Source organism: Triticum urartu, chromosome 2A, assembly GCF_056163025.1.
Source record: "Triticum urartu cultivar PI428250 chromosome 2A, HENAU_Tu73, whole genome shotgun sequence".
NCBI classification, from domain to species: Eukaryota; Viridiplantae; Streptophyta; class Magnoliopsida; order Poales; family Poaceae; genus Triticum; species Triticum urartu.
Window position 1 is genome coordinate 114,847,556 of NC_141874.1, and position 71,535 is coordinate 114,919,090.

At 45.1% G+C, this 71,535-nt stretch overlaps 3 protein-coding genes across 6 annotated transcripts; 2 read left to right on the plus strand and 1 right to left on the minus strand.

Annotated features, from left to right (window-relative positions):
* The first annotated feature begins 14,607 nt into the window (after positions 1-14,607).
* Positions 14,608-19,504, plus strand: LOC125536150 (uncharacterized). Of its 3 annotated transcripts, XM_048699298.2 has the most exons (13): positions 14,609-14,956; positions 15,337-15,383; positions 15,463-15,519; positions 15,631-15,703; positions 16,277-16,332; positions 16,635-16,814; positions 16,895-17,088; positions 17,176-17,315; positions 17,398-17,540; positions 17,622-17,749; positions 17,835-17,993; positions 18,072-18,886; positions 19,000-19,504. In XM_048699298.2, the coding sequence occupies exons 1-13, from the start codon at positions 14,849-14,851 to the stop codon at positions 19,102-19,104; spliced, it is 2,205 nt and encodes a 734-aa protein (XP_048555255.2). In that variant the 5' UTR covers positions 14,609-14,848; the 3' UTR covers positions 19,105-19,504. The 3 variants fall into 3 exon arrangements, with proteins under 3 accessions (XP_048555253.2, XP_048555255.2, XP_048555252.2); XM_048699296.2 differs by having other exon boundaries at positions 14,608-14,956; positions 17,841-18,886; XM_048699295.2 differs by having other exon boundaries at positions 17,835-18,886.
* Positions 19,505-21,247: 1,743 nt separating this feature from the next.
* On the plus strand, positions 21,248-25,261 carry LOC125536151 (uncharacterized). Of its 2 annotated transcripts, none has more exons than XM_048699299.2 (3): positions 21,248-21,389; positions 21,969-22,450; positions 24,689-25,261. In XM_048699299.2, the coding sequence occupies exons 2-3, from the start codon at positions 22,070-22,072 to the stop codon at positions 24,950-24,952; spliced, it is 645 nt and encodes a 214-aa protein (XP_048555256.2). In that variant the 5' UTR covers positions 21,248-21,389; positions 21,969-22,069; the 3' UTR covers positions 24,953-25,261. The 2 variants fall into 2 exon arrangements, with proteins under 2 accessions (XP_048555256.2, XP_048555250.2); XM_048699293.2 differs by having other exon boundaries at positions 21,982-22,450.
* A 173-nt stretch (positions 25,262-25,434) lies between these two features.
* On the minus strand, positions 25,435-26,250 carry LOC125536152 (uncharacterized). Its single transcript, XM_048699301.2, has 2 exons — positions 25,876-26,250; positions 25,435-25,769 (listed from the first exon to the last, which is right to left on the minus strand). Exons 1-2 carry the CDS (start codon positions 26,136-26,138, stop codon positions 25,568-25,570), a joined length of 465 nt encoding a protein of 154 aa, XP_048555258.1. The 5' UTR covers positions 26,139-26,250; the 3' UTR covers positions 25,435-25,567.
* Between the last annotated feature and the right edge of the window lie 45,285 nt (positions 26,251-71,535).

Genomic DNA, 71,535 nt, shown 5'->3' on the forward strand with positions numbered 1-71,535 from the left:
GTAGACGGTTGTCATCCAAAAGAAATCGCTGATGCCGATGAATTGGACCCTAACCGTGATGGAGAAACTAGCAATCATGTGCGATACTATGTCGACTACTTGCTTATCCCAGAAAATGGCTGCACCGCCTCTAGTGCCTGTTGCGGGTAAAACCACACAGCCCTGAAGCGAAGGACCCCCTACTTCTACTGCTACTTGTGTGGACCAGGATTCGATCTTTGTTTCCTGTAAATTTAGGATTGAGATTTTGTTGGCGTGAGCCACGTAATGTCGAGCATTGGTTGTCTTACTATCACGATAGAAGAAATATGCACATATGTGGATACTTAAAAGTTATGAAGTTAGAACAACCATCCATTTTTGTAAGAAATTGACCAAGAGTCAACCAATAATGAGCAGAAAAATTAGAATGTTATTATTTGCACAAATTCAATCAATCAAAGTTATCTGTAGAGTCAAGATTGCCATGCATACGAGAAAGTATAAAATACATGAGGTACAGAAGGAGAAGAACCTCGACAACTTTTCCATATGATAAAATTAACAAATAAAGCAACGGAAACACAAACAATACTCTGAAAAGTTGGTGGGCAATTTGGAAACATATATGCTTTAAAAGAAGGTTCCTCGCAGGTTTGATGGCGGCTTATTTGTTCTCGTCAAAATAGCAAGACAGAAGAGCGTGACTAAAGCTTATTTGTTCCCATCTATCCAGTAGTAACTTCCAAAAAAATATGCGAACATATCCTTGATGTAAACAAATTAATTTCCATCGGTAGTCACATCACATCATAGGCGATTTTGAAGTAAAGGTTTACCTCATACGAAGAACTAGACCCTCTTTTTTCTTAATTGGTGGATGAATGGAATCATTTCTTCCAATCAACCTCTATGCTACAAAAATCAAGTAAAACCTAGTGCAAATTCATGCGTTGGAACTGATTTTGCCTCGTCAACAGGTGGGTTCATTGGACCGTCGGTGGGCACCAATACATTCAAATCGGAGACTCGCAATATTAAGCAGCAACAACTTCACTAATTCTTTCGACGCCTAAGCAAAAGAAATACATTTTGAGTAGGCAATAACTCTTATGATTGATTATATTGGACATGTAAGCTAAAAAGTTTTTGGGTCTCCTGAATCAGAGAGTATCATTTACTAGAAGCTATGAATCTCACTATCATGATGCAAGCTAAAACATTTTTAATATCCCAAATCCGAGACTCTCCATTATATGGTTTCTCAGTTACATGTTTGGTTTCCAATTGTAATTATGGTTTTCCAGGCCAGATAAAATATAAGTAAATGTACAATATAATTGTCCAACTCATAAAGACACAATCATGGCGCCCTTCGAATAGATAGGGATGATCCAATATAGGACCGATGACAACAATTGTCAGGGTAAATACATAGAAATAGTACTCCCTCCGATCCATATTAGTTAACTTGATTTAGTACAAAGTTCTAAATCAAGCCTGACGCACCAGGTCATCGTCTGTTGCATATAGGCCCACAAGCGACCCCCGAAGGCCTGACGCACCAGGAGTCAACGGTCCTAGAGATCTTAGAATCTTAGAAGAAGCGAGCCCACATGTCGGTGTCAAAACCGGCGGATCTCGGGTAGGGGGTCCCGAACTGTGCGTCTAGGCCGGATGGTAACAGGAGGCAAGGGACACAAAGTTTTACCCAGGTTCGGGCCCTCCCGATGGAGGTAAAACCCTACGTCTTGCTTGATTAATATTGATGATATGGGTAGTACAAGAGTAGATCTACCACGAGATCAGAGAGGCTAAACCCTAGAAGCTAGCCTATGGTATGATTGTTGTTGTCTATGTTGTCCTACGGACTAAAACCCTCCGGTTTATATAGACACCGGAGAGGGTTAGGGTTACACAAAGTCGGTTACAATGGTAGGAGATCTGAATATCCGTATCGCCAAGCTTGCCTTCCACGCCAAGGAAAGTCCCTTCCGAACACGGGACAATCTTGTATCTTCATAGTCCAGGAGTCCAGCTGAAGGTATAGTCCGGCCATCCGGACACCCCCTAATCCAGGACTCCCTCAGTAGCACCTGAACCAGGCTTCAATGACGACGAGTCCGACGCGCAGATTGTCTTCGGCATTGCAAGGCGGGTTCCTCCTCCAAGTACTTCATAGAAGATTTTGAACACAAAGATAGTGTCCGGCTCTGCAAAATAAGTTTCCACATATTGCCATAGAGAGAATAATATTTACACAAATCCAATCTGCTGACGTATGCCGTAGCGTGACACACCACAGCCAAGCCTTTATCCGAGTCGTTTCATTATCCCACCTCGGCGTGTTATGCGAGGCGGTTTCCTTGGCACGTCTTTGTCAAAGCAGAGATCGTGTCCCCTTATTCCGGGATTCTCATCAATACGGGCATGGGTAACCCAACTGCTTCTAGGACTCCTAAATCATAGGCAAGTCCAAACGGACACGGAGAGGACGCTTGATATTCACCCTCTTTATAAAGGGACAAGGCTTTTATTTTTCCCTCCCGTGCTCAATCGAATCCTTCCCCCGCCTCAAGCTCAAACGCCCAAAACTCGGGTCAGGTGCTCCGAACCTTTAGTCATGTCCGGATCTAGCCTTCAAGGCCGATGGGTGCCTTCCTCCGTCACGGAAGAAGATATCAAAAAGTTGAGGGAGGCCAGATATCTGACCGCCGAGATTTTGCATCGGCTGCCTCCCCGGGGGCAGGCCGTCCCCTCCCCCGAACCCAACGAGAGCGTCGTGTTTGTCTCCCACTTCCTCCGAGGTCTAGGCCTTGCTTTGGATCCTTTCGTCAGGGGCTTGATGTTTTACTACGGGCTAGATTTCCATGATCTGGCTCCGGACTCCTTTCTTCATATCACGACATTTATTGTCGTGTGCGAGGCCTTCCTCCAGGTTACCCCTTACTTTGGCCTATGGCTCAAGACCTTTGAAGTAAAGCCGAAGATGATCGAGGGGCAACATGCGGCATGTGGAGGTGCCTCAATACGCAAGATGACGGGAGCTTCATGGCCCAAAGGTTCCATTCCAGAGGTGTCTGAATTGTGGCAACATGAGTGGTTCTACATCACGGCCCCTAGAAGTGCCAAGTGGGCGACCGCCCCTGTTTTCCGCCTGGGCCCTCCACCACAACTGATGTCATGGATTAGCAGAGGATTGAGCTGGGGTCCAGCCAAGGACGTACCTATACTGCAAAGCCGCATTCAAGATCTCTTCAATGGAGATTTCAGTTTGGTTGCGGTAACACAAGTTATGCTGGTTCGTCAAGTCCAGCCTTGCAAACGCCGACCCCTTCGCTTGTGGGAGTTCAATCCCGAGGGACCGCGTGCCATTCAAAATTTCCTCGGCCTGATGCATGAGGAGATGTACAAGTCATTCTTCGGACCTCAGGTAGAGTGTCCGAAAATCACCGAGGACGTGGGCCTAAGCAGTAACCGTGCCACCGAACAGGTAAGAAATCTTCCGGCCGAACATATTGTCTCTCATTTGTCACGAAGTTATTTCTGAGAGTTCGCTTTTTGATTAGGACTGGCTAGCAAAGGCGAAGTTGATTCGGTGTTCGGCCCCCCTCCCCGAGGGTTTGGAAAATCTGGTACTGGAAAAGATGCTCCAGATTGCACCTTGCCCGGAGCCCTTGAAGGAAGATACTGCGGAGGACAATAAGGGCGGACGCGGGCCCCCAACGCTGCCCATTCTAACCGAGGGAGCGGGCGTCTCCATGAAGGAAGATGACCGGAAGAGGAAAAGGACCGTGCCCGGGGATTCGGAAGCCGAAGCTTCCAAACGAGAGAAGAAGTCTCCCACCGAGGGTCCTACCTTGTGGGGTGCTGTTGCCGCACAAAGTTCGTGGGGGGGTCAATTCTCCCACGAGTCGTAAGTGACCCGAAATACTTTATCAGTACAGATATGCCATCTTTTTCTTCTGAGAAAATAACCACCACATATATCTTTGCAGTTCGGGCCTTAGCCCCTCTCAAATGAGCTCGTCTTCGGGGATCTTCTTCCATAGATGATGGAGAGCGAAACGCCTCCTCTGGACTCCTCCGCTCCGGAAGCGGGTGACCCTGAAGTGTCGTCGCGGAGGGCCTCTCCGAGTCCGGCGAGGCCAGAAGGTAATCCCGTCGACCCCCAAAGCTCCCAGTGTCCGGCTCCCGAAGAGAGCAGACAAAAGAGTCCGGCACCGTCTAGTGTGTGATCGGATGTTCTGAGGGAGTTGGTGGGGCGAGCGGCCATCTCAGATGAACACCGTATGTTGATGGATACGGTGGTGGAGAGAATCGCGTCCGCCGAAAGCGGATTGCATGAAGCTTTTATGAGTCTACTGACAGGCTTTGAGGTACGTAAAAATAATGTATGATAGTCCTGCACATCTAGGTGTGCCCTGTGTAGATAGTATCCCTTGAGACTCTGGTTGTTGTCGGAAACGATGACGAACAGAGGATCGTATTCTCAGGTAATAATCGAACTGCCTTTATGTGCAGGTGATGGAAACTTCGATGGCTGGCCAGACTAGCGAGTTTGCCCATTTAAAATGGCAGTTGGATGCGGCACACACCGACATCGAGCTTGTTAACAAAAGGCTTGACGAGGCACAGGGTAAGCGTTATAATCTGGTAAACGCCACACAGGAAGAGCAGCATGATGCCAGTATCTTTAACATGTTGTGACTGCAGATGGAGCTGCCACTGTTGAAGCCTTGCGGGCAGAACTTGCCCGAGCCAAGGAACAAGCGAGGTTGGGTAATGCGGCTGCTTTGAAGGCAGCCGAAGAGTTGCGAGCCGAGAAGGCCGCGCATGGCGAGAGCCGAGATAAGATGGCCAAAATGGCTATAGAATTAAAAGCCACTGCCGACCATTGCCGGGTTCACGAAAAGGAAAACCAGGCGAAGGCATCGGACCTTGAGAAGGCTGCGGCGACGAGAAAAGACCTCCACTCTGCTATGAGGGCGAAGACGGAGGAGCTGCGGGAAGCCGGGGAAATTGTAGCTGGGAAATCCTTTATGTTGCGGAGGAAGTTTGGAGATCCACGGTATGCCCCTCTGGATCGGCTGTGGAGTTCGGAGGATGTGTATATGGATTTGGCAGCGAGCGCTGCCGATGCGGCCAAGTACTTCCGGGGTCAGACGGACCGTGAAGTAGACCAGCTGTTTTGGAGATAATTCCATTCTCCCGAGCGTCCGCTTTCATTGACTGATCAATTAGCCGAATGGACCGAACTAAATAGGTTGTCCGGACTCTCCATGAGGTCTGTTGTGGATCAGCTATGGCCGGAAGGGTCAAAACCGAACATCTATTTCAGCTTGGTGCAGCGATTCCTTAACGTGGTGCCGCGCATTGATGCGATGAAGAGGTCGGCGTGCATAGAGGGCGCACGGATGGCCTTTGCCCGTGTGAAAGCACACTGGGTGGAGATGGATGCTACCGCTGTTGTAGCGCGGGATTCGGCCATAGGTCGAAGGGCTGCTGAGCACTACTTTGAAGAAGTTCTTGAGGGTGCTCGTTTGATAGAGACCCAGTGCTCAAAAAATATTATGTTCGAGTGATATGTAATCTCATTGTAAGCGAAATGCTTTTATAAATTTTCATAAGGCTATTTTTATAATTTTGCCTGAAAGTAATATGATGTCTCCTGGACGGCCGTTTATATATACGTGTGTATAACCTAAAAGATTGCAGTCGTCGGCTTCAACCCACACGCATATAATGCGGAGGAGTTCGCAGAAACACGCGTTCACACTTAACCCAACGTCTTGGTCCTATTAAGGAGGTGATAGCGGAGCGAGCGAGGCAACCAGACTATAACGCTTTAACACTTTCACTTAGCCACAGGAGTTTGACAGTGGGGCTACTAGATAGCCCCTGGTGGCTCCGCACTCTCCCGATCCCGGGGTGCGTACATGCCTGGCCGGAAGACGGCCCATCGTTAAGGCGGAGGAATTCTAACATTCCCATAGGTCATCGAGTGGTTGACCAGTCTCACGCTATATCATGACAGTCAGTTTTCGGCTTTCTCTACTGAGGTCCTCATCCGGATGAACCAGGGCACAATCGCAGTAGTTCTCCTGGTGCTACCTTAGCCGGTAAAGCGGAACATAAGGCACCAAAGCACAGGAGCCGGGCAAACCCAACATTTGACCAAAGACAATGATTCGGAGCTGATGCATATAGGGTCAAACTCGCGACGCCGAACACTCCCTAAGGTATTCAGTCTTTGTGGTATAAACCGGGCCTAAATAATGGCCTTTGTAAGAAGCCCCTTGTGTCTAGGTACGTGCATTGTTCTGGCGTGGCCACATGCCAAGACGTCAGCATCCTTCTCAACGGTGGATATGTATCAACAAGAGACAGTAAAAAAGGTTTACGCAGGGTCTTAATATAAAAAGAATTCTTGGAGCGGGTCCCTGCTGCACGTCTGCGCCTGTGTCTTCGTTGTGCCGTATCCTGGACGGGTGTAGCACGATGATCGTCTGTAAAAGAGAGGAATTTAGGTGAAAAAGGTTGTCGTGCAAAAAGATAGTTTGTTAAAGAAACCATGCATAATTCAAGATGAGGAGAAATTGCCACATGTCTGCGTGCGTTGAGCCCCTTGTATTGACGAGTAGGGGTGTGACCATTTATTCGGTATAAGTGGCGGCGCCGGACTCGATTAGTTGTGTCTGAGGTCTTGACGACCTATTGGATGCTTTCGCTTGTCCGGGCGCTTTTAGTGTGCGATTGCCAAGGCCGCCTCACTCTCTTCGGCATGCAGAGATCGCTTGATATTTCCGTGCACTGTAATGATGCCACGTGGACCGGGCATCTTGAGTGTGAGGGAGGCGTAGTGTGGTATTGCATTAAAGCGAGCAAAAGCTTCGCGTCCGAGCAGTGCTTGATAGCCACTTTGAAACGGAGCAATGTGGAAAGTTAAATTCTCGCGACGGAAGTTATCGGGGGAGCCGAATATAACTTGTAGTAGGAAGGAGCCCGTACAACGAGCCCCTGGGCCTGGCGTTACTCCTTTAAAGGTAGTATTGCTATGGCGAATTTGTGTTGGGTCTAACCCCATCCCGCGGATTGTATCCTGATATATTAGGTTTAGGCTACTGCCGCCGTCCATCAAGACTCGTGTGAAGTGATATCCACCAATTACTGGGTCTAGTACCAGGGCAGCCCACCCTGCGTGTCGGATACTTGCAGAGTAATCGTGATGGTCGAAAGTGATCGGTTGAGACGACCAGTGGCAGGACTTCGCGGTGACAGGCACTTGGGTATGTTTTCCTCGGAGTGCCGCGTTGTTTTTCCCCTTGATTACGTGTAGCACATTTACTGTTTTGACTTCTGGTGGAAATTTTTTTTGTTCCCCCGTGTCTTGCTTGGGAGGCTCGTCCTCGTCTTCACTTGGCGTATCCTCCCCCTTGTGTACGGCGTTGAGCTTGCCGGACTGCTTGAAGACCCAACATTCTCTGTGGGTATGATTAGCAGGTTTACCAGGGGTACTATGGATCTGACATACTTGGTCCAGAATTTTGTTGAGGCTGGACAGTTCATCCCTGGTGCCTTTAGGGGGCGGCTTTTGACATGGCCGAGAGCTTTTGAATCCGGCATTTACTAGCGTGCCCTTCGTGCTATCTTCTTTATTCCGACGTTTGTTATTGCTGTTGCGCCGTGATTTCCCGTTTCCATTCCTAACTTCAGATGTACTGGGGTCGCTGGTGCTGCATCTGGCGAGCCAGCTGTCCTCACCCGCGCAAAAGCGGGTCATGAGGTTTGTTAGTGCGGCCGTCGTTCTCGGCTTATTTTGGCCGAGGTGTCTGGCGAGCCATTCGTCACGGACGCTATGCTTGAAAGCCGCTAAGGCTTCGGCGTCCGGACAGTCGACAATCTGGTTCTTTTTAGTAAGAAACCTGTTCCAAAGCTTTCGGGCTGACTCTCCGGGTTGTTGAGTTATATGACTCAAATCGTCCGCATCCGGAGGTCGAACATAAGTCCCTTGAAAATTTGCCCGAAAGGCGTCTTCGAGCTCTTCCCAACTTCCAATGGAGCTTTCGGGGAGGCCTTTGAGCCAGTGACGAGCTGGCCCTTTGAGCTTGAGGGGTAAGTATTTGATGGCGTGGAGATCATCTCCTCGAGCCATATGGATGTGAAGGATATAGTCCTCAATTCAAACCCTAGGGTATGTTGTTCCATCGCATGCCTCTATATTTACGGGCTTGAATCCCTCTGGAAATTCATGGTCTAGCACCTCATCGGTGAAACATAGGGGGTGTGCGACACCCCTGTAGCTGGGTGTACCGCGTTGTTCGGATGTTTGTTGTGTTGCATTGTATGCTGGGGCGCGCTTGCGTGGTCCATAGATGGATCTTGTTGCGCCGTCCTTTGGGTGCGAACCCTCGCCTGGGTCGCGTGTTGTATTGTGAGCGGCGTTGTATGCCGCTTTGTGTTGGTAGAGGGGTCGTCTATCCGACCAGGTGGCTGCTTTGATTGGTTGTGGGGGGTCTGAGGCTTCCTCATCGAATTCGGATAGCAGCTTTCACTTTGGGTAGCTCTTGGAGGGGCGATTGTCGCCGTACCTTGCTGTAGTGTTGAGTATTTTGCTCCATCTTAATTGGAGTGTGTCTTGCGCGGCTTTGAGCCTTCGCTTCTGCTTTTTAAGGCTCCTCGCGGTGGCAACAAGCCTTTTGCGGGCGTTCTGCTGCTCCGGGTGCCTGTCCGGCGTTATGTCGTCCGGACCATTATCCTTGATAGGATTTGTTTGTTCGGTTTGATTATTCGGATTGCCGTTGTCCGGCAGCGGTTCGCCCTGCTCCAGCGCTGGGTCTGTGTGATCGCTATTTCTGTCGAGGCGGGATTTGGGGCGGCGCTTGTGTCACCGTTTTGATTGCTTTTCGAGGGAACAAGCCTTCGGTGCGTCCTTCCGCTCCTCGTCGTCATCCTTTGGTATGACGAGGTGGCGTTCCAGGGCTTAGTAGGCGCTGGTTCTTCATCGTCTCCTTCATCGGCGTCCATACCGTCGATGTCGTCGGAGTCGAGGTCGAGCATGTCGGTTAAATCGTCGACAGTGGCTACAAAGTGGGTGGTGGGTGGGTTTTGAATTTCTTCATCGTCCGAACCCCAACCTTGCTGACCGTAGTCCGGCCAGGGCTCTCCTGATAAAGAGAGAGATTCCAGTGTCTTCAGAATATCACCGAAAGGCGAGTGCTGAAAGATGTCCGCGGCCGTGAACTCCATGATCGGCGCCCAATCGGATTCGATCGACGGGGGCGCGGAGGGTTCGGAGTCCGGAGAGGAGTCCGGCTCCTTGGAATCATGAGTCTCGCGGAGTGCGGGGCTGGTGTTCGGCTCAATCGCCGTTGGAATCGCAGCCCCCGAGGTGGCGTCCAATCGCCCATCCTCGATCGGCGCAGTTGGCTCCGAATTAAGGGTCGAAGCTGATGGGGTTGCGGCCTCCAGGGCACTGTTCGGCGGCAGAGCTAGATCATGCTCGTCGGGACAGTGCGGCGCGCTCGGCAGTGGCTCGAATCCGTCGAAGATCAAGTCCCCTCGGATGTCAGCCGTATAGTTTAAACTTCCGAATCTGACCTGACGGCCAGGGGCGTAGTTTTCGATCTGCTCCAGATGGCCAAGTGAATTGGCCCGCAGTGCGAAGCCGCCGAAGACGAGGATCTGTCCGGGGAGGAAGGTCTCACCCTGGACTGCATCGCTATCGATGATCGTAGGAGCCATCGAGCCTGACGGTGACGACACAGAGGAACTCTCAATGAAAGCACCAATGTCGATGTCAAAACCGGCGGATCTCGGGTAGGGGGTCCCGAACTGTGCGTTTAGGCCGGATGGTAACATGAGGCAAGGGACACGAAGTTTTACCCAGGTTCGGGCCCTCTCGATGGAGGTAAAACCCTACGTCCTGCTTGATTAATATTGATGATATGGGTAATACAAAAGTAGATCTACCAAGAGATCAGAGAGGCTAAACCCTAGAAGCTAGCCTATGATATGATTGTTGTTGTCTATGTTGTCCTACGGACTAAAACCCTCCGGTTTATATAGACACCGGAGAGGGTTAGGGTTACACAAAGTCGGTTACAATGGTAGGAGATCTGAATATCCGTATCGCCAAGCTTGCCTTCCACACCAAGGAAAGTCCCTTCCGGACACGAGACAATCTTGTATCTTCATAGTCCAGGAGTCCGGCTGAAGGTATAGTCCGGCCATCCGGACACCCCCTAATCCAGGACTCCCTCACCACACAACCAAGATCTAGATGTATTCAACCAGTGTCGGCCGACGGTATCAGAAATTCGTCAGCATGACACATGGCAAGCAAAACCCAAAGCACTGGAAAATGGATGAAGATACGCGATCACATGGAGGTGATGGTGAAGGGTAATGATCCACGGCCGACCGCTTGACCGTCTCGTTGGTTAATCTTATGGCTGACATGAAGAAGAAAGAAAGAACTACGATAGGGAACCTTCGGGATTAATAAAGTGGTGTTGATGGAGAACCTTTTGCAGAGAAATAATCTATTGGTGGGAGGAAAAAAAATGATGTCAGCAAATGACACGACATCACCAAAACATAGGGAAAATTTAAATTCTATAGTGGGAGGCACATATTTAGAATTTATAAGATGCAGAAATGTAGTTTGGTGCTCGAGCTCCATGGAGCTCATTTTAAAAAAATCAAAGAAAATGTTTCATTGTTTCACAAAAAAATCACTCTAGAAGATGGCTTTCTCCATGATATGTGATCTAAGGATTACGATGGTTGCTGATTTGTGAAACAAATTGCTACCTGCTTTGTGCGATGCCAGCCAGCTTTCTCGCGCAATTGCAATGCGCGCATGTAAAAATCTGCTAGTGACAGTGATGTATACCAGCAAACAGTGGTCGCACGAACTCAAGAAATATCCGTCAATTAGCCGTTGTATCACCTTTTGAAATCGCTCACTAGGAATTATAAAACAAATGGCTAGGCGGTCACGATCACACCACACCGCGGACAAACAAGACTTTCACGATCAGCATAGCTAGGTTGGTCGCCGAACCCCTGACCTTAGTGCTCGTTCAAATCCTACCGGTTACGTACTCCCACTGCTTATTTTTCACGAGCACCGCTCGCCTTGCGTATCCATTCAAATTCTCGAGCTCTTCTTCCTTTTGGAAGCGGCCGGCGGGGACGGCTGTTGTGTTGCGCGGCGTCGTCCAAGCGTCAATTTATGCCAACCTTTGAATTAACTTTCACGAACTCCTCTTTCCGTTGGGCAACGACTGGAGTACTCAACGCACGAACAACCATATCTGCCGTATAGTACGTTCGATCGGGTGACATGCACCGTAGATGTATGCATGCAACATGCACCGTAGATGTATGCATGCAACATGCATGCTTCATTTTTGGAATAGTGTCAGTCAACATGGTTACTGTATTTACCCGCAAATAAAAACATGGTTAGTGTATTGATTAGGATCGCACGTGTCCCGGTTAACCCTAAATTAACATGGATTCGTGTCGAGGCTAGGTTAGCTAAATTAAATGCAGTGCTCCAACAGCCCAAATTAAATGCAGTATCCCAGTTCAAATTCAGCTAGCTAGCGGTAGGAGTAACCTTTTTTGGTGTGTGTGTGTGTGTGTGAATAGATGAAACGATTTCACAAGATTCCTGTGCTTCTCGCCACCTTCCACGCACAAAAAAGTTGTTTCTTCAAAACAAAGGCACACGAATCTTCTAGCAAAACGTAGCCGGAGCGTGGCACCATAAACAGAGTCACACGAACTCACCGCTAGCTGCCTCCTACATGCATGCATGGCACGAAGCACGTACGCATTATGACGCCAAGTCATGAACACAACTCACAAGAGGAAACAGAAAAATAAATGGGAAAATAATATAGAAGTAGTAGTACGTAAAAGCTTGGCATACTGTCTGAAACACATCGCGATACAGTTTGTGTATGGAATGGGAATGCTATGTCGTTTTGAGCGCAATGTCATCAACATATATGTGCATACTCCCGGCTAAACCTAAAGGAGTATCTTACGGTCAGTTTCTCCTTCGTGGATTTGTATCGTGTTACTGATCCACATTAGGCAGCATCATTCTCTTGATTTAGATGAAATTAGTTAGGTCAGTCATTTCTTCTTTTATCTTCTAGGCAAGATGCATTGGCTATGTCATTTGGATTTAATGTTTCATCAATTGTGTTTGTATTTGTGTAGTCATGAAGATGAAAACAATATATACATCTTTTAAATAATTATAGGCACATTTGATCTTATTGGCAAAAAAACCAAATTTAAACTAATATAAAATGCAACCTTTTTGCATTGCTTCATTGATTGTGATATCTATCGAAAGCATTCAATATATCTACTATGTTATCTTTCTTTTTCTGGTCGTCGTCTCTTGCCCCATCACACCCTTAAGTTCAAATTCTGGCTCCGCCCCTGGACCCAAGTTGAAGCCAAACATGAAAACATTACATACACTTTCTAGTTGAAGAGTAGAAACAATGTGTTTTTGGAACAAAAAAAATGAGTTTACATTACATTATTTCTCCTTAATTATTTGTGGGAACTAAAGTGTTTCTTGTGAATGATATTCTTTTTGACATGGCATGCACAATTAAAGCCCCTGACACAATCCCGATAGATATTTGTGTTAGATAAGTAAGAACTCATTCAAACAAAAATTCCAACTTGATTTCCTAAAGGATTCTAAAACCCACACTTTAGAGTTAAAAGCAAAAGCCCAAATTATAGACTTTTATGTCAAAATCCAAAGCCGGATATTTTGGATAAAATCAAAAAGTCCAAATTATACACTTTATAGACTTTTATGTCTAATTCAACTTGAAGGCAAATCTCATTAGTAGAAGATATTTTAGATAAAAAAGTTTTAAATGCCTAGATCACCACAACCTTTTGGTTTGGAAACATTTTTCCAAGTGATAAGACACTAAGCTCCACTGCAAGTTTTGTTGGTCATCCAGAAAAAGGCCCTACGAATCGTGTCTAGCTCTTTCAAAACTTTTTTTAGGAAGATGGAAAACAGACATGGAGTAGATTGATAGGGAGTCTAAGACAAAAGAAAAAAGAGTTAACCTAGTACCTTTGGTAAGTAAGACAACTACCCATTGCAACGGAAATTTGTAAAGGTTTGCACGACGGGGGGGAAGACCGAGGAGGGGAGCTTAGTGTGAGAGGGCGGTAAACTAAGGTAGGTTTGAGGAAAGGAGGAAATAGGGGAACCGATGGCGTCGACAGCGGAAGGGTCTGTATGAAGAGCTAACCTGAGGGCCAGCTCTTTTGGGGCTTATGGGTTAGTGCCACAATAAGCTACCCCTACCCAGCTTATCCTGGTAGGCCAACATAAAAATTTATTCTAGAAGCCTACTAAGTAGGTTGCTTCTTGCTCTGAGTATGTAAGAGGCGGCTAAGATTTGAAATAGGTTGGTTCTTGTCACGTTGTTGCAAAGAAGAAGGGCATGTTGGCTTCATGTAGAAGGCAAGGATGTTTTTTACCCGGTGGAGGTGTTATCTCGGGACGGTAGATCCCAACACATTTTTCTCCTTTCTGCCAAGTGCCGGTGGAGGTCTTATCTCGGGATGATAGATCCCAATACGTTTTTCTCCTCTCCGCCACGTGTTTCTCACCCCCTTCGCATTTTCCCTCTTGCATCACGACTTCTTCCCTTTCCTTTTCCCCTCGGCATAGTAAAAAGGAACGGGTGGATCACCCCCTGGCTCGCCCCTTCTCTCATGCTTATTGGGTTTAATTACTGCCTTGTTATCACATTAGTATCTCAATGGTACCTATCATCCTTATCACACCAGCACCGCTTGGTTATCATATTCATCATTTCGATGATACCCTTATCTCATCGCCATACCGTTCAAAGTTCTTCAACTCTAACGCCCATTGGCACTACTCCATAATTTTGTGCTATTGGTGGCATCATCGGCCGAGCACTGTTAGACACAAGCCGATGCGGATCAAACCATGACATGACCAAACATTTTATTTGACAATCGTGGTTAAAAGAAAACCAGTGGTCTTCAAATGAATACTTGAGCCTAACCCGGCCAAACCTCGGGCCGGGCCTAGCCAAGCCCGAGCCAAAAAACCTGGGCCCGAGCCCGGCCCGGCCCGGCCATCGGGCCTAGTTTTTAGGCCCAAGCCCGGCCTGAACATGCAAAAGCCCGCCGGGCCCCTTCAGAAAACGGCAAAAATGACGGGCCCGGGCCCAGCCCGGCCAGGCCACCGGGCTCAAAATCTAGGCCCGAGCCCGGCCGGGGAGCAGCGTCGGGCCGAGCCGGGTCGGGCTTTTTTGGGCCGGGCCGGCCAGGCCGGGCTGCCCATGGCCAGGTCTACTTGAGCCTACTCTACCAACAGCAATGCAGTGTGATAATAGTAACCTTGTTCCCACTACTACTGGACGATGAGATCTACTGTATTGGTTCTCTTGTACCCTTTGCAATCTCTGCACGTGGCTTTTGGGACAAAGTTTTTGGCACTCACACGCTGTCACGCAGTAGGGGTGTAGGGGGGTCGTCGTCTCTCTCCCAAACAACACTTCCCTTTCACGCCATGGCCCCCCATCTTTAAAAAAAACCTCCACTCCACTCCCGAGAGAGGAAATTCCCTCACCCTCTTCCTACTCTACTCACCCACACCACCGCCCACCCCACTCTTCTTCCGGTCTTCCTCGCTGTCTTCTTCCCCAGCCCTCCAGTTCGAAAATTCCCACCCTCGCGCCCAAACTCCAAACCCTAGCCGGTCCGGTCCGGCCCAGCCCCCCCCTCCGCCCCGCCGGCCCCGCGCGCGGAACATGCGGGATCTGGGCCCATGGCGACCGGCCCCGATCTGACCTCCTCCTCCGCCGCCGACGCCGCCGCCGCCGCCGCCTCGTCGGCGGCCAAGAAGGACCGCCACATCGTCAGTTGGAGCGCCCAGGTGCGCAACTGCTGTGCTCTTCTCTCCGTCTCGCGGTTGCGGAATTTCTTTTGCGTTTGTTTGCGCTTCCCCACTGGATTTTGGGATTTCTCTGGCTTGCCTCGGATTTGGGACTTTGCTTCTGTTCCCCTTTTTGATTTGGCGAAAAAAGAGAGAAGCGATTTTGGGCGTGTTTGGGCTATAATCCGCTGTTGTCACAGTTCTATTGTTGATTCTTGGACTTCATAGCCCAATTCCCCCTTTCCCCATGCTAACCGTGACAAATTGTTCCTTCCAACATGCCACTCCTTGGATTGCCTTCGAGTTTATCCTTGGAGTACCTCTGCGGTTCTACTCGATGGTTAAATTGCTCTCTGATGCTTCCAACTTCTTCCCTGTAGGAGGATGACGTGCTTCGCGCTCAGATTGCGCACCATGGAACTGACAAGTATGGACTACTCCTGTTTGTTACCTATCCTCACTTGCAGTAAGGCTTCTCAAATTAATCACGGCGTTTTCTTTTGCAGTTGGACAGTCATAGCCACACAATTCAAGGATAAGACTGCCAGGCAGTGCAGGAGGAGGTGTGTACCTCCCTCTTCCGACGGGGATCTCTTGTTGTAACATTTCTGGTGTTATAACATTTGTTCAGTTCTATTGTTTAAAGCATTTGTTCCGCTTGATTTTTGCTGCAGATGGTACAATTATTTGAATACAGAGTGCAAGAAAGGCGGGTGGTCTCGTGAAGAGGATATGCTTTTATGTGAGGTGAGAACTTGGTGTGTTTCTAGCATTTTAATTACTATAGGCGGCTAGGCGTAGGCAGTGAGTCTGCTTGAAATTAAGCACTGCTGCATCAGATAGTTAATTTTTAAGGGCCAAATTTCATCTCTGGGAGTAGGACAGTATGCTTCGTGTCATGGTCCTCAACCTCATATGACATGAAGAAAGGGGTTGGAGATAGAAATCGAGTTCAGGACATTGGCTAGAAAGGAAAAATAGTTATCACCTTGTAGCTTAACTTGTGTGCAGATTGGATCCTATCCTTGATTGCGTTCCTTTGGGAAAATGATGGATTTGTTTTATGAACTGTAGGACGTATGATTGTTATGTTCTTTTGTAGATGAGTAACTGCGTGAAGGGACCATGCATTGCTTAACGTCTCATAATACCATTATCATTCCTTTGATTAGACTGCAATTTGTGTTATGATACATTTGCAATGTTGCAAAAAGAAATTAGAAACCACCTGATGTACATTGTGCTGGTGTCTTCATAACTATCAGTTATTGCCGTACAACTCCTGCAACACCAAATGATAATCTTGGACTTGTCATGCAGGCTCAAAAGCTTCTTGGTAACAAATGGACTGAAATAGCAAAGGTTGTCTCAGGCAGGTGAGTTTCTTGCATTTGGTTGCTGTTTGCTGTAAGGTGAAAAGGATATTAGATACTCCCTCTCTACCGGTTTATAAGGCCTGCGCGTATCACTAGATCATCCATTTTATCAATGAAATATGAGTTATATGCCACAAAGAGTATACCATTGAAGTCATATTCGATAGAAGTTTCTAACAGTATACCTTTTGTAATACGTTTGTCGAATTGGCGATCTAGGGATACACGCAGGCCTTACCGACCGTGAGGGAGTATGTGAAACAAGATATCTGACATGTGAATGTTTGGTTTGCCTACTACAGAACTGATAATGCAGTGAAGAATCGATTTTCTACGTTATGCAAAAGGCGGGCCAAGGATGATGAACTATTCGAGGAAAATGGCACAGTATGCTCCAATGCAAGTGCAAAGAGGGTACTGACACAGTCTGGTGGCGTCACATGTGCTGCACCTGGCTCCTCACCACCTATTAAGAACATGAGGTACACACAGTACCAGCAGAAGCTGTTGGTTAATTATGTGAATGAACTTACACACTTTAACTTGTTCTTTCTGCAACCAGCTCTTGCAAACCTGATTTCAAGGAGAACATAGCACCAAATATGAAGTCATTTGCACAGCAAAAGAGCATACAACAGGATTCTCGGCAACCCCTTGCTAGCATTTGTCCAGACAATCAGAGTGTGAATATTGTAAAAACCCAGAGTCTTGTCACTAAAACCTCAACAAAGCAATTACATGGCGAAGAACAGAGCTGTGAGCCTATTATCCCAGATTCTGAATGTTTAACTTGATTCATGTGTTGTGTCAATGTTTGAACCTGCTCCATTTGCATAATTTCAGGTGTGAAGCATGAGGGTAATTTTTTGAAAAGGAATGATCCAAAACTTGCTACTTTACTTCAGCAAGCTGACTTGCTTTCTTCCCTAGCAACAAAAGTAAATACTGAAAATACAAGCCAAAGCATGGATGAAGCCTGGCAGGTATGGCATCGCCAGTTTGATGGTCTGAAGTAGATTTGTAGTTTTACATTTTAAAATAACTGTTTTATGCTTGACCTTTCAGAAACTACAGCATCATTTGGTTAAGAAAGATGATAATGACATGTCAGAGAGCAGTATGTCTGGAACAGCTTCACTCCTAGACGATCTCGACGATTTAATTGTTGATCCCTATGAGAATGAAGAAGAAGATGAACAGAAGTCCAGGTATATAATGAATAATATCTCATCCTTTTGGTTACTATTCTATGGCCTCAGCTATTGATCCACCACCATTCTGATGAACAGAGAGCAGAACGGAGCAACATCACAAATGGCTCCTGATCAAATAATGGATAATTGCCCAGTAGATCAAATCGCAGAAGAAAGTAGCCTTTGTGGAAACACACTATCTAGTACTATGGAACCTTGCCCAGGTAACCTATGCTCTTAATCTGAATTTAGTTACATGCCTTTCCATCCACATCGAAGAAGATTAATTGAAATTTGAAGCTAAATCAGTTGCAGAAATTCTAGCTCATATAAACTTGGGTGAGGCTGCGGAAGATATGGGGATTCATTTCATGGAATACAGTTCTCCTACTCGTGCAGCTCAAGCTCAGCAAGCTAAAGCAGATGCAGAAATACCAGCGTCTGTAGACTTGAGTGAGTCTGCCGAAGGTAGCTGGTCTCAGTTTATGGAATACACATCTCCCGCTCATACAGTTTTGCATGCTAACAGTTCTCCTGCTCATACAGTTCAAGCTGAGCAGGCTAAAGCAGATGCAGAAATACCAGTGTCCGTAGACTTGAGTGAGGCTGCCGAAGGTAGCTGGTCTCAGTTTATGGAATACACGTCTCCTGCTCATACAGTTTTGCATGCTGAAGGAGATGCAGAAACACCAGCATCTGTAAAGTTGAGGGAGGCTGCTGAAGGTAGCCTGCCTCAGTGTATGGAACATATGTCTCCTGCTCATACACTTCTGCGAGCTAAAAGAGATTCTGAAATACCAGCATCCGCAAACTCGAATGAGGCTGCAGAAGGTAGCTGGTCTCAATTTATGGAATACATGTCTCCTGCTCATATAGTTTTACATGCTAAAGCAGATGCAGAAACACCAGCATCCGTAAATTTGGGTGAGGCTGCCGAAGGTAGCCTGCCTCAATGTATGGAACCCATGTCTCCTGCTCATACACTTCTGCGAGCTAAAACAGATTATGAAATACCAGCATCAGCAAACTTGAGTGAGGCTGCCAAATATGACAGTCTTCAGTGTACAGAATGCACCTCTCCTGCTCGTGCAGATTTGCAAGCTAAAGCAGATGCAGAAATATCGGAGAATTTCAGTGAGGTTGCCCAAGATAGCAGGCTTCAATGTGCTAAATTTACTTCCCTTGCTCACACTGCTAGCAAAGGTAAAGCAGTTGCGAAGAAAGGAACTTCAGAGAACTGCAGCGACGTTCCCGAAGATAGCAGCACCCAGCCATGCATGGAATTCACCTCTCCTGCTCACACAGTTCCAACTTTCCATCCATTCACAGATAACGTGCCAACTCCAAAAATTACTGCCAGTGTAAGCTTTTGACTTATGTAGCCTGTCATTGTTAGTCTTATTTCACACACAATAACATACCTGAATCAAACACTTGGTAGTTACACATGTATTGTATTTGTTGAACTTTTCAGGAGAGAAATTTTTTGCTGTCTGTGCTTGAGTTGGCCTCACCTGGATCGAAGCCAGAAACTTCTCAGCAGCCTTCTTGCAAAAGGGCTCTTCTTAATAGCCTTTGAAGGGTATATATATGTTCGATGCAAATACATTTTGCATTTTTCGGTTCTCACCGTATCCAGCTCCAAGCCCGCCATGCTCCTCAGCATGTATACCTTGGCTCCCCTAGATCTAATTTTAACTAGGGTAGTTCTCCCTACTCCTATTTGCATCAAAGTGTGCCTAGCTCGTGTCATAGTTCAGCTGTTTGTATGAGGTCTCAATAGCTTGGTTTGTTGTCGTTGGTTGTACATATCGCATTGGCGGTGTTGTAGTAGCATACAAAATTTGGAAAAAAGGGGGGTGATGTACCCTGAGAGTTACAGCTTGTATTCAAAATATAGAATAAGGTATTCTTTGTGTAATTAACCCTTTGTAACTTCTATCCGGGCGCGGAATATATTGGCTTGGTTTGTGGTGTGACGTGATGACTTTCTTGTTGTTGGACATATGTGGTTGAATGAAACAATATATTTCTTCATCAGGTTGGATACTTGATAGTACCATCAATGCCCAGTTTTTTGTCCATTTTACGTACTCGTCTTTGCATGAGTTGAAAGACTTGATGCTGTTATGAACTGTTGCCTATCTGTCCTGATTCTAGAAAGAGGAATTGGTCTTTCAGGGCCATTTGCAGTGCCTTGGATTTCACAGAAAACTTATAAGTGAAAATCCTCACTGTTTCGTAGGAGTGTTTAGTTTTTATAAACTGGAACTTGATGCTTTTTGGTATGACTGTGCAAGATTTCAAGAGGTTAATCCTGGTGGGGTGTGTGGTGTCACGTTAAAGTTTTTTTTAAACACCATACGTACGCAAACTCTTGTACACATGCACATATATCCACCCTTACGAAGGCACACTCATCGCCACACACGCTTTCATAGGAACACCTTCTCCTAGCGAACGTACATCATTGCTGAAATAAATTTAGAAAAATGCGACCACGAGTCTATAATTTGAACCCTAGTGGATTGGTTTCACCACAAGAAATCTAACTATATAAACTACACTCAATTCACATGTCATGTTAAAGTCATGAAGGTTAACACGAAGGATAGTGAGATCATGCTCAGGTCTTGTTAGCTAAGTCTTGCGTTTCAGTGCCGGCCTACTCCCTCCGTTCGGAATTACTTGTCGCAGAAATGGATGTATCTAGATGTATTTTAGTTCTAAATACATCCATATCCGAGTCAAGTAATTCCGAACGGAGGGAGTACATGTCCGGTGGAAGATTGTAGTATCTTTGTTGATTAATTAATACTTCCTGTAATCTGAATTAATTGATGCAACCTCTATATAATATAGCATTGAGATTTTTTTTTTTGCGGGTGAATATAGTATTGAGATTGTATAGAGGTTGCTCCAATTAATTTGGACCAAAGGAAGTATACAATTTCTTTTTAGAAGAGAGAAGATGAACGAATCAGTCTATGGTTGGATGCTTAGGAGAATAGTGATATCCGTAATCCATCATAATTCAAGTCTTAGATTTGACACAGGTGTTCGCATTTTCTTGAATTTATTCCAGATCTTCGGGCGATGCGTGTTCAGTACTTTTTTAATCTTAAGATAATGTGCTGGCTTAGTCTCTCGGAGGGGCTCATATGAGTATGGTGTGCATGCTTGCATTCATAGAGGCGAGCATATATGCGTATGTATGAGCGTATACATGGTATATTTTTTTAGGGAATATACATGGTACATGTTGGCAAATACACGTATAAGAAGTGATTTTGTTTTTTTGGAAACAGGGTCAAACATAAGGGAAGGTCAAACTCAAACCAGCCCAAGCCCACCCAGAGGCATCAACAATTGTAGTACTTCCTTTGATCCTTTTTACTTTGCATATTAAAATTCTCTGAAGTCAAACTTCATAAAATTTAACCGTATTTATATGAAAAAATATCAACATCTGCCATGCTAAAGTTATACAATATGAAACTTTAAGTCATGACACATCTATTGATATTGATTTCAGATTGTGAATGTTGGTATTTTTTTCTATAAAGTTGGTCAAACTTTACGAGGCTTGACTTCAGTCAAATCTTATATGAAAACTAAAAAGGACACATGAAATACTGCCAAGCCCAAACAAATGGAATTCTAGGAGAAGCATCATGGTCGGCCACGTGTACTTGACCTGGCCCGGCGGCCGCCCCCTCTCCTCCTATTCACGGTTCGTCTCCACTTCCCGCCCGCCCGCCCGCCCGAGCACCAATGGGAGGAGCGTGACCTGCCTCGCTTCGCTAGCGAGCGCGACGGGGACGAGGGTCTCTAGAAGGCTCCGCTCCACTCCACGGCCACAAGGTGAACCTGCTGCTCAACTTCTCATCATAGCCCAGCAAGCTTTTGAACTTTGCCGTGCGTTTCGGGGCTGATTTTCAGCCGGGTTTTCGGGATCTTTTTGGGCGCCAGTAACTCACAGCACTCGCCGTCCAATCAAGCTGCTGCTTTTCTTGAGGTTTCTTTTTGGGTTTTTTCTCCCGGGATCGACAGGGGAGATCGGGACAGAGCCCGCATGAGACTCGATCGATTTCTCAAACTTATTTTGCCTTGCCTCCTCTACTAGATCCGCCTGTTCGTCCGGCACGGCTGTAGATTTTGGAGATGGAGATCACTCCTATCCCGCTCAATAAACTACTGCAGATGCCATTCCTTGTCGATTTCTGCCGCATTTTTTTTTTGTTTTTTCGAATTTATTCCTTTTTTCTTCTCTTCGCGATTTTGAATTTCATCATCGGATTCCTCCCTCGTGCGCGCACGGCTAATCACGAGCTCGCAACCGCCGCCCGCTTGGCCGCATGCAGGCTTCCCGAGAAATTTAAGGCGATTCTTTTTCTCCCCCCTTTTCCCTGGTCTCGGTGGGAGCCCTAATTTCAGTTTCAGTTTTAAATTTCAGTTTTTGTTTTCCCCGGAACCGTCGCCGCCTCCCCCCAAATCTCGCCGCGGCTCCCGGCCGGTGCTCTGCGCGAGCGAGCGAGCGGGCGATGGACTTCGACTTCGACTGCGCCGCCGCCTCGCCCGGCGGCCAGTGGATGGGCGAGACGGCGTCGCGGCGCCGGCAGCGCCGCCTCTCGTCCTCGTCGCTCAGGGCGTACCTCACGCCGGCCTTCGACGCCGTCGCCGCCGCCGGCCAGGGGGGCATCTCCCCTTCCTCGTACTCGTCGGGCGGGCTGGAGCTCGGGTTCGACACGTCGCTCCTCCGCCTCCGCCGCACCTGCTTCTCCGCCAACGCCGAGCTGGACAGCCGCCGCCTCCTCTACTCGCCGCAGTCGCCGCCGCCGCCGCCGCAGCAGCAGGCGCGGCCACGGCCGATGTACGCGATGGCGGACCATGAGGCGGCCTACCTCTACGCGCCGAAACGCCAGGTGATTAAGCCGCTCTCCAGATCTAACCCTCAGTGTCGCTATGGTCTTGCATTGCTGTCCGATGAAGTATTGAACTGATGCCTGGAGTAGTGGTCAGTGTCTTTAGCCCTTGGTTCTACTACTAGCTTGGTTAATATTGTGCATATCTCAATGCTCTTGATCTCTATAATGCCATGGTTACATGATTTCAATACTTCATCTGGTTAATCACAGAGAGAAAGACCACGGGTGTGGTGATGCATTGCAATGCAGAACTCTGGATTGTGTTCTTAGGGGGAAATGTTTCCATATATTTACTCAATTAGTTATAGTTTCTTCTTTTAGATAAGGGAAAACTCCCTGGGCCTCTGCATCCCAAGATGCACACAGCCTAATTAGCTATTGTGCAGACTGTCATACCACATACACCCGCAATACGAGCGCATGACTTATTTCTGACTGTGAAGGTTGTCTGAGGATGTACAAAACTTGAAACTAGTTACACCAAGCCATCCATTTTTCATTTGGGATGATGTCATCTATGTTTCCTAATGTCCTAACGCCACATATCAGACTATCTGTGGACTATGGTCATAGTACAGTCCATTAATTTACTAGTATATGGCAGTTTATGTTGTGGTCTTTATTAATTTAATGCCATGTTATTTGATAATGCATATGATCTACTAAGTTACTACCTACCGCAAATCCTATGAACTCACAATACAAGTGCATGACTTAGTTCTGACAGTAAAGGTTGCCCGAGAATGTACAAACTAGGAAACAAATTAAACCGAGCCATCCAATTTTCATTTGGGGATAGTGTCATCTATGTTCCTATGCCCTAACGCAACTTATCAGACTGTATGTAGACTCTGGCCATAATACAGTCATTAGTTTACTGTGGTAGCTCAGTTGTGGTCTTTAGTAATTTGATGTCGTGGTATTTGATAATGCATTTGAGCTACTAGTTACTACCCCTTGCGTCCCACAAAATAAGAGCGTTTTTGACACCACTAGTGTCAAAAATGCTCTTATATTATGATACAGAGGGAGTACTTATTACAAATTCTACTTAGTTCTTTACTTTGTCATACTGCATGATAGTTCAAGTTCTCCTTCAGTAATTCAGTTACTTGTAGCTTCAGTGTACAATTGCTTGTTCCCTAGCTCTCTCTTGTTGCTAGGAAAGGACAATTTCTGATCGGTCAGATAGGCATGACTCGTTAGATCATGGACTTTTTGTTTGCTCTTCTATCTAGAATAGAAAGAAATTGTTACTATATTGATCTGGTACATTGCCAAATAATTTTCTCATTTCCTTAGCTAGTCACTCTTGCTAGCCAGAGAAGAAACAATTTCTCATGTTTCAGATAAACATAAATTGATTAGCCCTTAAATGTTGTTGAAATCAAGTCGGTCCACCAGACTGCAGCATATTGACATTGTTTTAGGCCCTGTTTGGTTCATAAGTCCTAGGACTTTTTTTAGTCCCAACTTATAAGTCTTAAGTCCCTAAAAAGTCCCTACCTGTTTGGTTCCTGGGACTTAACATGGACTAAAAGACCATATTACAACTATAAGTCCCTATAAGTCCCTCCTTGAGAGTCTTATTTCATAAGTCCCAAATGCCCACTTTAAGTCCCTATAAGTCCCTCCTGTTTGGTTTAGATGGGACTTATAGGGACTTTTTTAAGTCCCTAAACCAATAAGTCCCTGAAAACAAACACCCTCTTAGATCCAGTTCCTTTGTCAAGCTTTAGCACAAATTTTATATGCCTTTACCTTGAACACAACATATGTGCCTGATTTTGGATCTTGTTCCATCGTTAAGCTCCAGATAAGTGGATAATTGTGTTCCTGGTACAGTTGCAATTTTTAGATTGGAATATTTCTTTCTAGCTCAACAGCAGGATCTCCAGTGTCAGGATCTAAACGCATTCATATACGCAGAGACAATTTTATCTTTTTGCAGCACGAGGGGTATGCGAGCAATCGATTCTCATTACCTGCTATATATTATCTCCATTTACTCATTACTTGCTATTCTTCTCTTCATCCTATAGCTGAAATTGTTAGCATGTTCATGCAGCCTCCCTCTAAACCAACACAACCATAAGATGATTTACTAGAATCATTCTCTTAAGCTAGTTTGGTGACTAGCCTAATATATTTCCCTTTTTGACAGTCCTTTATCATCAAAATCTACAGTGTGCTATATGCAGTAACATCTGTTCTGTCTTGTTTCATGTTGCATAGGCTGGCGGGCTCACTGGCGCACCAGGTTTTCCCGAACTCAAGCAAACATTTTCCAACTTCCGATCACCAGATGGTGCTGTCATCCTAGGAAACAGGCCGGACCTTCTGTCGACACCGAAACCTGGTTCGACGACACCTTCAGGGCAGGCGGTGTCTGCAGCAGCACAGCCAACCGAGGAGGAAGACGGCCTGATAGCCGAGGCCCTCTACGGGCGCAGCGGCCGACGCAGGCTGCCCATCTTCAGGGAAATCTGCCCGGAATAGAGCGACGCGGCGATGCCGGTCCTCCGCGACATGGATGAAATGGATTGCATTGCCCTGTATATTCCGTGTACCCCTCCTGTGTCCATACCATAGGCCTGTGAGATCAGATGTTATGTTACTCCTGAAGGAAGAAGACTGTTTACTAGTTTCCCAGTGGAGAATCTCTCTCCACTCTAGTCTCTGAGAAAATCATGCTATGGTCGACTTGAGCCGGCAGCGGACCCATTCGCTTGCCGTTTGTTAAAGAGTATTGCAAGGATTGCAGCAACAAATGCCATTGTGCTGCTCCATTGATGCAACTGCTACTAATTCTGTTACCAACACCTGGGCTCTGACCTCTCATCGACATGGCTGCAGATTGGTGACAATGCAACTTTTCGCAGCCAAAATGCATTTCCTTTTTTTTTTTGCCGAGAAAACTTCCGATCTAGACCGTCTCATATTCACAAGCAGGGTACAGAGAAAAACAGAATCGCAGGATATTCATACGCATACATATCGCCGAGGGGGCCATCTTTTCTTCTCGCACTAGTAGAAAGCTACAGCTTACAGGTAACATAAAGTGGAGGGATACAGCTCGGAAAATTTTGGCGCTTGCGTCGACCTGCATGCAGATCACAGGTCTCCATCGGCGAGTGGCGCCGACGACGTCGACGGCGACGGGGAGACCTTCCTCCGCACCTTCTCGGTGGTCCTCCCGATGGTCTCCTCGGCGGCCCTCGCCGCCGACACCGCCGTCTGCTCCACGGCCTCCTTGCCCATCGCCAGGCTCTGCTTGGCCGCCTTCTTCATCGACCCCGAGCTCCTCAGATCACACCTTCATCAGCCGCCACGCAAAAACAAGTAACCAACACGCCATGAGATGAGGGCACGCGTGCTTGGACCCGTGCACGGAGAAAGAAAGAAGAGAGCACGATATGTACCTTGGCTCGAGCGGGCGGAGCTTGAGGCACGCCAGCTTGGCCCACGCCCGGAGCGCGTCCAGCCAGCCCTCGTGCCCGGCGACGCCGATGGCGAGCTCCACCGGCTCGGGGGGCTTCTCGTCCGCCGCCGGCGCCGGCGGCGACACGAGGAAGACGACGACCGAGGCCGCGAGGAGCAGCGACGCGAGGGCGACGATGGCGGTCGCCGTGCCGCTTGTCCCCGCCGGCGACGCGAGCCCGTTGTTCCGGCCCTTTCCGCACATTTTTTTTTGCGGCTGGTGGTGGTGGCGGAGAGAAATGATCGGGACGGGAGGGAGGAGGGCTCGGCGGCGCTCCTGGATTGGCTCGGACGGTCGGACCGTACGTGGTGGTGTTGGGTGGGAGTTTTGATCGCTGGGGCGGACACGTGAGGCACCGCGTACGTGCGGCGGTTGGAGAGGACAGGTCGCCGAGCGAGGCTGCCGACTTCCGGGACACGTGTCGCGGCACGTACACGCAGCTGCTTTGGTAAAAGTAAAACAAATGAACCGGGCCGTGCCATGTCGTGTCAGATGTCAAAAGGTTAGTGCATCAGCCTATTGTGCCCGCCGGTCTAGCCTCCTGATACGAATCATCTCACGGCCGATACCATTGGAGCATCTACAATCAGACTTAAATCCGACCTCTCAAACGTCGCGTGTCGGCAGTCTCAAATATTTGATTCTATAATTAGATATCTTAAATTAGAAATCTTAAATTCATGTTATTACATGAAACGTGAAACCTAATCTCAGCGGAGCTCGCCCAGTTTTGCCATGTCCATGTCCGGCGACCGGCTGTGCTTCTTAGAGTGTTGGTCCGGTCACCGGCAAGGTAGAGTAGGGCATGGGACACGAGCCGGCTCACGAGACTCAAGGCGCCGTCTCTCATGTTCTACTCTTTCTCGTCGGAGCCCGAAAATTGAAAGGTGTCTGTGGACGTCAGATAGATGATGAATTCCCGATAAAAGGAGTCGGAGCGCCGCCTCGTACAGGCCTCCTCCCGGGAACGGCAGAGTGCAAGCCAGACAACCATCTCCTCCTTGGGGCCGCATGGGATGAGCTAGGGGTCGACGGGTTTGGAGGTGAAGAACTTGGATCCGCTGCCTGCCATGCCGGAGAAGACCAGACGAGAGCTTGGGTAGTGAAGGGGAGTGGAATGAAGAGGCTAGGGTTTGATTTGGCAAGCAGACGAGGAGGAATATATGTTGGGTCGGGTGGGCCATCATGGGCCGGGTCTATGTTGGTTGGCTATAATTAAAAGAAATTATGGGCACATGCCGATAAAAAAGAATATGCTGATTTGACTTTGATGAAAATATATGGGCAAATGAGCGCTAAAATAAGTAAAGAGAATACACCCTGGTAAAGCAAGGACTACCTGGTTATGTGCTGTGCTGATTATGCTAATGAAACTTGATTCATTGTAATTAATAATCCATCCAGTTACACCATCGTACAAGAGAGTGCTCGAAGCAACTATGCCCTGAAGTCGTCGTGAAGCCACAAAGTGAAAAGGCAACCACAACCTCAGAGGCGGACTCGAAGAAAAAAAGGCATGAGTTTGATGGTGGCCGCCATTCGAACCAACCCGATCACTATTCAGATGTCGTCGACCAAACATGACCCACGAGAACACCGCAGATCCTCGCTCTGTCGCCCCACCGTTGCGGCGACCGTTTTGATGGACACACCAATTATCTCTCCTGATGCTTCTTGCAAAAAGTATCTCTCCTGTTGCAACGCACGGGCATATGTGCTAGTATTAGAAAAATGAAACTTATGATATATCACTGAAATGGTGATCAGATTTTCGAAATTGATACTTGTGACATATATCACTGGAATGGTAACATGATTTGTGAAAATTGTGAAATCTGTGAATGGTACCACAATGTAACTGGAATGGGACTACTGAGTTCGTGAAATTATTGACATTCATGATTGTAAATTAGTTAACTATGGATTTGTGTTTATGGAATATTGAAATTTGTGCTCTCCGTATTCATGAAAATATTTTAAGAAATGTGTTTCGATATTTGCGAGATAAGATTTCATGTTTATGAAATTATCGAAATCCCCGTTTCTGATTTTTTTTGTAAAATATTGCTATTTTTTGTATATTGCAGATAGAGTGAAACTATTGAAAAATCTTTACCAAAAAAGAAAATAAAATGAAAATCATTTTGAAACTTTTGTAAGCATTACTTTAATATTTCAATTAATAAAGCTAGCTTACTTAGTGTTTGTGGTATACAAATACTGAAAATCGCTTGGGAATTGCTCTGATTCAACCGATTGAAAAGAGATGTTGCGTTGTGCTTGTGTCGCGTCGGCCGGCTCCTCCACACATCATTTTCCTTTTTCCGTCTGCCTCGCTCGTCATACTGAAGAGAGGGCTCCCATGGCGGGACAGAGATCAGGTGACAGGCACATTTGCATGTTACCGTGTGCCTTGCGGCTGGAATTTAAATTTAAACATTGCGAAAAAATCTGAAAAAAATCATGCATGTTCACATCACATAGTAAGATAACCCTTAAAAAATTCAGATCAAAATTCGAAATATACATCGAGAAGCCAAAAAGAGAAATCTTTTATGAATAGTTCGCGAATGGTTCTCTGTAGACTATTCACATCTGAGTTTCTCTTTTTTGCTACCTTTTGAGCACTGCGTTGGTTTTCTCTTGAAAAGGAAAGGGTGATGCAGCAAAATAGCGTAAGTATTTTCCTCAGTTTTTGAGAACCAAGGTATCAATCCAGTAGGAGGCCATGCACGAGTCCCTCGCACCTACACAAACAAATAAAATCCTCGCAACCAACGCAATAAAGGGGTTGTCAATCTCTTTACGGTAACTTACGAAAGTGAGATCTGATAGATATGATAAGATAATATTTTTGGTATTTTTATGATAAAGATGCAAAGTAAATAAAGCGAAATAAAAACGGCACCAGAAATAGCTTGTTGACGGGAGATTAATATGATGGAAAATAAACCCGGGGGCCATAGATTTCACTAGTGGCTTCTCTCGAGAGCATAAGTATTACGGTGGGTAAACAAATTACTGTTGAACAGTTGGCAGAATTGAGCATAGTTATGAGAATATCTAGGTATGATCATGTATATAGGCATCACGTCCGAGACAAGTAGACCGACTCCTGCCTGCATCTACTATTATTACTCTACACATCGACCGCTATCCAGCATGCATCTAGAGTATTAAATTCAAAGGAACAAAGTAACGTTTTAAGTAAGATGAAATGATGTAGAGGGATAAACTCATGCAATATGATATAAACCCCATCTTGTTATCCTCGATGGCAACAATACAATACGTGCCTTGCTGCCCTACTGTCACTGGGAAAGGACACTGCAAGATTGAACCCAAAGCTAAGCACTTCTCCCATTGCAAGAAAGAGCAATCTAGTAGGCCAAACCAAACTGATAATTCGAAGAGACTTGCAAAGACAACCAATCATACATAAAAGAATTTAGAGAAGATTCAAATATTGTTCATAGATAAACTTGATCATAAACCCATAATTTATCGGTCTCAACAAACACACCGCAAAAGAAGATTGCATCGAATAGATCTCCATGAGAATCGTGGAGAACTTTGTATTAAGATCCAAAAAGGGAGAAGAAGCCATCTAGCTAATAACTATGGACCTGAAGGTCTAAGGTAAACTACTCACACATCATTGGAGAGGCTATGGTGTTGATGTAGAAGCCCTCCGTGATCGATGCCCCCTCCGGCGGAGCTCCGGAAAAGGCCCCAAGATGGGATCTCACGGGTACAGAAGGTTGCGGCGGTGGAATTAGGTTTTTGGCTCCATATCTGATGGTTTGGGGGTACGTAGGTATATATAGGAGGAAGAAGTACGTCGGTGAAGCAACATGGGCCCCATGAGGGTGGAGGGCGCGCCTGGGGGGAGGGTAGGCGCCCCCTACCTCGTGCCTTCCTGGTAGCTTTCTTGACGTAGGGTCCAAGTCCTCTGGATCATGTTCGTTCCAAAAATCACGTTCCCGAAGGTTTCATTCCATTTGGACTCCGTTTGATATTCTTTTTCTACGAAACTCCGAAATAGGCAAAATCAGCAATTCTGGGCTGGGCTTCCTGTTAATAGGTTAGTCCCAAAAATAATATAAAAGTTTATAATAAAGCCCAATAATGTCCAAAACAGAATATAATATAGCATGGAACAATAAAAAATTATAGATACGTTGGAGACGTATCACGCACCGCATTGTCGTGGTGGGCAGGCTGGGTGAAGATGACGAAGAAGTCCAACGAGCCGCCTATCTCACTCCCCCCTTATCCTTTCATTCCGTATCTCTTTCCTGCAGAAAACATTGAGTCACTTGTTCTTCTCCTCTTTTTTCTTTTTCCTGCGGCACATCGCAGCCATGGCAGCACCATCGCCCGTCGCCCTAGACTGACGACGCCACCGCTCGCGTTGCTGCAATGCTTGCTCCTACACGCTGATACGTCCATTTTGCATCATGCTTTTATATCGATATTTATTGCATTATGGGTTGTTATTACACATTATGTCACAATACTTATGCCTATTCTCTCTTATTTTATAAGGTTTACATAAAGAGGGAGAATGCCGACAGCTGGGATTCTGAGCTAGAAAAGTAGAAAATATTCGAGACATGTTCTGCACAGCTCCAAAAGTCCTAAAACTTCACGGAAGACGTTTTCAAAATATATAAAAAATACCGAGCGCAAGAAGTTCACCAGGGGGGCCACACCCTGCCCACGAGGGTGGGGGACGCGCCCCCTACCTCGTGGGCCCCCTGGTGGCCCTCCGATGGCTATCTTCTGCTATATGAAGTCTTTCGATGAGGAAAAAATCATAAGCCATCTCCTCGGACGAAACTCCACCGCCACGAGGCGGAACCTTGGCGGAACCAATCAAGGGCTCTGGCGGAGCTGTTCTGCCGGGGAAACTTCCCTCCGGGGAAACTTCTCTTCGTAAAATGAAAGTCACAAGGGTGGGGGAGGGCGCGCCCCCTGCCTCGTGGGCCCCTCGGTGCTCCACCGACGTACTCCTTCCTCCTATATATACACACGTACCCCCAAACAATCAGAACAGGAGCCAAAAACCTAATTCCACCGCCGCAACTTTCTGTATCCACGAGATCCCATCTTGGGGCCTGTTCCGGAGCTCTGCCGGAAGAGTGGGCCGTCATCACGGAGGGCTTCTACATCATCATAGCCTCTCCGATGAAGTGTGAGTAGTTTACCTCAGACCTTCGGGTCCATAGTTAGTAGCTAGATGGCTTCTTCTCTCTCTTTGAATCTCAATACAAAGTTCTCCCCCTCTCTTGTGGAGATCTATTCGATGTAATCTTCTTTTTGCGGTGTGTTTGTTGAGACCGATGAATTGTGGGTTTATGATCAAGTCTATCTATGAATAATATTTGAATCTTCTCTGAATTCTTTTATGTATGATTGGTTATCTTTGCAAGTCTCTTCGAACTATCCGTTTGGTTTGGCCAACTAGATTGGTAGTTCTTGCCATGGGAGAAGCGCTTAGCTTTGGGTTTGATCTTGCGGTGTCCTTACCCAATGACAGAAGGGGCAGCAAGGCACGTATTGTATCATTGCCATCGAGGATAACAAGATGGGGTTTATTTCATATTGCATGAATTCATCTCTCTACATCATGTCATCTTGCTTAAGGCGTTACTTTGTTTTTAACTTAATACTCTAGATGCATGCTGGATAGCGGTCGATGAGTGGAGTAATAGTAGTAGATGCAGAATCGTTTCGATCTACTTGTCACGGACGTGATGCCTATATACATGATCATGCCTAGATATTCTCATAACTATGCTCAATTCTGTCAATTGCTCAACAGTAATTTGTTCACCCACCGTAGAATACTTATGCTCTTGAGAGAAGCCACTAGTGAAACCTATGGCCCCCGGGTCTATTCTCATCATATCAATCTCCATCATGTTAATATTGTTTTGCTTTTTTACTTTGTCTTTACTTTTTACTTTGCATCTTTATATCAAAAATATCAAAAAATTATATCTATCAGATCTCACTCTAGTAAGTGACCGTGAAGGGCTTGACAACTCCTAATCGCGTTGGTTGCGAGTAGCTATCGCTTTGTGCAGGTACGAGGGACTTGAGCGTGGGCTCCTACTGGATTGATACCTTGGTTCTCAAAAACTGAGGGAAATACTTACGCTACTCTGCTGCATCATCCCTTCCTCTTCGGGGAAAACCAACGCAAGCTCAAGACGTAGCAAGAAGAATTTCTGGCGCCGTTGCCGGGGAGTCTACGCAAAAAGTCAATATACCAAGTACCCATCACAATCCCTATCTCTCGCATTACATTATTTGCCATTTGCCTCTCGTTTTCCTCTCCCCCGAATTCACCCTTGCCGTTTTATTCGCCCTCTCTCTCTCTATCCTCCCTCTCTATTTGCCTCTTTTTGCCCGTTTGCTTTTGTTTGCTTGTGTGTTAGATTGCTTGTTTGTCGCGATGGCTCAAGATACTACCAAATTGTGTGACTTCACTAATACCAATAATAATGATTTCCTTAGCACTCCGATTGCTCCTCTTACCGATGCTGAATCTTGTGAAATTAATACTGCTTTGTTGAATCTTGTTATGAAAGATCAATTCGCCGGCCTTCCTAGTGAAGATGCCGCTACTCATCTGAATAGCTTCATTGATTTATGTGATATGCAAAAGAAAAAAGATGTCAATAATTATGTCGTTAAATTGAAGCTATTTCCTTTTTTGCTTAGAGATCGTGCTAAAGCTTGGTTTTCGTCTTTGCCTAAGAATAATATTGATTCATGGAACAAGTGCAAAGATGCTTTTATCTCTAAGTATTTTCCTCCCGCTAAGATCATCTCTCTTAGAAACGATATAATGAACTTTAAACAACTTGATCATGAACATGTTGCACAAGCTTGGGAGAGAATGAAATTAATGATACGTAATTGCCCTACTCATGGTTTGAATTTGTGGATGATTATACAAATTTTTTATGCCGGATTGAATTTTGCTTCTAGAAATCTTTTAGATTCGGCCGCGGGAGGCACTTTTATGGAAATCACTTTAGGAGATGCTACTAAACTCCTAGATAATATTATGTTTAATTATTCTCTATGGCATACTGAAAGAACTTCTAATAAAAAAGTGCATGCGATAGAAGAAATTAATGTGTTGAGTGGAAAGATGGATGAACTTATGAAATTATTTGCTACTAAGAGTGTTTATTCTGATCCTAATGATATGCCTTTGTCTACTTTGATTTAGAATAACAATGAATCTATGGATGTGAATTTTGTTGGTAGGAATAATTTTGGTAACAACGCTTATAGAGGGAATTTTAATCCTAGGCCATATCCTAGTAATCCTTATAATAATTATGGGAATTCCTACAACAACTCTTATGGAAATTATAATAAGATGCCCTCTAATTTTGAATCTAATATTAAAGAATTTATTTCTTCGCAAAAGAATTTTAATGCTATGATTGAAGAAAAATTGCTTAAGATTGATGATTTGGCTAGGAACGTTGATAGAATTGCTCTTGATGTTGATGCTTTGAAACTTAGATCTATTCCACCTAAGCATGATATTAATGAGTCTCTAAAAGCCATGAGAATTTCAATTGATGAGTGTAAGGAAAGAACCGCTAGGATGTGTGCTTCCAAAGATGCCTTTATTAAAGCATGTTCTTCCAATTCCTATGAAAATCAAGATGAAGATCTAAAAGTTATTGATGTGTCTCCAATTAAATCTTTATTTTGCAATATGAATCTTGATGAAACTGAATATGATATTCCTTTACCTAGAAGGCGTTCTAAAAATTCGGAGTATTTAGATCTTAATGATGAAATTGATGAAAGTGGGATTGAAAGAAATAAAAATCTAGATGTTGCTAAACCCACTATATTGGATTTCAAGGAATTTAATTATGAAAGTTGCTCTTTGATTGATTGTATTTCCTTGTTGCAATCCATGCTAAATTCTCCACATGCTTATAGTCGAAATAAAGCCTTCACCGAACATATTGTTGATGCCTTGATGCAATCTTATGAAGAAAAACTTGAGTTGAAAGTTTCTATCCCTAGAAAACTCTATGATGAGTGGGAACCAACTATTAAAATTAAAATTAAGGATCATGAGTTTTATGCTTTGTGTGATTTGGGTGCTAGTGTCTCTACTATTCCCAAGACTTTGTGTGATTTACTAGATTTCCGTAATTTTGATGATTGCTCTGTAAACTTGCATCTTGCGGATTCCACTATTAAGAAACCTATGGAAAGAATTAATGATGTTCTTATTGTTGCAAATAGGAATTATGTGCCCATAGATTTCATTGTTCTTGATATAGATTGCAATCCTTCTTGCCCTATTATTCTTGGTAGACCTTTCCTTAGAACGGTTGGTGCGATTATTGATATGAAGGAGGGGAATATTAGATTTCAATTTCCATTAAAAAAGGGCATGGAACACTTTCCAAGAAATAAAATAAAATTACCATATGAAACTATCATGAGAGCCACTTATGGATTGCCTACCAAAGATGGCAATACCTAGATCTATCCTTGCTTGTTATGCCTAACTAGGGGCGTTAAACGATAGCGCTTGTTGGGAGGCAACCCAATTTTATTTTTATTCCTTCCCTTTTTCTCTTGTTTAGTAATAAATAAATTATTTAGCCTCTGTTTTGGTTGTGTTTTTTGTGTTTAATTAGTGTTTGTGCCAAGTAGAACCGTTGGGAAGACTTGGGGAAAGTCTTGTTGAACTTGCTGTAAAAAACAGAAACTTTAGTGCTCACGAGAACTGCTGTCATTTTTATTTTAAGAGTGTTATTTAGTTAATTATTTTTGCAGATGATTAATAGATAAATTCCTCACGTCCAGAAATTTATTTTAGAATTTTTGGGGTTCCAGATTTTGCGCTAGCTACAGATTACTACAGACTGTTCTGTTTTTTGACAGATTCTGTTTTTCATGTGTTGTTTGCTTATTTTGATGAATCTATGGCTAGTAAAATAGTTTATAATCCATAGATAAGTTGGAATGTAGTAGGTTTAACACCAATATAAATAAAGAATGAGTTCATTACAGTACCTTGAAGTGGTCTTTTGTTTTCCTTCGCTAACGGAGCTCACGAGTTTTCTATTTTGAGTTTTGTGTTGTGAAGTTTTCAAGTTTTGGGTGAATTCTTTTGATGGATCATGGAACAAGGAGAGGCAAGAGCCTAAACTTGGGGATGCCCATGGAACTCCCAGAATAATCCAAGGACACCAAAAAGTCAAAGCTTGGGGATGCCCCGGAAGGCATCCCCTCTTTCGTCCACTTCCATCGGTAATTTACTTGGAGCTGTGTTATTTGTGTCTTTGTTTGTTAGTATGCCACAATCATCCTTGCTGTACACACCTTTTGAGAGAGCCATATGTTGGGGAACGTAGTAATTTTAAAATTTTCCTACGCACACGCAAGATCATGGTGATGCACAGCAACGAGAGGGGAGAGTGTTGCCTACGTACCAACGCAGACCGACTGCGGAAGCGATCACACAACGTAGAGGAAGTAGTCGTACGTTTTTCCGATCCGACCGATCCAAGCACCGTTACTCCGGTACCTCCGAGTTCTTAGCACACGTACAGCTCGATGACGATCCCCGGGCTCCGATCCAGCAAAGCGTCGGGGAAGAGTTCCGTCAGCACGACGGCGTGGTGACGATCTTGATATTCTACCGTCGCAGGGCTTCGCCTAAGCACCGCTACAATATGATCGAGGTGGAATATGGTGGCAGGGGGCACCGCACACGGCTATGGAACGATCACGGGGATCAATTGTGTGTCTAGAGGTGCCCCCTGCCCCTGTATATAAAGGAGCAAGGGGGGAGAGGTGCGGCCAGCCTTGGGGCGTGCCAGGAGGAGTCCTACTCCCTCTGGGAGTAGGATTCCCCCCCCCAATCCTAGTTGGAATAGGAATCCTCAAGGGGGGAAAGAGAGAGAGGGGGGCCGACCACCTCTCCTAGTCCTAATAGGACTAGGGGAAGGGGGAGGCGCGCGGCCACCTTGGGCTGCCCCTTTCTCCTTTCCACTAAGGCCCATGAAGGACAATATGGCTCCCGGGGGGTTCCGGTAACCTCCCGGTAATCCAGTAAAATCCCGATTTCACCCGGAACACTTCCGATATCCAAATATAGGTTTCCAATATATCAATCTTTATGTCTCGACCATTTCGAGACTCCTCGTCATGTCCGTGATCACATCCGGGACTCCGAACAACCTTTGGTACATCAAAATGCATAAACTCATAATAACTGTCATCGTAACGTTAAGCGTGCGGACCCTACGGTTCGAGAACAATGTAGACATGACCGAGACACATCTCCGGTCAATAACCAATAGCGGGACCTGGATGCCCATATTGGCTCCTACATATTCTACGAAGATCTTTATCGGTCAGATCGCATAACAACATACGTTGTTCCCTTTGTCATCGGTATGTTACTTGCCCGAGATTCGATCGTCGGTATCCAATACCTAGTTCAATCTCGTTACTGGCAAGTCTCTTTACTCGTTCTGTAATACATCATCTCACTACTAACTCATTAGTTGCAATGCTTGCAAGGCTTATGTGATGTTCATTACCGAGAGGGCCCCAGAGATACCTCTCCGACAATCGGAGTGACAAATCCTAATCTCGAAATACGCCAACCCAACATCTACCTTTGGAGACACCTGTAGAGCTCCTTTATAATCACCCATTTACGTTGTGACGTTTGGTAGCACACAAAGTGTTCCTCCGGTAAACGGGAGTTGCATAATCTCATAGTCATAGGAACATGTATAAGTCATGAAGAAAAGCAATAGCAACATACTAAACGATCAGGTGCTAAGCTAATGGAATGGGTCATGTCAATCAGATCATTCAACTAATGATGTGACCTTGTTAATCAAATAACAACTCTTTGTTCATGGTTAGGAAACATAACCATCTTTGATTAACGAGCTAGTCAAGTAGAGGCATACTAGTGACACTCTGTTTGTCTATGTATTCACACATGTATTAAGTTTCCGGTTAATACAATTCTAGCATGAATAATAAACATTTATCATGATATAAGGAAATAAATAATAACATTATTATTGCCTCTAGGGCATATTTCCTTCAGTCTCCCACTTGCACTAGAGTCAATAATCTAGATTACACTGTAATGATTCTAACACCCATGGAGCTTTGGTGCTGATCATGTTTTGCTCGTGGAAGAGGCTTAGTCAACGGGTCTGCAACATTCAGATCCGTATGTATCTTGCAAATCTCTATGTCTCCCACCTGGACTAGATCCCGGATGGAATTGAAGCGTCTCTTGATGTGTTTGGTCCTTTTGTGAAATCTGGATTCCTTTGCCAAGGCAATTGCACCAGTATTGTCACAAAAGATTTTCATTGGACCCGATGCACTAGGTATGACACCTAGATCGGATATGAACTCCTTCATCCAGACTCCTTCGTTCGCTGCTTCCGAAGCAGCTATGTACTCCGCTTCACATGTAGATCCCGCTACAACGCTTTGTTTAGAACTGCACCAACTGACAGCTCCACTGTTTAATGTAAACACGTATCCGGTTTGCGATTTAGAATTGTCCGGATCAGTGTCAAAGCTTGCATCAACGTAACCTTTTACGGTGAGCTCTTTGTCACCTCCATATACGAGAAACATATCCTTAGTCCTTTTCAGGTATTTCAGGATGTTCTTGACCGCTGTCCAGTGATCCACTCCTTGATTACTTTGGTACCTCCCTGCTAAACTTATAGCAAGACACACATCAGGTCTGGTACACAGCATTGCATACATGATAGAGCCTATGGCTGAAGCATAGGGAACATCTTTCATTTTCTCTCTATCTTCTGCAGTGGTCGGGCATTGAGTCTGACTCAACTTCACACCTTGTAACACAGGCAAGAACCCTTTCTTTGCTTGATCCATTTTGAACTTCTTCAAAATCTTGTCAAGGTATGTGCTCTGTGAAAGTCCAATTAAGCATCTTGATCTATCTCTATAGATCTTTATGCCTAATATGTAAGCAGCTTCACCGAGGTCTTTCATTGAAAAACTCTTATTCAAGTATCCCTTTATGCTTTCCAGAAATTCTATATCATTTCCAATCAGCAATATGTCATCCACATATAATATCAGAAATGCTACAGAGCTCCCACTCACTTTCTTGTAAATACAGGCTTCTCCGAAAGTCTGTATAAAACCAAATGCTTTGATCACACTATCAAAACGTTTATTCCAACTCCGAGAGGCTTGCACCAGTCCATAAATGGATCGCTGGAGCTTGCACACTTTGTTAGCTCCCTTTGGATCGACAAAACCTTCCGGTTGCATCATATACAACTCTTCTTCCAGAAATCCATTCAGGAATGCAGTTTTGACATCCATCTGCCAAATTTCATAATCATAAAATGCGGCAATTGCTAACATGATTCGGACAGACTTAAGCATCGCTACGGGTGAGAAGGTCTCATCGTAGTCAACCCCTTGAACTTGTCGAAAACCTTTTGCGACAAGTCGAGCTTTGTAGACAGTAACATTACCATCAGCGTCAGTCTTCTTCTTGAAGATCCATTTATTCTCAATTGCTTGCCGATCATCGGGCAAGTCAACCAAAGTCCATACTTTGTTCTCATACATGGATCCCATCTCAGATTTCATGGCTTCAAGCCACTTTGCGGAATCTGGGCTCACCATCGCTTCTTCATAGTTCGTAGGTTCATCATGATCTAGTAGCATGATTTCCAGAACAGGATTACCGTACCACTCTGGCGCGGATCTTACTCTGGTTGATCTACGAGGTTCAGTAGTATCTTGATCTGAAGTTTCATGATCATCATCATTAGCTTCCTCACTTATTGGTGTAGGTGTCGCAGAAACAGTTTTCTGTGATGTACTACTTTCCAATAAAGGAGCAGGTACAGTTACCTCGTCAAGTTCTACTTTCCTCCCACTCACTTCTTTCGAGAGAAACTCCTTCTCTAGAAAGGATCCATTCTTAGCAACGAATGTCTTGCCTTCGGATCTGTGATAGAAGGTGTACCCAACAGTCTCCTTTGGGTATCCTATGAACACACATTTCTTCGATTTGGGTTCGAGCTTATCAGGTTGAAGCTTTTTCACATAAGCATCGCAGCCCCAAACTTTAAGAAACGACAACTTTGGTTTCTTGCCAAACCACAGTTCATAAGGCGTCGTCTCAACGGATTTTGATGGTGCCCTATTTAACGTGAATGCGGCCGTCTCTAAAGCATAACCCCAAACGATAGCGGTAAATCAGTAAGAGACATCATAGATCGCACCATATCTAGTAAAGTACGATTACGACGTTCGGACACACCATTACGCTGTGGTGTTCCGGGTGGCGTGAGTTGCGAAACTATTCCACAATTTTTCAAATGTACACCAAACTCGTAACTCAAATATTCTCCTCCACGATCAGATCGTAGAAACTTTATTTTCTTGTTACGATGATTTTCAACTTCACTCTGAAATTCTTTGAACTTTTCAAATGTTTCAGATTTATGTTTCATTAAGTAGATATACCCATATCTGCTTAAGTCATCTGTGAAGGTGAGAAAATAACGATATCCGCCACGAGCCTCAATATTCATCGGACCACATACATCGGTATGTATGATTTCCAACAAATCTGTTGCTCTATACATAGTACCGGAGAACGGTGTTTTAGTCATCTTGCCCATGAGGCACGGTTTGCAAGTACCAAGTGATTCATAATCAAGTGGTTCCAAAAGTCCATCAGTATGGAGTTTCTTCATGCGCTTTACACCGATATGACCTAAACGACAGTGCCACAAATAAGTTGCACTTTCATTATCAACTCTGTATCTTTTGGCTTCAACATTATGAATATGTGTATCACTACTATCGAGATTCATCAAAAATAGACCACTCTTCAAAGGTGCATGACCATAAAAGATATTACTCATATAAATAGAACAACCATTATTCTCTGATTTAAATGAATAACCGTCTCGCATCAAACAAGATCCAGATATAATGTTCATGCTCAACGCTGGCACCAAATAACAATTATTTAGGTCTAATATTAATCCCTGAAGGTAGATGTAGAGGTAGCGTGCCGACCGCGATCACATCGACTTTGGAACCGTTTCCCACGCGCATCGTCACCTCGTCCTTTGCCAGTGCCCGCTTATTCCATAGTCCCTGTTTTGAGTTGCAAATATTAGCAACAGAACCAGTATCAAATACCCAGGTGCTACTGCGAGCTCTAGTAAGGTACACATCAATAACATGTATATCACATATACCTTTGTTCACCTTGCCATCCTTCTTATCCGCCAAATACTTGGGGCAGTTCCGCTTCCAGTGACCAGTCTGCTTGCAGTAGAAGCACTCAGTTTCAGGCTTAGGTCCAGACTTGGGTTTCTTCTCCTGAGCAGCAACTTGCTTGCTGTTCTTCTTGAAGTTCCCCTTCTTCTTCCCTTTGCCCTTTTTCTTGAAACTAGTGGTCTTGTTAACCATCAACACTTGATGCTCCTTCTTGATTTCTACCTCCGCAGCTTTCAGCATTGCGAAGAGCTCGGGAATAGTCTTGTTCATCCCTTGCATATTATAGTTCATCACGAAGCTCTTGTAGCTTGGTGGTAGTGATTGGAGAATTCTGTCAATGACGCAATCATCCAGAAGATTAACTCCCAATTGAATCAAGTGATTATTATACCCAGACATTTTGAGTATATGCTCACTGACAGAACTGTTCTCCTCCATCTTGCAGCTATAGGACTTATTGGAGATTTCATATCTCTCAATCCAGGCATTTGCTTGAAATATTAACTTCAACTCCTGGAACATCTCATATGCTCCATGACGTTCAAAACGTCGTTGAAGTCCCGATTCTAAGCCATAAATCATGGCACACTGAACTATCGAGTAGCCATCAGCTTTGCTCTGCGAGACGTTCATAACATCTGGTGTTGCTCCAGCAGCAGGCTTGGCACCCAGCGGTGCTTCCAGGACGTAATTCTTCTGAGCAGCAATGAGGATAATCCTCAAGTTACGGACCCAGTCTGTATAATTGCTACCATCATCTTTCAACTTTGCTTTCTCAAGGAACGCATTAAAATTCAACGGAACAACAGCACGAGCCATCTATCTACAATCAACATAAACAAGCAAGATACTATCAGGTACTAAGTTCATGATAAGTTTAAGTTCAATTAATCAAATTACTTAAGAACTCCCACTTAGATAGACATCCCTCTAATCTTCTAAGTGATTACGTGATCCAAATCAACTAAACCATAACCGATCATCACGTGAGATGGAGTAGTTTTCAATTGTGAACATCGTTATGTTGATCATATCTACTATATGATTCACGCTCGACCTTTCGGTCTCCGTGTTCCGAGGCCATATCTGCATATGCTAGGCTCGTCAAGTTTAACCTGAGTATTCTGCGTGTGCAAAACTGGCTTGCACCCGTTGTAGATGGACGTAGAGCTTATCACACCCGATCATCACGTGGTGTCTGGGCACGACGAACTTTGGCAACGGTGCATACTCAGGGAGAACACTTCTTGATAATTTAGTGAGAGATCATCTTATAATGCTACCGTCAATCAAAGCAAGATAAGATGCATAAAAGGATAAACATCTCATGCAATCAATATAAGTGATATGATATGGCCATCATCATCTTGTGCTTGTGATCTCCATCTCCGAAGCACCGTTATGATCACCATCTTCACCGGCGCGACACCTTGATCTCCATCGTAACATCGTTGTCGTCTCGCCAATCTTATGCTTCCACAACTATCACTACCGTTTAGTAATAAAGTAAAGCATTACATCGCGATTGCATTGCATACAATAAAGCAACAACCATATGGCTCCTGCCAGTTGCCGATAACTCGGTTACAAAACATGATCATCTCATACAATAAAACTTCAGCATCATGCCTTGACCATATCACATCACAACATGCCCTGCAAAAACAAGTTAGACGTCCTCTACTTTGTTGTTGCAAGTTTTACGTGGCTGCTACGGGCTTAAGCAAGAACCAATCTCACCTACGCATCAAAACCACAACGATAGTTTGTCAAATAGACTCCGTTTTAACCTTCACAAGGACCGGGCGTAGCCACACTTGGTTCAACTAAAGTTGGAGAGATAGTCGCCTGCAAGCCACCTGTGTGCAAAGCACGTCGGGGGAACCGGTCTCGCGTAAGCGTACGCGTAATGTTGGTCCGGGTCGTCTCGTCCAACAATACCGCCGAACCAAAGTATGACATGCTGGTAGGCAGTATGACTTATATCGCCCACAACTCACCTGTGTTCTACTCGTGCAAATAACATCAAACCATAAAACCTAGGCTCGGATGCCACTGCTGGGGAACGTAGTAATTTCAAAATTTTCCTACGCACACGCAAGATCATGGTGATGCACATCAACGAGAGGGGAGAGTGTTGTCTACGTACCAACGCATACCGACTGCGGAAGCGATCACACAACGTAGAGGAAGTAGTCGTACGTTTTCCCGATCCGACCGATCCAAGCACCGTTACTCCGGTACCTCCGAGTTCTTAGCACACGTACAGCTCGATGACGATCCCCGGGCTCCGATCCAGCAAAGCGTCGGGGAAGAGTTCCGTCAGCACGACGGCGTGGTGACGATCTTGATGTTCTACCGTCGCAGGGCTTCGCCTAAGCACCGCTACAATATGATCGAGGTGGAATATGGTGGCAGGGGGCACCGCACACGGCTATGGAACGATCACGGGGATCAATTGTGTGTCTAGAGGTGCCCCCTGCCCCTGTATATAAAGGAGCAAGGGGGGAGAGGTGCGGCCAGCCTTGGGGCGCGCCAGGAGGAGTCCTACTCCCTCTGGGAGTAGGATCCCCCCAATCCTAGTTGGAATAGGAATCCTCAAGGGGGGAAAGAGAGAGAGGGGGGCCGGCCACCTCTCCTAGTCCTAATAGGACTAGGGGAAGGGGGAGGCGCGCGGCCACCTTGGGATGCCCCTTTCTCCTTTCCACTAAGGCCCATGAAGGCCCATATGGCTCCCGGGGGGTTCCGGTAACCTCCCGGTAATCCGGTAAAATCCCGATTTCACCCGGAACACTTCCGATATCCAAATATAGGTTTCCAATATATCAATCTTTATGTCTCGACCATTTCGAGACTCCTCGTCATGTCCGTGATCACATCCGGGACTCCGAACAACCTTCGGTACATCAAAATGCATAAACTCATAATAACTGTCATCCTAACGTTAAGCGTGCGGACCCTACGGTTCGAGAACAATGTAGACATGACCGAGACACGTCTCCGGTCAATAACCAATAGCGGGACCTGGATGCCCATATTGGCTCCTACATATTCTACGAAGATCTTTATCGGTCAGATCGCATAACAACATACGTTGTTCCCTTTGTCATCGGTATGTTACTTGCCCGAGATTCGATCGTTGGTATCCAATACCTAGTTCAATCTCGTTACTGGCAAGTCTCTTTACTCGTTCTGTAATACATCATCTCGCTACTAACTCATTAGTTGCAATGCTTGCAAGGCTTATGTGATGTGCATTACCGAGAGGGCCCCAGAGATACCTCTCCGACAATCGGAGTGACAAATCCTAATCTCGAAATACGCCAACCCAACATCTACCTTTGGAGACACCTGTAGAGCTCCTTTATAATCACCCATTTACGTTGTGACGTTTGGTAGCACACAAAGTGTTCCTCCGGTAAACGGGAGTTGCATAATCTCATAGTCATAGGAACATGTATAAGTCATGAAGAAAAGCAATAGAAACATACTAAACGATCGGGTGCTAAGCTAATGGAATGGGTCATGTCAATCAGATCATTCAACTAATGATGTGACCTCGTTAATCAAATAACAACTCTTTGTTCATGGTTAGGAAACATAACCATCTTTGATTAACGAGCTAGTCAAGTAGAGGCATACTAGTGACACTTTGTTTGTCTATGTATTCACACATGTATTAAGTTTCCGGTTAATACAATTCTAGCATGAATAATAAACATTTATCATGATATAAGGACATAAATAATAACATTATTATTGCCTCTAGGGCATATTTCCTTCACCATACATGAATTAAAATTTGATACAATACTCTATGTGCTTCACTTATATCTTTTGAGCTAGATAATTTTGCTCTATGTGCTTCACTTATATCTTTTGAGCGAGATAGTTTTGCTCTATGTGCTTCACTTATATCCTTGGAGCTAGATAATTTTGCTCTATGTGCTTCACTTAGATCTTTTAGAGCACCATGGTGGATTCGTTTTAAAGAAACTATTGATCTCTCATGCTTCACTTAAATTAATTTGAGAGTCTCTTAATAGCATGGCAATTCACCTAATAATAATATGCTTGGTATTCAAGATTTGTGAAACTTTCTTTTGAGTGTGTTGAATACTAAGAAAAGATTGAAGCATGATAATTGTTTTGAGATATGGAGGTGATAATATTAAAGTCATGCTAGTTGAGTAGTTGTGAATTTAAAGAATACTTGTGTTGAAGTTTGTGATTCCCGTAGCATGCACGTATGGTGAACCGTTGTGTGATGAAGTCGGAGCATGATTTATTTATTGATTGTCTTCCTTATGAGTGGCGGTCGGGGACGAGCGATGGTCTTTTCCTACCAATCTATCCCCCTAGGAGCATGCGCATAATACTTTGCTTTGATAACTTCCAGATTTTTGCAATAAGTATATGAGTTCTTTATGACTAATGTTGAGTCCATGGATTATACGCACTCTCACCCTTCCACCTTTGCTAGCCTCTCTAATACCGTGCAATTTTCGCCGGTATCATACACCTACCATATACCTTCCTCAAAACAGCCACCATACCTACCTATTATGGCATTTCCACAGCCATTCCGAGATATATTGCCATGCAACTTTCCACCATCTAGTTCATCATGACACATCCATCATTGTCATATTGCTTAGCATGATCATGTAGTTGACATAGTATTTGTGGCAAAGCCACCGTTCATAATTCTTTCATACTTGTCACTCTTGATTCATTGCATATCTCGGTACACCGCCGGAGGCATTCATATAGAGTCATACTTTGTTTTAGTATCGAGTTGTAATCATTGAGTTATAAATAAATAGAAGTGTGATGATCATCATTCAATAGAGCATTGTCCCCCAGAAAAAGAAAGGCCAAAGAAAAAAAATAAAGGCCCAAAAAAATAAATAAATAAAAAAGGGGCAATGCTACTATCCTTTTTTCCACACTTGTGCTTCAAAGTAGCACCATGATATAGCGAGTCTCATATATTGTGCTTCAAAGTAGCACCATGTTCTTCATATAGAGAGTCTCATATGTTGTCACTTCCATATACTAGTGGGAATTTTACGTTATAGAACTTGGCTTGTATATTCCAATGATGGGCTTCCTCAAATTATGCTAGGTCTTCGTGAGCAAGCAAGTTGGATGCACACCCACTAGTTTCTTTTGTTGAGCTTTCATACATTTATAGCTCTAGTGCATCCATTGCATGGCAATCCCTACTCACTCACATTGATATCTATTGATGGGCATCTCCATAGCCCGTTGATACGCCTAGTTGATGTGAGACTATCTTCTCCTTTTTGTCTTCTCCACAACCACCATTCTATTCCACCTATAGTGCTATATCCATGGCTCACGCTCATGTATTGCGTGAAGATTGAAAAAGTTTTGAAAAAGTTAGAGTATGAAACAATTGCTTGGCTTGTCATCGGGGTTGTGCATGATTTAAATACTTTGTGTGGGGAAGATGGAGCATAGCCAGACTATATGATTTTGTAGGGATAACTTTCTTTGGCCATGTTATTTTGAGAAGACATAATTGCTTTGTTAGTATGCTTGAAGTATTATTATTTTTTATGTCAATATAAACTTTTGTCTTGAATCTTTCTAATCTGAATATTCATACCACAATTAAGAAGATTTGCATTGAAATTATGCCAAGTAGCACTCCGTATCAAAAATTCTCTTTTTATCATTTACCTACCCGAGGACGAGCAGGAATTAAGCTTGGGGATGCGTGATATGTCTCCAACGTATCTATAATTTTTGATTGCTCCATGCTATATTATCTACTGTTTTGGACTATATTGGGCTTTATTTTCCACTTTTATATTATTTTTGGGACTAACCTATTAACCGGAGGCCCGACCCAGAATTGCTGTTCTTTTTTGCCTATTTCAGTGTTTCGGATAAACGGAATATCAAACGGAGTCCAAACAGAATAAAATCTTCGGGAACGTGATTTTCTCACCGAACATGATCTAGGAGACTTGGACCCTACTGCAAGGGATCAAAGAGGAGGTCACGAGGGTGGGAGGCGCGCCCCCTGCCTCGTGGGCCCCTGGGTGCTCCACCGGCGTACTCCTTCGTCCTATATATACACACGTACCCCCAAACGATCAGAACAGGAGCCAAAAACCTAATTCCACCGCCGCAACTTTCTGTATCCATGAGATCCCATCTTGGGGCCTGTTCCAGAGCTCCGTCGGAAGAGGGTCGTCATCACGGAGGGCTTCTACATCATCATAGCCTCTCCGATGAAGTGTGAGTAGTTTACCTCAGACCTTCGGGTCCATAGTTAGTAGCTAGATGGCTTCTTCTCTCTCTTTGAATCTCAATACAAAGTTCTCCCCCTCTCTTGTGGAGATCTATTCGATGTAATCTTCTTTTTGCGGTGTGTTTGTTGAGACTGATGAATTGTGGGTTTATGATCAAGTCTATCTATGAATAATATTTGAATCTTCTCTGAATTCTTTTATGTATGATTGGTTATCTTTGCAAGTCGCTTCGAATTATCCGTTTGGTTTGGCCAACTAGATTGGTAGTTCTTGCCATGGGAGAAGCGCTTAGCTTTGGGTTCGATCTTGCGGTGTCCTTACCCAGTGACAGAAGGGGCAGCAAGACATGTATTGTATCGTTGCCATCGAGGATAACAAGATGGGGTTTATTTCATATTGCATGAATTTATCTCTCTACATCATGTCATCTTGCTTAAGGCGTTACTCTATTTTTAAATTAATACTCTATATGCATGCTGGATAGCGGTCGATGAGTGGAGTAATAGTAGTAGATGCAGAATCGTTTCGATCTACTTGTCACGGACGTGATGCCTATATACATGATCATGCCTAGATATTCTCATAACTATGCTCAATTCTGTCAATTGATCAACAATAATTTGTTCACCCACCGTAGAATACTTATGCTCTTGAGAGAAGCCACTAGTGAAACCTATGGCCCCCGGGTCTATTCTCATCATATCAATCTCCATCACTTTAATATTGTTTTGCTTTTTACTTTGTCTTTACTTTTTACTTTGCATCTTTATATCAAAAATACCAAAAATATTATATCTATCAGATCTCACTCTCATAAGTGACCGTGAAGGGCTTGACAACCCCTAATCGCGTTGGTTGCGAGTAGCTATCGCTTTGTGTAGGTACGAGGGACTTGAGCGTGGGCTCCTACTGGATTGATACCTTGGTTCTCAAAAACTGAGGGAAATACTTACGCTACTCTGCTGCATCATCCCTTCCTCTTCGGGGAAAACCAACGCAAGCTCAAGACGTAGCATGCTCCTCATTGGGTTCGACACTCTTACTTATCAAAAGGACTACGATAGATACCCTATACTTGTGGGTCATCAAGACTCTTTTCTGGCGCCGTTGCCGTGTTGGGGATCGTTGCCGAAATTAAAATTTTTCTACGCATCACCAAGATCAATCTATGAAGTAACTAGCAACGAGAGAGAATGGAGTGCATCTTCATACCCTTGAAGATCGCGAGTCGGAAGCGTTGCAAGAACGCGGTTGGAGGAGTCGTACACGTAGCGATTCAGATCACGGCCGAATCCGATCTAAGCACCGAACAATGGCGCCTCCGCGTTCAACACACGTGCAGCCCGGTGACGTCTCCCGCGCCTTGATCCAGCAAGAAGGAGGGAGATGTTGAGGAAGAAGGCTCCAACAGCAACACGGCGGTGTGGTGGTGATGGAGTGGCAGTTCTCCGGCAGGGCTTCGCCAAGCTCACGCGGAGGAGGAGAGGTGTTGGGGAGGGGAGGGGCTGCGCCTTGGATGTGGTCCTGCGGCCCTCCCCTCGCCCCTCTATTTATAGGGACAAGGGGAAGGGGGCCGGCCCCTCTAGATGAGATCTAGAGGGGGGGCGGCGGCCAAGGGGGAGGGGGCTTGCCCCCCAAGCAAGGGTGGCGCCCCCCTTTAGGGTTCCCCCCAAACCCTAGGCGCATGGGCCCTAGAGTGGGATGGCGCCCAGCCCACTAGGGGCTGGTTCCCTTCCACCTACAACCCATAAGGCCCTCTGGGGCAGGTGGACCCTCTCGGTGGACCCCCAGAACCCCTCCGGTGGTCCCGGTACAATACCGGCATACCCCCGAATATTTCCGGTGACCGTATGATGACTTCCCATATATAAATCTTCACCTCCGGACTATTCTGGAACTCCTCGTGACGTCCGGGATCTCATCTGGGACTCCGAACAACATTCGGTAATCACATACAAATCTTTCTAATAACCCTAGCGTCATCGAACCTTAAGTGTGTAGACCCTACGGGTTCGGGAACCATGCAGACATGACCGAGACAACTCTCCGGCCAATAACCAACAGCGGGATCTGGATACCCATGTTGGCTCCCACATGTTCCATGATGATCTCATCGGATGAACCACGATGTCGAGGATTCAAGCAATCCCGTATACAATTCCCTTTGTCAATCGGTACGTTACTTGCCCGAGATTCGATCGTCGGTATCCCAATACCTCGTTCAATCTTGTTACCGGCAAGTCACTTTACCCGTTCCATAACACATCATCCCGCGACCAAATCTTTAGTCACATCGAGCTCATTACGATGATGTCTTACCGAGTGGGCCCAGAGATACCTCTCCGTCATACGGAGTGACAAATCCCAGTCTCGATTCGTGCCAACCCAACAGACACTTTCGGAGATACCCGTACTGCACCTTTATAGCCACCCAGTTACGTTGTGACGTTTGGAACACCCAAAGTATTCCTACAGTATCCAGGAGTTGCACAATCTCATGGTCTAAGGAAAAGATACTTGACATTAGAAAAGCTCTAGCAGACGAACTACACGATCTTGTGCTATGCTTAGGATTGGGTCTTGTCCATCACATCTTTCCCTTAATGATGTGATCCCGTTATCAATGACATCCAATGTCCATAGTCAGGAAACCATGACCATCTGTTGATCAACGAGCTAGTCAACTAGAGGCTCACTAGGGACATGTTGTCGTCTATGTATTCACACATGTATCATGATTTCCGGATAATACAATTATAACATGAACAATAGACAATTATCATGAACAAGGAAATATAATAATAACCATTTTATTATTGCCTCTACGGCATATTTCCAACATGTCGGGGAGTGAAGCGCCTTTGGTAGGTGGAATTTGGTAAGGAAAATTTATATAGTGTGCTGAAATTTACTATCACTTGTTACTATGGAAAGTAATCCTCTGAGGGGCTTGTTCGGGGTATCTTCACCCCGACCAGTAGAGCAAAGAGTTGCTCCTCAACCTACTGAACCTACTGAAAATGAAAATGAAAATGAAAATGTCTGCTTTGAAATTCCTTTGAGTATGACAGAAAAACTGCTAGCTAATCCTTTTGCAGGAGATGGAACAAAGCATCCTGATGAGCACCTAATATATGTTGATGAAGTTTGTGGATTATTTAAGCTTGTAGGTGTACCCGGAGATGTTGTTAAGAAGAATGTCTTCCCTTTATCTTTGAAGGAAGATGCATTGACATGGTATAGGCTATGAGATGATACGGGGTCATGGAACTACAAACGATTGAAATTGGAATTTCATCAGAAGTTTTATCCTATGTATCTTGTTCATCGTGATCGCAATTATATATATAATTTTTGGCCTCGCGAAGGAGAAAGCATCGCTCAAGCTTGGGGGAAGCTTAAATCAATGTTATATTCATGCCCCAATCATGAGATCTCAAGAGAAATGATTATTCAAAATTTATATGCTCGGCTTTCTGATAACAATCGCACCATGCTCGATACTTCTTGTGCTGGCTCTTTTATGACAAAGACTATTGAATTCAAATGGGATTTATTGGAAAGAATTAAATGCAACTCTGAAGATTGGGACCTCGACGAAGGTAAGAAGTCAGGTATGACACCTAAGTTTGATTGTGTTAAATCTTTTATGGATACCGATGTTTTCCGTAAATTTAGCACTAAATATGGACTTGACTCTGAAATAGTAGCTTCTTTCTGTGAATCTTTTGCTACTTATGTTGATCTCCCCAAGGAGAAGTGGTTTAAATATCATCCTCCCATAGAAGTAAAAGTAGTTGCACATATTAAAGTTGAAGAAAAGACTAGCACTTATAATGATCCTATTGTTCCTAATTCTTATGTTGAGAAACCACCTTTCCCTGTTAGATAAAGGATCATGCTAAAGCTTCAACTGTGGTTCATAAAAGCAATATTAAAACATATACACCTCTTGTGCAAGTTAAAGTTGAACCTAATATTGCTATTGTTAAAGATCTTTTGGCTGATAATATTGATGGGCATGTTATTCATTTCCTTGATGAGACTGCTAGAATTGCTAAACCTTGTGCTAAAGATAAAAACAAACCCGTGGTAGGCATGCCTGTTATTTCTGTTAAAATAGGAGATCATTGTTATCATGGCTTATGTGATATGGGTGCTAGTGCTAGTGCAATACCTTACGACTTATACAAAGAAATTATGCATGATATTGCACCTGCTGAGATAGAAGATATTGATGTCACAATTAAACTTGCCAATAGAGATACTGTTTCACCAATGGGAATTGTTAGAGATGTTGAAGTCTTGTGTGGGAAAACTAAATATCCTACTGACTTTCTTGTTCTTGGTTCCCCACAAGATAGCTTTTGTCCCATTATATTTGGTAGACCCTTCTTAAACACTGTTAATGCTAAGATAGATTGCAAAAAGGATGTTGTTACTATCAGTTTAGATGATATGTCTCATGAATTTAATTTCTCTAAATTTAGTAGACAACACCGTGAAGAAGAATTGCCTAGTAAGGATGAAATTATTGGTCTTGCTTCTATTGCCGTACCTCCTAGTGATCCTTTAGAACAGTATTAGCTAGACCATGAAAATGATATGTTTATGAATGGAAGAAGGGAAATAGATGAAGTATTCTTTAAACAGGAACCTATTCTAAAACACAATTTGCCTGTTGAAATCCTAGGGGATCCTCCTCCACCCAAGGGTGATCCCGTGTTTGAGCTTAAACCATTGCCTGATACTCTTAAATATGCTTATCTTGATGAGAAAAAGATATATCCTGTTATTATTAGTGCTAACCTTTCAGAGCATGAAGAAGAGAGATTATTGAAAACTCTGAAGAAGCACCATGCTGCTATTGGGTATACTCTTGATGATCTTAAGGGCATTAGTCCCACTCTATGTCAACATAAAATAAATTTGGAAGAAGATGCTAAACCAGTCCGTGATCATCAACGACGGCTGAATCCTAAAATGAAAGGAGTGGTAAGAAAGGAAATACTAAAGCTCCTTGAGGCAGGTATAATCTATCCCGTTGCAGATAGTCAATGGATAAGTCCTGTCCATTGTGTCTCTAAGAAGGGAGGTATTACCATCGTTCCTAATGATAAAGATGAATTAATTCCTCAAAGAATTATTACAGGTTATAGGATGGTAATTGATTTCCGCAAATTAAATAAGGCCACTAAAAAGGATCATTACCCCTTACCTTTTATCAATCAAATGCTAGAAAGATTATCCAAACATACACATTTTTTATTTCTAGATGGTTATTCTGGTTTCTCTCAAATACCTGTGTCAGGAAAGGATCAATCAAAGACTACTTTTACTTGCCCTTTTGGTACTTTTTCTTATAGACGTATGCCTTTTGGTTTATGTAATGCACCTGCTACCTTTCAAAGATGCATGATGGCTATATTCTCTGACTTTTGTGAAAAGATTTGTGAGGTTTTCATGGACGATTTTTCCGTCTATGGATCTTCTTTTGATGATTGCTTGAGCAACCTTGATCGAGTTTTGCAGAGATGTGAAGAAACTAATCTTGTCTTGAATTGGGAAAAGTGCCACTTTATGGTTAATGAAGGTATTGTCTTGGGGCATAAAGTTTCTGAAAGAGGTATTGAAGTTGATAAAGCCATGGTTGATGCTATTGAAAAGATTCCATGCCCCAAGGACATCAAAGGTATAAGAAGTTTCCTTCGTCACGCCAGATTTTATAGGAGGTTCATTAAGGACTTCTCAAAAATCTCTCGGCCTCTTACTAATTTATTACAAAAAATACACCATTTGTCTTTGATGATGATTGTGTAGAAGCATTTGAAATACTTAAGAAAGCATTGATCTCTGCACCTATTGTTCATCCACCTGATTGGAATTTACCCTTTGAAATTATGTGTGATGCTAGTGATTATGCTGTAGGTGTTGTTCTAGGGCAAAGAGTTGATAAGAAATTAAACGTTATTCAATATGCTAGTAAAACCCTAGACAATGCTCATAGAAATTATGCTACTACTGAAAAAGAATTCTTAGCAGTTGTATTTGCTTGTGATAAGTTTAGACCTTATATTGTTGATTCTAAAGTAACTATTCACACTGATCATGCTGCTATGAAATATCTTATGGAAAAGAAAGATGCTAAACCTAGACTTATTAGATGGGTTCTCTTGTGTAACGCCCCATATGTAACTTGCCATATTTGTATTCCAACTCTTGCCATTTTCAGCACTAAGTTATGATATTCCTCGTTGTTGGGTTTTGCCTCCGTGTTGCTTTTGTCCTTGTCATGCATCTCATATCATGTCATCATGTGCATCGCATTTGCATACGTGTTCGTCTCATGCATCCGAGCATTTTCCCCGTTGTCCGTTTTGCATTCTGGCACTCCTATGACCTCCGGCGTCCCCTTTTGCCTCTTTTCATGTGCTGGTGTTAAATATTCTCAGATTGGACCGAGACTTGTCAAGCATCCTTGGTATACTACCGGTAGACCGCCTCTCAAGTTTCGTGCCATTTGGACTTCGTTTGATACTCCAACGGTTAACCGAGGAACCGTAAAGGCCTCGTGTGTGTTGCAGCCCAACACCTCTCCAAAGTGGCCCAAAACCCACCAAAACCCCCTCCATCATCTCGGTCGTTCGATCACGATCGTGTGGCCAAAAACCATGCTCCATTTGGAGCCTCCTAGCTCCTTCTATGTATAAATAGGTGCCTTCCCCAAAAAATCCCGGATCAAACCCTAGCCTTCCCCTTCCTCCGCGCGTCGGACACGTCCGCTCCCCGCCCGGACCAACCGCACGCCGCCACGTGGCGAGCCACGCCCCACATCGCCGCCGGCCCGCCCAAGCCCGTGCGCCCCGCCGCCGAATCGCCACCACCTCGCCGCCTCCGCGCCCGCTCGTCGTCTTCGTTGGCGCCGGCAACCGCGCCACCAGCCGCCGCCGCGGGTCACTGGCCCCGCCCGTGCCTCCTTGGATCTGCAGCTCCGTCCGTGCCTCGGCGTCCGCGCCCGACGCTGCCGCGTCCGGGGACCTCGTCGCCCCTCTCCGCCACCTCAAGATCCAGCCACCGCAGCCATCGACTCCGGCGAGTTTCCCCGGCGAACCTCAGTTCGCGTGCCTCAGATCCAGATCCAGAGAGGGTTGACCTCGTTTTCCCCCTAAGTCCCCAGTATTTTTAGCATTGTTCATCGCATCATAACTTTGCATCTGTAGCTCCATTTTGGGCATGTAGCATATCAAATTGTTCGTCTGGATGTGCACTTCATTTCATTCCATTGCACCATGTTCATTTGAGTTCATCTTGATGCCCTAAATGCTGTTGCAAGAGTGCTATGTATTGTTAGTTTCAGATTCTTATCAGATTATGGACATTTGTCATTTTTGCCATGATTAATGTGTGCCTCCTATGAACTTGAGCCCTACATGTGTTTAGGGCTATGCCATGCCATCTTTACAGGGGTGTATGCCATGTATTTTTGTTATCATTGTGGTGACTAGCACAAGCATGCAAAGTAGCTCTCGTGATGTTGCTGATTTCAGGGACTTAGAATTCTTCTAAGTCATTTCCCTGATGTTATTTTTATGCCATGTATTCATGTTGCTACAGAGTGATCCATGCCTATTTTGAGCATGTTCAGTAAGGATGATTTTGAGATATTGTTATGTTCTATCCATCCATATCTTTGTTTGCAATTATGGAGTACCCTAGCATGACTCAATCTTGCTCTACTTTTGCTATAAAATGTTGTACTAAGAAAGATCATTACCCCTTACCTTTTATTGATCAAATGCTAGAAAGATTATGCAAACATACACATTACTGCTTTCTAGATGGTTATTATGGTTTCTCTCAAATACCTGTGTCAGCTAGAGATCAATTAAAGACTACTTTTACATGCCCTTTTGGTACTTTTGCTTATAGACGTATGCCTTTTGGTTTATGTAATGCACCTGCTACCTTTCAAAGATGCATGATGGCTATATTCTCTAACTTTTGTGAAAAGATTTGTGAGGTTTTCATGGATGACTTTTCCGTCTATGGTTCCTCTTTTGATGATTGCTTAAGCAATCTTGATCGAGTTTTGCAGAGATGTGAAGAAACTAATCTTGTCTTGAATTGGGAAAAGTGCCACTTTATGGTTAATGAAGGTATTGTCTTGGGGCACAAAGTTTCTGAAAGAGGTATTGAAGTTGATAAAGCCAAGGTTGATGCTATTGAAAAGATGCCATGTCCCAAGGATATCAAAGGTATAAGAAGTTTCCTTGGTCACGCTGGATTTTATAGGAGGTTCATTAAGGACTTCTCAAAAATTTCTCAGCCTCTGACTAATTTATTACAAAAAGATATACCATTTGTCTTTGATGATGATTGTGTAGAAGCATTTGAAATACTTAAGAAAGCATTAGTCTCTGCACCTGTTGTTCAGCCACCTGATTGGAACCTACTGTCGGTGTCAAAACCGGCGGATCTCGGGTAGGGGGTTCTGAACTGTGCGTCTAGGCCGGATGGTAATAGGTGGCAGGGGACACGATGTTTTACCCAGGTTCGGGCCCTCTTGATGGAGGTAAAACCCTACGTCCTGCTTGATTAATATTGATGATATGGGTAGTACAAGAGTAGATCTACCACGAGATCAGAGAGGCTAAACCCTAGAAGCTAGCCTATGGTATGATTGTATGTTATGGTTGTTGTCCTACGGACTAAAACACTTTGGTTTATATAGACACCGGAGAGGGTTAGGGTTACACAAGGTCGGTTACAAAGGAGGAGATATCCATATCCGTATTGCCTAGCTTGCCTTCCACGCCAAGTAGAGTCCCATCCGGACACAAGACGAAGTCTTCAATCTTGTATCTTCATAGTCTAATAGTCCGGCCAATGGAGATAGTCCGGCTGTCCGGAGACCCCCTAATCCAGGACTCCCTCAGTAGCCCCTGAACCAGGCTTCCATGACGGTGAGTCCGGCGCGCAGTATTGTCTTCGGTATTGCAAGGCGGGTTCCTTCTCCGAATACATCACAGAAGAACTTGAATACGAGGATAGTGTCCGACCCTGCAAAATAAGTTCCACATTCCACCGCAGAGAGAATAATATTTCCACAGATCTAATTTGCTGACTTGTTTTGGCAGCATGACGTTATGTCATGGCCCGGTGATTATTCGAACCGTTTCTTTTAACTAGCCCTGCACATAACGCGAGGCAGTTCTTTGACATGTCTTGTCAAAGCAGAGATCGTGTCCCCCTATTACGGGATTCTTATCAATACGGGCGTGGGTAACCCAACCGCGCCATCAATTGCGACGCTTGGGGGATAAGCGAGTTTTACCAGGCAAGTGGGGACGCTTAGTTTCATCCGCCCATATAAAGGGATAAGGATTCACCTTTCTATCCATGCCTTCTTCCTCTTTTGCTCATCCGTTTCCGATCACTCGAGCTCTAGCGCCCAAGTCCTCACTTCCACCTCAACCTTCTCCAACCATGTTCGGAGCGGGAGGCAAGTGGATTGTCTCCTCCGTCACGGAGGGAGACATCAAGAAACTAAGGAGAGCCGGATACCTGCCCGATGACATCGCGCACCGGCTCCATGAGAGGGTAGTATTCCTCACCCATTTCCTCCGTGGACTGGGATTCCCTCTCCATCCCTTCGTCCGGGGGCTCATGTTTTATTACAGCCTAGATTTCCACAATCTGGCCTCGAACTTCATCCTCAACATCTCGGCGTTTATCGTCGTGTGCGAGGCCTTCCTCCACATCAGGCCCCACTTCGGCTTATGGCTGAAGACCTTCAATGTCAAGCCAAAGGTGGTGGGCGGCCGCCAGGCGGAGTGCGGAGGCGCCATGGTGGGAAAGATGCCCAAAGTAACATGGCTCGAGGGCTCCTTTGTGGAAACCATAAAGGGGTGGCAATCGGGGTGGTTCTATATCACCGAGTCGCGCGACCCTGCATGGGCAGTGGCCCCCGAGTTCCGATCTGGCATCCCCACGCGGCTCACCTCCTGGAAAGAGAAGGGCCTGTCCTGGGGTAATTTGAAAGAGCTGACCGGACTCCAAACATGTATTCAAAACATGCTGGACAAGAAGCTCAAGCTTGTCAACATAGTCCAAGTTATGCTCATCCGCCGGATACTCCCGTGCCAACAACGGGAGTTCAACTTGTGAGAGTTCAATCCGGCGTAGCACCAAACTCTGAACAGGATCTTTGACACGCCTCATGAAGACGCCTGGAGGGTGCTATTCAAAAGCGCCGAGGTCCCCCCTATTACCGAGGATCGCGGATTCAGCGCGAAGCGCCAAGCCAGTGCGGTAAGCTGCTTTACCTTTCACAGGATACTTATTTTTTATATAGATTGATTCTATGCGGGATCTAAACTCCCGTACCTTTGACAGGACTAGCAGAAGATGGCCGGACAGATCGACTGTCCGGCTCCTTTGCCCGAAGACCCCGCAGATGCTCTTGTGGCGAAGATGCTGACTCTGGCCCCTTATAAGGTGCCCGGAGAAGACCAAGAAGGCCAAGGGAACCCGAAAGAGTTCCTGACGCCAGGCATCGTCGGACTCGCCGTCCGATGACTCTGCGGCACACTCATCCCCCGAAGACGAGGAGGAAGAAGAAGAAGATGCTCCCCCACCGACTAGGGGAGACAAGAAAAGGAAGGCCGCCCCTACTGGGGAGGCCGGAGGGTCCAAGAAGGGAAGGACTCTCCTTCCGGACAGTTCCACCGCCGCCGATGAAGGCAAAGATGAGTGGTTGCCCAGGGTCAAGCCCCCGGGGAGATCGTAAGTATTCGGATACCAGAGTAACTCATAGGATTCCTTTGTCGCACTGCTTTCCCTAATCGCCGAACATAATTATGCAGGCCGCCCCGAGCCAAAATCGAGGTATCATCGGACGGCTCCCTGGGCTCGTCGGACATGGATAGCGATCCAGTACCGACAGCCACCTCCCATCATCCTGCCGACGACGCCGAGGTGTTGTCTCAAGAGGCACCGGATCGAGGGGAGACAGTCCCGGAGGCGCCTCAAGGTGACCTCCCGGACTCCGGGAGCCGAGGGGACGGGGCCCCCGAGAGCTCCGAGTTCGGCCCTCAGCCGAACACCGCGCCGGACCCTCCAGCAGTTCCGGGCTCGGGCAGGCGGCCTCCTTCTAAGAGGGGCAAGACGCCTGTGCCGGTGACCTCCGTCCATCCAGAGGCGCCGGACAATCTACTGGAAGCACTTCACAGCGCTTCCATCGACGAGGAGCACCGCACTATCATGAGTGCGGTGATCCAGAAGGTTCAGTCTGCCAAGAGCGGATTGACTGAAGCCTGTGCCAGCCTTCTAACAGGCTTCGAGGTAAGTGTTTTAAAATGTAGTAGAAATATTACCGCATAGACAGTAGCCCCTGATGCTTTGTTCGGTGTTCACAAAGAAAAGCCGAATAGAGGATCAAATAATATCGCAGGAGTCTAATATAAGTATGTCAATATGCATATGCAGGCTTCGCTGCTGGCGTCCGCCGTACTGACTGCGGAGGTCGCCATACTGAAGCAGGACCTCGAGGGGTCCAGGAAAGAGCTCGGCCTTGCTAAGAGGCAGCTCGAGGAGAACAAGGGTAAGTAATACCCCGTCTATAGATATGTATATATAAAAAATGACGCGATTGCAAAATGACAGGATCATCATATGTTTGTCAGGGGCCACGACCAAGGTGGCGACCCTGAAGCGAGCGCTAACCAAGGCCGAAGATACAGCGGCCAAGGAGCGCACCGAGCGAGAGAAGCACGAGGCTCGGGTGGGCGAGGTGCAGCAAGAGCTCCAGGCTCTCGTGACAAAGCACGAGGCGTTGGAGCTTGACTCGAAGACGCGAGAGTCTGAGCTTTCCGCGGCCCTTGAGAGCGCAAAGAGTGCCAAGGACCTCCAGGAGATCGACGCAATGAAGAAGATAGCGGCGGGTAAGGCTTTCTATATGCAAAGCAAGCATGTAAAAGTAAATTACCGATTACTTACCCGGATCCGGAGCTCTTCAGGAGCATTCGCAGATTTGCCCCGCAGTGTGTCCGATGCCGCACAATTTTACCATGCCGAGGACGGAAGCTCGACGGAGAAGCTGTTCTGGTCTCAGTATGCTGAGGCCGAACATCCGGTGCCGATGAGCGACCAGCTGAAGCAGATGGTCGAGCTACATAAGGCGGCCGATCAGGCCATGAAGGGCTTTATAGTTCGGCTGTGGCCTGGCGACGCCCTTCCGAACAACTTCTTCGGCCTGGTGAGGCGGCTTGTGGATGCCTTCCCACATCTGGAGGTCGTCAAGCGATCCGTCTGCATTGAAGGTGCATGCCGGGCTTTCGCCCGTGTGAAATTGCAGTGGGTCAAACTAGACGCCATGAAGCTGATCAAGGAGGGGCCGCCGGAGGGCAAGGAGCACCGCCACCCTGAGATGTACTACGAGGGTGTTCTGCCGGGTGCCCGTCTTATCGTGGATGAGTGTTCAAAAGATGTAATATTTGAGTAAACTCGCTCGTTTTATCCTGTATTTATGAAAACATGTTTCATATGCGCTATGCAATGCTTGTTTGAATTTAAAATATTACCTTCTGTTTGGCTGTTTATCCAATCTGAGAGATGGCTAGTCCTCGGCTTCTGCCCCCATGCCACGAGTGCTGGGGTGTTCGGGATAAACCTGAGCACTCTTGTTCCCATATTTGGGTCCGTCGAGGGAGGTGCTCAGCACAACGAACAAGGCAACCGGACTAATAATGCTTTATCACTCTCACTTAGCCATAGAATTCTATAATTTTAAATTTCGGCGAAGCCCCTGGTATTCGGGAAGCCGAATTCAGGGCGCGATACACGCTGTAAGCCGAACAGGGCCGGCCCCTCGCCCTAAGCGGCATAAGTCTTTAGGGACTTGAAAAACCTCGCCGAACAGCGACCAGTCTCTCGCCTTATCATGATAGTCAGTTTTAGCTTTCTCTACTGAGGTGCTAAGCCCGGCAGAACCGGGCACAATCGCAGTAGTTCTCCTAGCGCTACCTTAGCCGATAGAGCGGAACGTAAGGTACCAAAACATAAGAGCCGGGCAAACCCAACATTTGACCAAAGACATGATTCGGAGCTGATGCATATAATGCTATAAGTTCGGGGTGCCACACTTGTGGAAGTGTTCGGACTTTTCACACCGCATTGTGGGGTACGTAAGCCCCTAGTGTATTGGCCGTACCAGAGTGTACGGTTGCAAGGCGTCATTAATGAACACACACACACACACATATATAACAAGAATGCAATAATAGTTGTAATGTCATGCATTATTTATTAAAAAATTGCGTTAAAGCAGAGTGATACAGATAGTGCGATGGGCAAAGAGTAGGACTATGTCCCTTCCAAGGGCAAGCTGAGGAATGATATTGAATTGAATATTTCACTCGTTATTGTAATCAACCTGGGAACTCCGTGGTATAACGTAGCTGTCTGCCTCCTTGGTTGCTGCATCATGTGTTCGACAATACTGCTGCCGGACAGTGTTTCCAGAGATTAAGGTCCTGAAAGAAAAACAAAAATAACCAAACGGGAAGCCCCTAGTGCGGTTTAGGCCGCGTTTTGGGGCGTGCTGCCGTTGTGCCCCCTCCCCACCTGTGCCCATGGTATTTTAATGCGTAATTATGTATGCGCGGCACGAATATCGCCGTTGGGCTGGGATTGGGGTGGCCACCGTATTGCTACGCGAGCTTAGATTGCGCCAGGCGGTCTATTTGCCGATTGCCCCGAGCGCGCTTGAAGGTGTCCGGGCTTTGAAGCGCCGAACTGGTTGATTGCCTTGAGAGGCTGCTTTGCGCTTCTGCTGCGAGGGCCGCGGTGTGCTCCTTAGTTCGGAGAGAGCGCTCTGTGTTTCCATTGACTGTAATAACTTCGCGAGGTCCTGGCATCTTGAGCTTGAGGTATGCATAATGCGGTACCGCATTGAATCTAGCAAATGTGGTTCGCCCGAGCAGCGCGTGATAACCACTGCGGAACCAGACTATATCGAAGATTAACTCTTCGCTTCGGAAGTTATCTCGGGATCCGAAGACCACTTCCAGTGTAATTGAGCCTGTGCAATGGGCCTCTACACCTGGAATGACGCCCTTAAAGGTCATTTTTGTGGGTTTGATCCTTAATGGGTCTATACCCATTTTGCACACTGTGTCCTGATAAAGCAGGTTCAGGCTGCTGCCGCCGTCCATAAGGACTCGAGTGAGGTGAAATCCGTCGATGATTGGGTCTAGGACCAGTGCGGCGAGTCCACCATGACGGATACTAGTGGGGTGGTCCCTGCGATCGAAGCTGATCGGACAGGAGGACCAAGGGTTGAACTTTGGGGCGACTGGCTCCAATGCATATACGTCCCTGAGCGCACGCTTCCGCTCCCTCTTGGGGGTATGGGTTGCGTATATCATGTTCACCGTCCGCACTTGCGGGGGAAACCTCTTCTGTCCTCCAGTGTGCGGCTGCTGGGGCTCCTCCTCGTCATCGCTATGTGGCCCCTTGTCCTTGTTTTCGGCAATTAACTTGCCGGCCTGCTTGAACACCCAACAATCCCTGTTGGTGTGGTTGGCTGGCTTGTCTGGGGTGCCATGTATTTGACACGAACGATCGAGTATACGGTCCAAGCTGGACGGACCCGGCGTACTTTGTTTGAATGGCTTTTTCCGCTGACCTGGTTTAGAGCCTTTGAATCCGGCATTGACTGTCGTATCCTCAGTATTTTCGCTGTTAATGTGGCGCTTATGCTTGTTGCGACGTGACCTGCTATTGCCGTCCTTGGTATCTGAGGTACCATGGTTCTTTGATATGTTATTACTGTGAGCCAGCCAACTGTCTTCTCCCGCGCAAAAGCGGGTCATGAGCGTCGTGAGAGATGCCATAGATTTCGGCTTTTCCTGACCAAGGTGCCGGGCTAGCCACTTGTCTCGGATGTTATGCTTGAAAGCCGCTAAGGCCTCCGCATCCGGACAGTCGAGGATTTGATTTTTCTTTGTAAGGAACCGAGTCCAGAATTGCCTGGCCAACTCTTCTGGCTGCTGAATTATGTGGCTCAAGTCATCGGCGTCTGGTGGTCGCACATAAGTGCCCTGAAAGTTACCGAGGAATGCGGCTTCCAGATCTTCCCAACAGCTAATGGAGTCCGCTGACAAGCTGTTAAGCCAATGCCGCGCTGGTCCTTTGAGCTTTAGTGGGAGGTATTTGATGGCGTGTAAGTCATCATCGCGGGCCATGTGGATGTGGAGGAGGAAGTTCTCAATCCATACTGCGGGATCTGTTGTGCCGTCGTACGATTCAATGTTTACAGGTTTGAAACCTTCTAGGAATCGATGTTCCATTACTTCGTCTGTGAAGCATAAGGGGTGTGCGGCGCCTCTGTATTGGGCTATATCTCGACGCAGCTCGAATGGGTCTTGCCCGCTGTGTTCGGCCCGGACGGATTTGCTTTTACTGTATTCGGCGTGACGTTTGTCGTCTCGCAGAGTGGTGCGCCCTCGTGATCCGTAGATCGATCTTGAATGCTTTGCCTTGTCCTCCAATATGTCTCGCAGGTCTGGCGTATCTCCCCATGCCTTTTTATTTGAATGGCGTTGGGGTGGAGGCTGAGCTTTTGGCTGGAATGCCTCTCTATCGCGGCCACGAGGTGGCCGATCAGCCATATCATACGCTTCTTCCTCCAGTCGGGGTAGTAACCTGCGCCTTGGGTAACTCTTGGAGGGGCGCTCGAGTTTATATTCCTCGGCCGCGAGGACTTCAGTCCATTTGTCAGCTAGCGGATCTTGATCAGCTTGAAGCTGTTGCTGCTTTTTCTTCAGGCTATTTGTCGTGGCCATAAGCCGGCGCTTGAAGCGCTCTTGTTCGACGGGATCCTCTGGGACGGTGAATTCATCGTCACCGAGGCTTGCCTCGTCTTCGGAGGGGGGATGTAATTGTCATCCTCCTCCTCTCCATCTGCCGCTCTCTCAGGAGAGCTGGCTCCTTCATCCTCCTGCTCTAAATCTTGCTGGAGGGGATTGTTGTTGTTTTCGGCACTATCCGGAGTATTATTATCTCCTGTGCCGGTATCACCACTTTTGCTTTGGCGGGACTTAGAGCGGCGCCGCTGACGTCGGCGCTTGGGTTGCTTCTTGGAGGGGTCATCCTCCGCTATCTCGTCGCCATTGCCTTCGTTGGGTGTATCCACCATGTATATGTCATATGACGAGGTGGCTTTCCAGTGCCCTATAGGTGTTGGTTCATGTTCGTCTCCTACATCGTCCATACTGTCGATGTCTTCGGAGTCGAAGTTGATCATGTCGGTTAAATCATCGACAGTGGCTACAAAGTGGGTGGTGGGTGGGCGTCGAATTTCTTCGCCGTCCGCATCCCAATCCTGTTGGCCATAATCCTGCCAAGGCTCTCCTGACAAAGAGAGAGACCTTAGTGAATTCAGAATGTCGCCGAAGGGCGAGTGTTGAAAGATATCCGCGGCGGTGAATTCCATGATCGGCGCCCAATCGGATTCGATTGGCAGGGGCGCGGATGGTTCGGAGTCCGGAAAAGAGTCCGGCACCTTGGAGTCACGGGCTGCGCAGAGGATTATGCTGGTGTTTGGCCCGATCGCCGTCGAGACTGCAGCCCCGGAGGCGGTGTCTAGCCACCCGTCCTCGATTGGTGCAGTTGGCTCCGAGCTAAGGGTCGGAGCTGATGTGGGCGCGGTCTCTGGGGTACTGTTCGGCGGCAGAGCTAGGTCATACCCATCGCGACAGTGCGGCGCGCCCGGCTGTGGCTCGAATCTGTCGAAGATCAAGTCTCCGCGGATGTCGGCCGTGTAGTTCAAACTTCCAAATCTGACTTGATGGCCAGGGGCATAGCTTTCAATCTGCTCCAGATGGCCAAGCGAATTAGCCCGCAGTGCAAAGCCGCCGAATACAAAGATCTGTCTGGGGAGAAAAGTCTCACCCTGGACCGCATCGCTATCAATGATAGTAGCAGCCATCAAGCCTAACGATGACGACACAAAGGAACTCTCAATGAAAGCACCAATGTCGGTGTCAAAACCGGCGGATCTCGGGTAGGGGGTCCCGAACTGTGCGTCTAGGCCGGATGGTAACATGAGGCAGGGACACGATGTTTTACCCAGGTTTGGGCCCTCTTGATGGAGGTAAAACCCTACGTCCTGCTTGATTAATATTGATGATATGGGTAGTACAAGAGTAGATCTACCACGAGATCAGAGAGGCTAAACCCTAGAAGCTAGCCTATGGTATGATTGTATGTTATGGTTGTTGTCCTACGGACTAAAACCCTTCGGTTTATATAAACACCGGAGAGGGTTAGGGTTACACAAGGTCGGTTACAAAGGAGGATATATCCATATCCATATTTCCTAGCTTGCCTTCCACGCCAAGTAGAGTCCCATCCGGACACGAGACGAAGTCTTCAATCTTGTATCTTCATAGTCTAATAGTCCAGCCAATGGAGATAGTCCGGCTGTCCGGAGACCCCCTAATCCAGGACTCCCTCACCTACCCTTTGAAATTATGTGTGATGCTAGTGATTATGCTGTAGGTGCTGTCCTAGGACAAAGAGTTGATAAGAAATGAAATGTTATTCACTATGCTAGTAAGACTCTAGACAATGCTCAAAGAAATTATGCTACTACTGAAAAAGAACTCTTAGCAGTTGTATTCACTTGTGATAAGTTCAGACCTTATATTGTTGATTCTAAAGTAACTATTCACACTGATCATGCTGCTATTAAATATCTTATGGAAAAGAAAGATGCTAAACCTAGACTCATCAGATGGGTTCTCCTGCTACAAGAATTTGATTTGCATATTGTTGATAGAAAGGGAGCTGAGAACCCCGTTGCAGACAACTTGTCTAGGTTAGAGAATGTTCTTGATGACCCACTACCTATTAATGATAGCTTTCCTGATGAATAATTAAATGTTATAAGTACTTCTCGTAGTACTCCATGGTATGCTCATTATGCTAATTATATTGTAGCTAAGTTTATACCAACTAGCTTCACATACCAGCAAAACAAAAAGTTTTTCTATGATTTAAGACATTACTTTTGGGATGACCCACATCTTTATAAAGAAGGAGTAGATGGTGTTATTAGACGTTGTGTACCTGATCATGAACAGGAACAGATCCTATGCAAGTGTCACTCCGAGGCTTATGGAGGACACCACGCTGGAGATAGAACTGCACATAAGGTATTGCAATCTGGTTTTTATTGGCCTACTCTCTTCAAGGATGCTCGTAAGTTTGTCTTGTCTTGTGATGAATGTCAAAGAATTGGTAATATTAGTAGACGTCAAGAAATGCCTATGAATTATTCACTTGTTATTGAACCATTTGATGTTTGGGGCTTTGATTATATGGGACCTTTTCCTGCCTCTAATGGATATACACATATCTTAGTTGCTGTTGATTACGTTACTAAGTGGATAGAAGCTATTCCAACTAGTAGTGCTGATCATAACACTTCTATTAAAATGCTTAAGGAAGTTATTTTCCCGAGGTTTGGAGTCCCTAGATATTTAATGACTGATGGTGGTTCACACTTTATTCATGGTGCTTTCCATAAAATGCTTGCTAACTATGATATTAATCATAGAATTGCATCTCCTTATCACCCTCAGTCTAGTGGTCAAGTAGAGTTGAGCAATAGAGAGCTCAAATTAATTTTGCAAAAGACTGTTAATAGGTCTAGAAAGAATTGGTCCAAGAAACTTGATGATGCATTATGGGCCTATAGAACTGCATATAAAAATCCTATGGGTATGTCTCCGTATAAAATGGTTTGTGGAAAAGCATGTCACTTACCTCTCGAACTAGAACATAAGGCGTATTGGGATATTAAAGAGCTCAACTATGATTTTAAACTTGCCGGTGAGAAGAGGTTATTTGATATTAGCTCACTTGATGAATGGAGAACCCAAGCTTATGAAAATGCCAAGTTGTTTAAAGAAAAAGTTAAAAGATGGCATGACAAAAGGATACAAAAGCGTGAGTTTAAGTAGGTGATTATGTATTGCTATACAACTATCGTTTAAGATTTTTTGCAGGAAAACTTCTCTCTAAATGGGAAGGCCCCTACGTTATCGAGGAGGTCTATCGTTCTGGTGCCATAAAAATCAACAACTTTGAAGGCACAAATCCGAAGGTGGTAAACGGTCAAAGAATTAAACATTATATCTTAGGTAATCCCATAAATGTTGAAACCAATATTATTGAAACCGTAACCCTGGAGGAATACATAAGGGACACTTTCCAGAACGTTTCAGACTCCAAAAAGGAATAGGTATGTGGTACGGTAAGTAAACCGACTCCAAAACAATTTTTAAGGCAATATTTCTCCGTTTTGGAATATTTAGAAAAATAGAAAAATAAGTAGCAGTCCAGGAAGGACACGAGGGCCCCACGAGGGTGGTGGGCGTGCCCTACCCCTCTGGGCGCGCCCCCCCTACCTCGTGAGCACCTCGTGTGCCTTCCAGACTCCGTTTTCTTGCACGATACGTATTTTGGTCGGTAAAAATTCATTATATAACCTCCCAAAGGTTTTGACTCCCGTATCACGCAAATCTCCTCTGTTCTTGTTTCGAGCTGTTTTTCTGACAGATCTAGGTTATCATGACGGCCCCAAGTGCTTCCAAGGAGAAGTTCTTCGAGAAGGTCATCAACCCTTACCTTGCAGAGGTGCTGCGACACCCTCAAACCATTGAGTTGCGTGATGGGTTGCTGCACATCCGCGATGAAGAGGGACCAAAGGGGACCGGAAGCATGGAGACGAGGCTCGAAGCAGTGGAGCAACAAGTTTTCAAGTGCCAAGGGATGGTGGAACATGGACTCAACTCCAACCACATGATGATCGCGGATTTCGCTAGCAACCACAAGTTGGATGCTGACAACATCGGGGAGGCCATCTTCAAGCTTCATGAGAAGATCGAGCACCTCCAAGCCCAAATCTATGACCTACAAAACCAAAACTGTGAGTATGAATATACATTCAAAAGGATGAGTTTGGCTGCAGATTTGAGGATCCCGGAGACTCGATCATCCTTCTATGATGGTGAGCCTATGCCTTGGAAGATGGACGACAAGCTTGCATCATCAACAACACCTCCACCTTCTTCACCAACCAAGGAGACATAATCACATGGGTATGGGCACTCCCCTTGGCAACTGCCAAGCTTGGGGGAGGTGCCCCGGTATCGTATCACAATCACAACTCCTATCTTTACCGTTTTTCTTAGTTCGATCTTATTAGTAGTATCTTGATCTAGTAGAATAAAGTTTATGGCATGATCTAGTTTTGAGTTTTGCTTTATGATCTCTCTTTGTAATCGAGTCCCTGAGTTATATATAATAAAGATTAGTGTTGAGTCAAGGGATTGATTATTTTGCCATGATCTTGGGTGAATAAAAGAAAAGAGAAAAAGAATAAAAAGAAATAAAGAGTTCATATTGATCTTATTGAGAGTAATGACTTCACATAGAAAGAGTATGATGATTAAAAGTTGTTGGGAGTTGGTAGACATAGCCTTGGTCATCGTTGCAATTAATATGAAGTAATAAGGAAAGAGAGGTTTCACATATAGATATATTATCATTGACATCTTTTATGATTGGGAGCACTCATTAAAATATGACATGCTAAAGAGTTGATGTTGGACAAGGAAGACAACGTAATGAGTTATGTCTTTCTTATATCTAAGATAAAGTATGTTGTCATGGATCCTCTAACTTGTTGAGCTTGCCTTTCTCCCTCATGCCAGCCAAATTCTCAGCATCAAGTAGAAATACTACTTGTGCTTCCAAATACCCTTAAACCAATTTTGCCATGAGAGTCCACCATATCTACCCATGGATTGAGTAAGACCCTTCAAGTAAGTTGTCATCGGTGCAAGGCAATAAAAATTGCTCTAAATATGTATGATTGATTGGTGTGGGAGAAATAAGCTTTATACGATCTTGTGATGTGGAAGTAATAAAAGCGATAGACTGCATAATAAAGGTTCATATCACAAGGGGCAATATAAAGTGACGTTCTTTCGCATTGAGATTTTGTGCATCCAACCATAAAAGCGCATGGCAACCTCTGCTTCCCTCTGCGAAGGGCCTATCTTTTATTATTATCTTCTACCTTATGCAAGAGTCATGGTGATCTTCACCTTTTCTTTTTCATTTTATCCTTTGGCAAGCTCAGCATGTTGGAAAGAACATGATATATATATCTAATTGGATGTAGGGGAGCATGAACCATTATTGTTGACATTACCCTTGAGGTAAAAGGTTGTGGGGCAAAATTATAAGCCCCTATCTTTCTCTGTGTCCGATTAAAACTTCGTAACCACAAGTATTGCGTGAGTGTTAGCAATTATGAAGGACTAAATGATAGTTGAGTATGTGGACTTGCTTTTAAGCTCTGACATAGACTCTTTCCGATGTTATGATAAATTGCAATTGCTTCAATGACTGAGATTATAGTTTGTTGGAGCCCAATAAGGTTTATGATTTATACGCTTGCATTGTGAATAGATCATCACTTGAACATAAGTAATCATATGACAAAATCTATATATGTTGCTGTTATGAGAACAATCATGATGCCTTCATGTCCGTATTTTATTTTTATCGACGCCTCTACCTCTAAACATGAGGACATATTTATTGTTATCGGCTTTCCGCTTGAGGACAAGCGAGGTATAAGCTTGGGGGAGTTGATACGTCCATTTTGCATCATGCTTTTATATTGATATTTATTGCATTATGGGCTGTTATTTCACTTTATGTCACAATACTTACGGCTATTCTCTCTTATTTTACAAGGTTTACATAAGGAGGGAGAATGCCGGCAGCTGGAATTCTGGGCTAGAAAAGGAGCAAATATTAGAGACCTATTCTGCGCAACTCCAAAAGTCCTGAAACTTCACGGAACATATTAAAATAAATAAAGAAAAATCCTCGCCAAAGATGAAGGCCAGGGGGCCCACACCCTGCTCACGAGGGTGGGGGCGCGCCCCCCCTCCTAGGGCGTGCCCCCCTACCTCGTGCCCCCCCTGGTGGCTCTCCGACGTCCATCTTCTCCTATATGAAGTCTTTCGATGAGAAAAAAATAGGAAGAAACCTTTCGGGACGAGACTCCGCCGCCACGAGGCGGAACCTTGGCGGAACCAATGTAGAGCTCCCGCAGAGCTGTTCTGAAGGGGATACTTCCCTTCGGGAGGGGGAAATCATCACCATCGTCATCACCAACGCTCCTCTCATCGGGAGAGGGCAATCTACATCAACATCTTCACCAGCACCATCTCATCTCCAAACCCTAGTTCATCTCTTGTATCCAATTCTTGTCTCAAAGCCCGGGATTGGTGCTAGTAGGTTGCTAGTAGTGTTGATTACTCCTTGTAGTTGATGCTAGTTGGTTTATTTGGTGGAAGATCATATGTTCAGATCCTATATGCATATTATTACCCCTCTGATTATGAACATGAATATGCTTTGTGAGTAATTACGTTTGTTCCTGAGGACAAGGGAGAAGTCTTGCTATTAGTAGTCATGTGAATTTGGTATTCGTTTGATATTTTGATAAGATGTATGTTGTCTAGCCTCTAGTGGTGTTATGGGAACGTCGACTACATAACACTTCACCATTATTTGGGCCTAGAGGAAGGCATTGGCAAGTAATAAGTAGATGATGGGTTGCTAGAGTGACAGAAGCTTAAACCCTAGTTTATGAGTTACTTCATAAGGGGCTGATTTGGATCCACATGTTTCATGCTATGGTTAGGTTTACCTTAATACTTTTGTTGTAGTTGCGGATGCTTGCAATAGAGGTTAATCATAAGTGGGATGCTTGTTCAAGTAAGAACAACACCCAAGCACCGGTCCACCCACATATCAAATTATCAAAGTACCGAACGCGAATCATATGAACGTGATGAAAACTAGCTTGACGATATTCCCATGTGTCCTTGGGAGCACTTTTCCTATTATAAGAGTTTGTTCCGGCTTGTCCTTTGCTACAAAAGGATTGGGCCATCTTGCTGCACTTTATTTACTTTTGTTACTTGTTGCTCGTTACCATTTATCTTGTCACAAAACTATCTGTTACCACTTATTTCAGTACTTGCAGAGAATACCTTGCTGAAAACCGCTTATCATTTCCTTCTGCTCCTCCTTGGGTTCGACACTCTTAGTTATCGAAAGGACTGCGATAGATCCCCTATACTTGTGGGTCATCACACATCACCATCCCCAAAAAGAGAGACATAATCACATGGGTATGGGCACTCCCCTTGGCAACTGCCAAGCTTGGGGGAGTGCCCCAGTATCGTATCACCATCACTTTTATCTTTACCGTTTTTCTTAGTTCGATCCTTTTGGTAATATCTTGATCTATTAGAATAAAAGTTCTTAGTATGATCTAGTTGTGAGTTTTGCTTTATGATCCTTCTATGTAATCGAGTCCGTGAGCTATATAATAAAGATTAGTGTTGAGTCAAGGGCTTGATTATTTTGCCATGATCCTAAGTGAATAAAAGAAAAGAGAAAGAAATAAAAAGAAACAAAGAGATCATATGGATCTTATGGAGAATAATGAGCTCACATAGAAAGAGTATGATGAATAAAAGTTGTTGAGAGTTGACAAACATAGTTTTGGTCATCGTTGCAATTAATAGGAAGTGATAAAAAAGAGGGGTCTTCACATATAAATATACTATCTTGGACATCTTTTATGATTGTGAGCACTCATTCAAATATGACATGCTAAAGAGTTGACATTGGACAAGGAAGACAACGTAATGGATTATGTTTTCCTACATCTGAGATAAATTATATTGTCATGGATCATCCAATATGGTTGAGCTTGCCTTTCCCCCTCATGCTAGCCAAATTCATCGCACCAAGTAGAGATACTACTTGTGTTTCCAAATACCCTTAAACCAGTTTTGCCATGAGAGTCCACCATACCTACCTATGGATTGAGTAAGATTCTCCAAGTAAGTTGTCATCGGTGCAAGCAATAAAAATTGCTCTCTAAATATGTATGACTTATTAGTGTGGGAGAAAATAAGCTTTATACGATCGTGTGATATGGAAGAAATAAAAGCGATAGATTGCATAATAAAGGTCCATATCACAAGTGGCAATATAAAGTGACGTTCTTTCGTATTAATATTTTGTGCATCCAACCATAAAAGCGCATGATAACCTCTACTTCCCTCTGCGAAGGGCCTATCTTTTACTTTTATCTCCTACCTTGCATAAGAGTCATGGTGATCTTTACCCTTCCTTTTTAAATTTTATCCTTTGGCAATCACAGTATGTTGGAAAGATCCTGGTATATATGGCTAATTGGATGTGAGTTTTCATGAACTATTATTGTTGATATTACCCTTGAGGTAAAACGTTGGGAGGCAAAACTATAAGCCCCTATCTTTCTCTGTGTCCGATTAAAACTCCATACCCATAAGTATTGCGTGAGTGTTAGCAATTGTGAAAGACTATATGATAGTTGAGTATGTGGACTTGCTGAAAAGCTCTTATATATTGACTCTTTCCTATGTTATGATAAATTGCAATTGCTCCAATGACCGAGATTATAGTTTGTTAGTTTTCAATGAAGTTTATGATTCAAACTTGAAATTGTGATTGAATTATTACCCTAGCATAAGAGATCATATGACAAGAATTATATAAGTTGCTGTTCTAAGAATGATCATGATGCCCTCATGTCCGTATTTTATTTTTTATCGACACCTCCATCTCTAAACATGTGGACATATTTTTCGATTTCGGCTCTTGCTTGAGGACAAGCGAGGTCTAAGCTTGGGGGAGTTGATACGTCCATTTTGCATCATGCTTTTATATCGATATTTATTGCATTATGGGTTGTTATTACACAATATGTCACAAGACTTATGCCTATTCTCTCTTATTTTACAAGGTTTACATAAAGAGGGAGAATGCCG

What these genes read in the sequence shown, in the direction of transcription:
- LOC125536150 (XM_048699295.2), top strand. Translation starts at nt 14,849, where the DNA reads ATGGCGACCGGCCCCGATCTGACCTCCTCCTCCGCCGCCGACGCCGCC. An exon ending in GCGCACCATGGAACTGACAA is followed by an intron (nt 15,384 to 15,462) that starts GTATGGACTACT and finishes TTTCTTTTGCAG; the next exon opens with TTGGACAGTCATAGCCACAC. An exon ending in GCATGGATGAAGCCTGGCAG is followed by an intron (nt 17,316 to 17,397) that starts GTATGGCATCGC and finishes TTGACCTTTCAG; the next exon opens with AAACTACAGCATCATTTGGT.
- LOC125536151 (XM_048699299.2), top strand. Translation starts at nt 22,070, where the DNA reads ATGGACTTCGACTTCGACTGCGCCGCCGCCTCGCCCGGCGGCCAGTGG. An exon ending in TCTACGCGCCGAAACGCCAG is followed by an intron (nt 22,451 to 24,688) that starts GTGATTAAGCCG and finishes CATGTTGCATAG; the next exon opens with GCTGGCGGGCTCACTGGCGC.
- LOC125536152 (XM_048699301.2), bottom strand. Translation starts at nt 26,138, where the DNA reads ATGTGCGGAAAGGGCCGGAACAACGGGCTCGCGTCGCCGGCGGGGACA. An exon ending in CTCCGCCCGCTCGAGCCAAG is followed by an intron (nt 25,770 to 25,875) that starts GTACATATCGTG and finishes CGGCTGATGAAG; the next exon opens with GTGTGATCTGAGGAGCTCGG.